General features: G+C 38.5%; 6 protein-coding genes across 8 annotated transcripts in view; all 6 read left to right on the forward strand.

Moving 5' to 3' along the window:
* Positions 1-7,559: 7,559 nt before the first annotated feature.
* Positions 7,560-9,012, forward strand: gpr25 (G protein-coupled receptor 25; the record flags this gene model as incomplete). Its single annotated transcript, XM_084348863.1, has 1 exon — positions 7,560-9,012. The coding sequence occupies one exon, from the start codon at positions 7,560-7,562 to the stop codon at positions 8,682-8,684; it is 1,125 nt and encodes a 374-aa protein (XP_084204989.1). The 3' UTR covers positions 8,685-9,012.
* A 7,250-nt stretch (positions 9,013-16,262) lies between these two features.
* inavab (innate immunity activator b) lies at positions 16,263-35,434 on the forward strand. Of its 2 annotated transcripts, XM_084349137.1 has the most exons (11): positions 16,263-16,531; positions 23,753-23,862; positions 27,662-27,795; positions 29,389-29,511; positions 29,615-29,846; positions 29,994-30,047; positions 30,312-30,621; positions 31,283-31,438; positions 32,034-32,736; positions 33,676-33,753; positions 34,952-35,434. In XM_084349137.1, exons 2-11 carry the CDS (start codon positions 23,808-23,810, stop codon positions 34,964-34,966), a joined length of 1,860 nt encoding a protein of 619 aa, XP_084205263.1. In that variant the 5' UTR covers positions 16,263-16,531; positions 23,753-23,807; the 3' UTR covers positions 34,967-35,434. The 2 variants fall into 2 exon arrangements, with proteins under 2 accessions (XP_084205263.1, XP_084205262.1); XM_084349136.1 differs by lacking the exon at positions 16,263-16,531 and adding an exon at positions 21,359-21,461 and having other exon boundaries at positions 33,676-35,434.
* Positions 35,435-36,690: 1,256 nt separating this feature from the next.
* adipor1a (adiponectin receptor 1a) lies at positions 36,691-44,132 on the forward strand. The gene is made up of 8 exons (XM_084348185.1): positions 36,691-36,770; positions 38,431-38,650; positions 38,731-38,844; positions 39,715-39,886; positions 40,033-40,219; positions 41,357-41,544; positions 41,681-41,874; positions 42,535-44,132. Exons 2-8 carry the CDS (start codon positions 38,504-38,506, stop codon positions 42,661-42,663), a joined length of 1,131 nt encoding a protein of 376 aa, XP_084204311.1. The 5' UTR covers positions 36,691-36,770; positions 38,431-38,503; the 3' UTR covers positions 42,664-44,132.
* Positions 44,133-45,666: 1,534 nt separating this feature from the next.
* On the forward strand, positions 45,667-48,220 carry LOC311255360 (uncharacterized protein). Its single transcript, XM_084349773.1, has 2 exons — positions 45,667-46,414; positions 47,730-48,220. The coding sequence occupies exons 1-2, from the start codon at positions 45,994-45,996 to the stop codon at positions 48,104-48,106; spliced, it is 798 nt and encodes a 265-aa protein (XP_084205899.1). The 5' UTR covers positions 45,667-45,993; the 3' UTR covers positions 48,107-48,220.
* Positions 48,221-49,115: 895 nt separating this feature from the next.
* rabif (RAB interacting factor) lies at positions 49,116-51,046 on the forward strand. 2 transcript variants are annotated; one of them, XM_084348070.1, is made up of 3 exons: positions 49,116-49,236; positions 49,724-49,875; positions 50,563-51,046. In XM_084348070.1, the coding sequence occupies exons 2-3, from the start codon at positions 49,732-49,734 to the stop codon at positions 50,809-50,811; spliced, it is 393 nt and encodes a 130-aa protein (XP_084204196.1). In that variant the 5' UTR covers positions 49,116-49,236; positions 49,724-49,731; the 3' UTR covers positions 50,812-51,046. The 2 variants fall into 2 exon arrangements, with proteins under 2 accessions (XP_084204196.1, XP_084204197.1); XM_084348071.1 differs by lacking the exon at positions 49,116-49,236 and having other exon boundaries at positions 49,544-49,875.
* Positions 51,047-54,059: 3,013 nt separating this feature from the next.
* The window catches only part of kdm5ba (lysine demethylase 5Ba), a 19,137-nt gene continuing 11,912 nt past the window's right edge, over positions 54,060-61,284 (forward strand). The window contains exons 1-6 of the mRNA XM_084347755.1: positions 54,060-54,364; positions 58,962-59,039; positions 59,473-59,595; positions 59,728-59,898; positions 60,852-60,977; positions 61,243-61,284. The exon at positions 61,243-61,284 is cut by the window's right edge and continues 52 nt beyond it. Coding sequence (XP_084203881.1) covers positions 54,212-54,364; positions 58,962-59,039; positions 59,473-59,595; positions 59,728-59,898; positions 60,852-60,977; positions 61,243-61,284 — 693 coding nt within the window. The 5' untranslated portion in view covers positions 54,060-54,211. The remainder of the gene's footprint in view (positions 54,365-58,961; positions 59,040-59,472; positions 59,596-59,727; positions 59,899-60,851; positions 60,978-61,242) is intronic.

Genomic DNA, 61,284 nt, shown 5'->3' on the forward strand with positions numbered 1-61,284 from the left:
TAGTTATTTTCTTCAGAGCTGCGTGTGGGACTGGGCAACAGTTTATCCAGTGTCTGTTTGCAAGACCAGAAATCAAAGTAAGGTACATTATTGACTACAAAAGACAGATATAAGGTTGCTTTTGTTGTCCTGGGGCAGAGAAATAATTGCTGAAGGCAAATCACACAACATATTCCTTCACAGTACATATCAACTTCTAACAATCAACTCCCTCTGTCACGTGGTCTTTCACACTCCTGCCACCAGCTGCCAGCAGCGCTTCACCAGTAATGATTTTCTTACTTAATAATTTAACCATCACAGTCTCCTTCCCGACACAAGCCTGATCTGGCTGCAGGGTGACTGGTCAACAGGCTTCCCCTGTCTCCTCTCAAAGCTGCTCATTAAGTCGACAGCAGGTGAAACATGACTCCTCTCTGAGCAGTTGAGCCGTGTGTTTACTAAATGCTCCAAGATGGGAATATAACCTGCGCTCGGAAAGACACATACCGACTGGAGGCTTTCAGTTTGTGTCAAGTCACAAACAGAAACATGGGAAAATGTGATAAAACACACAGGATATAAAAACTATAATTACTATGCACCATTGTTTTAAAAACAGGGGGAAAAGCTGCATTGTATGTCAGGAAATGTATTGCCATAATCTTTCATAGCCTTTACACCAGCTTCAAATGCTGATGTCTTTAAAACAATCTGATCAAATTCACCACAAATGTGCTTTCCATTTTGCCATAATCATCTTATTATGCACTATTACGCAGCATTTGAATAGAAATTCAATCGAAAAATGATACCTACACTATGAAAGCAGTGGTGCACGCACACAGGCAGAAGAGCTGTCCTGCCCACATGATGATGCCCCATTTGTAAGTGGAAGTGGAAATGTTCAGCTTGTTAAATATGAAAAATGATTGAGAAAACAGAAAACAATCCTGCAGATCCAGTCAAATATGCAGTTATGTAGCTTCTGGCTGACTTTTTAAAAGGTCATACTTTTCTAGTGTAGACACTGCATCTGTAACTCTGTTAATTGAACTTTAAATCACCATATTTGGTATACCTGCTGCTGCTCATACAGTATGAACATCTTGGCATTTATAAATTATTGTTTTTGAACCAAGAACATTTAGATAAGAGCTAAAACTACCAGACTACTGCTGCTACCACCAGCACTAACTGTCTATGTGACCTCTGCAAACAGCGTAAGAGTCAAGAATCACCAACAAAATCATATAAAAACCCTGAAGACCCCTTCCCCTCCACAAACAACCTAACCTATAACATATCATGCTAGTAAGACCAACGACAACCAACTGTGCCATTGTTCTGACAGGCCATGAGTCTTGAACTGGACTGGAAAGCCATTTGTCTGACAACACGCTATCAGAAAAAAACAAGAACGCCCATCTTTCCAAAAATCCACACTCTGCCTGCTGTTGTTAGTTCAGCGACTGCTGTCCATGGTGCTGAATGGGCGTGGGTTTGTCCATTATTAGGCTATCTTTCTGGCCTTACACGTAAAGGCATAACCTATCCCAAACTGTAACCTGACACTGAGATATTAAAGGATAAGTTCACCCAAAAATGAAAATTCAGTCAATATCTACTCTCTCTCTGTGGAGCGTTGAATGACATTTCATAGTTCACAAGATATTTCTGGAGTTTCACAGCAAAATAGGGGTGCAGTTTTCTTGTGAAATAGATGGGGACTTTTAACTGGGGACTTGTAAAATGTAAAGAGAACAACTGAAAAAACATAAAATGGCTCCATACAGCTCGACATAATCCAAGTCTCTGGACGCCCCGAGATCCCAAATTGATTTTTTTTTTTTTTTTGGGTAAACTTTTCCTTTAGTTGCTAATAACATTGTGCAGTCCTGTCACTTTACCTAAAGAGTCATGCAATAGCATATTATTGGGGTTTATATAACATTATTCCATGTCAGAAACTTAAGATTTATAAACTGTTATGAATGACTTTGCCATGAAGGTATAAAGCCTTACGAATGCTAAACTTACAATACATTATGACCTCCAGTTATAATACTTTATAAAAATTACAAGTTGCCATGCAGATTATATTATAAAGCCTTAAAAAGTAATTTATAATGTCTTATGGATGTGCTCATAATGCATTATAGACATGACCTTCATAGAAAGTGTTGTCCAAAATCCTTGCTTCATTTTGTTGACATATTAGTCAAATGTTTTTGCAGGGGGAATTTTGGATATCTCTTTATCGCTTAAGTAAACAGAAAATGCTGTCAACAACCATTTAAAAATCAACTTTCGCAATGTTTTGAGGAACAAACCCTTCTGTAATAACTGTAAGAGGATGGATAGAAATGAAACTGGAAAGTTTGGTACATGTAAGTAATGCTGAAGTGGAGATTTCTGGCTCAGAGTAAGAGAAAAAAATTGATTTGTGGCCTTTAAAGATATGTATTGTAAAATTCCAAACATTTAACTAATCGATATCACCATGAACTTTCTGAAATGTAATGTTTAAAATGCAATATTGGACATTTTCTTTCCACTAGTCTGAAAGAAGACGTGTTGAATCTCTTAATAACCATGTAGCAATGGCTGTGGCATGTCAGGCTTTTTGGGTTTTGTTCAACAATACTTTCAGAAAGTGTTGTGCTCTCTGATCGATCATTTATCTTGCTTTGGATGGTGTGGCTCATGCAATTAACCAAACAGTGATAAAGGAGGGCCAAACACCTGAAAACTGTGGCTCCCTGACAACAAAGTCACAGACAAACTACTTTTTTATCCGCACAATTGTAATTTTTTTAATAAATTGATTCTTCTTCATCCTTTAACTCCTCAACTTAACAGATCTGGTGATTTGAAAGTCAGTGAAGGAGAAATCAGAATGTGGGTTAAAATTGTGTCGTTCTTGAACAAAAGGGAACAATGAAATGCCCCTGACCACTTAAAATGACAGAATGGAGGGCTGAGGCCGTGCAACCCTTTGTGTTAAAGGAACTTTTGATTTAGTTAAACAGCTAAGACAAGAACCTTTCACTCCCAAACAATGGACTCCTTTTCTGAAACGTACCACTCGACAAGTGTGGAGCAAATTGTACGTGTGTGTGTGTGGTGTGTGTGTGTGTGTGTGTGTGTGTGTGTATACAAGTGCCCACGTGTGTGCATGTGACCTATGTCTAACAATCACCCTGACGCATACCACCCCTTCTCTCCTCAAATAAAAACAGAGTAAAAGGAAAAGAGAAATCATCCACTGTTGAAGTACTTTACGAGATCCTCCTCTCAACAGAAAAAGGACTAAGTATCCATGGGAATCTTAGCACGTTAGGGAGGCCTTTCTCCCTTCCTCTCATCCGCTCTCCCCCGCTGCACCCATGGACCAATGCAATTGTTTATTTTCTCCCATTGAGGCTGCTCCATTCACTGGCTCTCACATTTACTCTGCTCAATTGGAGTGAGACAGCACTTATTCGAGGAGAGGAATGTAGCGTTCCACTGACAGAGCAGCAAGAATGCAGAAGAAATAATAAAAACTTTTTAAAGGCAAAGGTACAGCTGAGCGTGAGCGAGAGCGACGTCAAAGCCCAACAATGGCCACTGACAGGATTCTCTGCTGTGATGAGTATATCCACACATCACCTTGACACTACAAAGTAGAGGAGTGTTTGAATAACGCACAATGCTAGGAAGTGGAGCAGGGATCCTATAAGGAGGTCATTCATTCGCCGTGGTTTTCTTAGCTGAAACTCCCCGTGGAACAATGAAGCGTTCTCGGCCTCTTGTAAGATGTGGCCTGTGCTGCAGCCTCACTCGAGCTGGACCACGGAGTTCATTTCTCCTGAGGTCTACTCTGTCTTGAGGGAGGAAGTGGTAATGGCAGGTTCCTCTCTGTCCATCTCAGTCTCTGGCATCTCTCAACAGGGTGAATCTTCTCAGACAGAGGCAACATTTATCTAAATCTGATAAGAAAATTCAAATCATGCCATCCAGACTGACACCGGTATAGTGCTAAATATGACCTGCCAACGCAGTTTCAGGTTGCATCATCTTGGTTTCCAGTGTAGTAATGGGGTTTTACATTTTGTGCCAGGCTGTAGATAAAGACACCAGGCATCAGCACATCAGTTTATCACAAGCAGCATCTGCTGCCTCAGAATAAAAGATATCAAAGCCACACGGATGAAACATATTTTTTGCTTCTCTGTCCTTTTCTGGTTTTAGCTATCTGGCAGTGAGATGGGGGTCAAGTCCGGTGAAAGTACTCAGATCTTTAACTTAACGGGTAACTCCACCATTTTGACACATTAATGTGTGTTTACCGGTCTTGGGGAGTACTACTGCATATGTAAAACAAAAAAAAAGAGAAAGCTGCATGTGTTCTGATAAACTGCCGCCAGTGATGTCAGTGTTGATGTCAGTGGGCTAGGAAAAGCAGTCCACTGGACTCCTCGCATACTGTTATGGACAGTTCAAACACAAATGATCCAAATCGATACAGCAGAACCAGAGATACCACATTTTTATTAAACAATTTACTAAACAAAATGTGGCGTTTACATTACCCACAATGCAATTTAGCCACTGACTTCACTAGAGGCGATTTATCAGACTACAGGCTTTCTCTGGAGCCACAAAAGGCTTCATACAACTTTTTTCACATATGCAGCAGTACCCCATTAGACCTGTAAACACACTTTAATGTGTAAAACTGGTGGAGTTGCCCTTTAAGTAAAAGTAGTAATACCACAGTGTAAAAATACTCTTTCATGAGGTAAAATCATGCATTCAAAATGTGCTTAGGTAAAAGTACATAACAATAAGCATCAAAATACACTCAAACCACTAAGAGTACAAGTACTCGGTCATTTATATTATATTTATGATATTACTGGATTGAAGATATTGATGCATCATTGTGTACAGCACTTTCATGTTGTTCATGAAAGTGGAGCTACTTTCACTTTATATACTGCTGTGTAGCTTAATCTATACTAAAATAGCAAAATGGGAGAGATTTATAGTTTGTATTAATAATCTGCAAAGTAACTAGTTACTAATGCTTTCAGATAAAAGTAGTCCAGTAATAAGTACAGTATTTGTCTATGAAAGGTACAAGTTTAAAGTAGCATCAAATGGAAAAACTAAATAGAAAAGTAAAGTACTACTACCACTAAACTGTACTTGGTTACATTTCTTGAGTAAATATACTTAGTTACGTTCCACCACTGACGGCCAAAATCACAAATTTCCCTAATCAGATAAGAAAACACTCCTAAAAAGAAAGCTTTAAAAGCAGAAATATTTAAGAAACATCAGCAAAAGAAACAGAGAATGAATCTCTCTTCCACGAAAGACATGCAATAGATGTTGTGTGTAGAGAAAGGACAAAAATAACAATAGTACAATCGAACTATAGAGAAACAGATTGATGATATAATGTACATAAATAACCTGTGACTCATTGTGTACAACGGACAGCCAGATGATATCTAATTACGGGCTACAATCATACATTCTCTGTACTTAGACACTGCTGGTGTTGACAAAAAGTCAGTAATAAACTGGACGTGTAAACAAAACGTCATCAGCTCAAATGAAAGTGAATTAACACGAGGACAGAACAGTTTACGTCTGGTCTTAGCAGAGTTGCTCAGTGGCTGAAAGGAAGAAGGCTGTCTATTGAAACAACACATGTTTGACATAGAGCCTGGCTGATATTTTTATATATTTAAAATCTTTGTTTGTATGAAGTGTCCTGTTTTGTTTGTTAACTGCTGTTCTGTCACTGTGTTTAATAATTGTGACGTGCCCGGGGACTGCAGATGAAAACATGGCTTTAAGTCCCCTCTGATTCAATACATCAAATGATCACATTCATGTGTAATACTGAACATGGTCCCTTACAAATTAAATCAATAAATAATATGTACTTTCATCAGTACCACCTTGGAATGATACAACTAGTGAAGTCCAAGGTGATTACATGAACGAACACAAGACTGAATTACTGAGGCCAGAACTCACTTTCTCATCAAATACTGCAGCTTCAAAACTTAACAAACACAAGTGCATTTAGGACAAAGAGGAGTTGATATAAGAGACTGCACATTACACTTTATGCAATATGTGTTGAATATAGGTACAAAGCTGTTCAAAAGCTGTTTAAACTTGGTATGGATATAGGTATAGAGGAAATATTGATTTATTAGTAGTTTGTAAATTAAGTCAGATAACTTGAAACTGCAGCATGTTTTTTTTTTACTGATCAGAGGCTGATTCTCGGTGAAGCAAGCACTTTTTTTTAGCTGTATGAGGATCCGTGACATTTTGCTCCAGAACCACAGTCAGTCTGGATTCAGGCAGGAGGTCGCCACACACGCAAAGCAGAAGTAAATCTCACCTGCCCCCTACTGGTCAGACACAACTAATACACCATGAGACAAGAAAGGAAGATAATTCACATGTGTGAGGTGGGAATCTATCTTCTTAAATATTAATAAAGCAGATAGGACAGTTTGTGTGAGTAAAGGTCTATGAAGTAGACACACACACACACACACACACACACACACACACACACACACACACAAATGTGTTCTTGGCAAATAGCATTTCAAGTCTTTTGCCACAGAACGCCAACTTTAACTTCATTTGCAGTGGTACATTTACTCAGGTACTGTAATTAAGCACACATTAAGTACTTCATTTGAGTATTTCCATTTCCTGCTATTTTACTTGCACTTCACTACAGTTCGAAGGTAAATACTATACTTTTTACACCCTGTTTATTTGATACCTTTAGTTACCAGATACTTTGCAGGTTCAGATTAACAAAAAATGTGTATATCATGTTATTATGTATTATTAATTGTTATGGATGATGATAAGATTTTATTGATCCATTGGTGAAATTCACACATTTTGCAGTATATGTAGTGTAAAATAAGCCTCACACCAGCAACATTAGAATAATGAATATATTATTGAATCAGTAATTATAATACAATAATATAACGAGTTATTCTAAAATTGGACATTCTGCTAAATAAGTACTTTTTGCACTAGTATATTTAAATGTTATGTACTTTTACTAAAGTAAAATAAAAAGGACCTTTTACTTGTAACAGAGTATTTCTTCACTGTGATATTTCTGCTTTTCTCAAGTAAAAAATCTGACTACTTCACTGCTCTGTTGCACATTTAAAAGTGTTACAAGTTTTAAAGCTGTGCAAAACATTGCACTGGCTGCTTTTCATACAACCTGCAGTGCCTATAATGTTGCTGTAAAGTGTTGTAAAAGCAGAGTGCTCTCACTCACTGAACTTCTTATTGTGAAACTTTTTCAAATCAGTGAATAAATATTCATTCTGCCTGACTCACTTCAATCAGGTGTGAAAGGACACTGAGAGGAAGTTTTCACAGTCAAAGGCAGTACTGCGGGGAGAGAGGAAGCCAGCTGAACAAGCTTCTCTATTTTTCTCTGTGGTTTCACATGTAATATCAAGTAGTTAACCACTGTGACTATTCAGCAGCTGCACTGCAGAGCCTCTCTGTGATCTCTCAGAATGGCCGCCTACACTGATGATCCATCCGAGGACTACGACTACCACTACTACGACAACATTACTGATGGAGGATTTTTGGATCCTAACATCACAGTGGATTGTCCCAGCTCCCACCTCCATGGCTCCAACATCTTCCTGCCCATACTCTACTACATCATCTTTTTCACAGGCTTTTTGGGCAACCTCTTTGTGATCACAGTCGTGAGCAGCAGAGGTAAGAGAGGTGGGCGTCTGGTGGACACGTTTGTTCTGAACCTGGCCCTGGCTGACCTCATATTCGTCCTCACGCTGCCACTGTGGGCCATCTCTGCCAGCCAGAACGGCTACTGGAACTTTGGATCCTATGCGGACCTGCTGTGTAAGCTGAGCAGCTACATAATTTCTGTGAACCGCTTCTCCAACATCTTCTTCCTCACCTGCATGAGTGTTGATCGCTACCTGGCTGTGGTGAAGCTGATGGACTCCAGGTACCTCAGGAGCAGTCGGTGCATTCAGATCACTTGTGCTGCAGTCTGGCTGAGCTCCCTGGTGTTCGGCATCCCGTCCCTGGTGTACAGACGAGTGGAAGAGTTCGGTGAAGGACTGTCCTGCATTGAAGAAAACAAAGTATCTTTTCTAGTCATGAGTCTGATCATGCCGTTACTCACCTTTGTCCTCCCAGTGTTTATAATCATGCTCTGCTATGGCACCATCATCATGCGTCTCAAGAAACACTGTGCTGCTGCTGCAAACCCTCGAACCGAAGCTCGCCGCAGGCACTCCCTCAAGATGGTCCTCTCCATCATAGTGGCCTTTGTGGCGTCCTGGCTCCCATACAACATTTTTAAAGTCATCACAATCAGCGTGAAGCTTTCAAACATGGATCTGAGTTGTGAGACTCAGTCGTGGCAAAGAAACGGGCTCCTCGTGTCGTGCTGCTTGGCCTTCCTCAACAGCTGCGTGAATCCAGCCATCTATTTCTTCCTGGACCATCACTTCAGACGACAGGCTAAGATCTTGTACAAGACCTGCCTGGGAAAGTCAAAGTTACTGCAGAGCTACAACTCTTCAGCCTCATTCACCAACACTGGCACTTCAGAGACCTTTGGAACAACTGGGAGAAGTCATCTTCAGATGTCTGAGTAGGAGGAGAAGATTCAAATCTTGTCTATTACTTTGAAGGTAGTAAAGTTATTGTTATTGTAAGTTTTTGTGACAACTTATCAGATTTGAATTTGTGCATCTTTTTCTCACAATGGATGTTTAAAAATCAAAGTTAAACCAGAAAAGACTTCTCAATGCAGCGCTGAATAGTTGTTGTTTTATTTCAGTTAGCTCATGAATGTTTTTTTCTTTTTGTCATATATTCTTTTCAAGTATTAAACATGCTGTTTATACTGCTTACAATACACCATATATTACAGTAGTGTTGATAGGTGAGTTTCCACTGATTTCTGTTTGTATAACATTTTTTGCAGCATTAGTTGACAACAATTGCATTAATTTACAAGTTTGTAATTGTATTTTTTTTTATATAATTTTAAAATCTGTCATAAGTAGCATTTTTGGTCATTTTTTGATATATTGATGGTAATAACTTGTTGCTATTATAAAATGTTTTGCATTCGTGCATTGTGCATGTGTATGAATAGATGAAATTAAATTTGTATATGAAATGTATATATTGTGGTGATAGAACTTGCATTTCAAAAATAAAAGCTGGGAAAAACATTTTTTGGGGTTTTTTTTTTGTGACTTTTGTGATTCTACTAAAATTATAGACCTCGTTTTTTTACGATGGTGAGATATTACATTAGAGAATCTGAAGAAAAAAATGTAACATCACGATTAACTCATGTTATAATATAATAATATACTTGGTTTCCATAGGACAGCACACCCAATTGTTTGACAAATTTTACAGTGTTCATCTAAAACTGATTTAATTGTATTTTCTTATAAAAGCAACATCACACCTCTAAAGTTTATAACAAACTTTCCATAATTAAAATCTAGAAACCATTTACACATGAAGTGTTAAGTGAGCTTTTTTGGAGCAACAACAGAATTCTCCTGAATTCATAGCATATAAAAAAACAAAACCTGCTTCACGGACGCAGGTTTTCATTACAAAGAGCTGCAGCTCCACATCATGACAGATACGGCAGAGAAAATCATGTTTTTATCTAAAAGATTAAACTATATGAAATTTGGGACTAATTATGAAATTTTGCAAAAAGATTCAGGTAATTTCTGCATTATTAGTATTGAGTTTTAATTTCTTGTGACTGAAATTCCCGGAGCTCAGAGCCAGGAAATAATTTTCTTTATTGTAGGATATGTATCATATTTGTGCAATTTCAAATAAAATACAGGGATGAATTAGCAGCACGAAGTCAAAGGTTTCAGAAAATGCCAAGTTTCATAGTATTTCCATCCCAGTCAGTCACTGCTTCCTGTAACTTTAAAGATCTCATAAAAACCTTCATCTTCCTCTCAGGTTCGATCTCATCTTTTAAATACACCAGTAACTGTTTCACTTTGTGCACTTTTGCGTGTTGTTTGACTGAAGTTACTCGTTCCCTCCATGGCATTGCAGGTTTCAGACGAATGACAAAACATTAAATGAATTTCGTGTTAAACTGCAAGCAAGGTGTGAAATGTGAGGTCATTTCAAGCTACCGCAACACACGTGAGCTTCGCGAAACAAAACAAGAACGCAAAAAGGAATGTGAGAACAAGCGTTGCAGTAGCACTAAACTGCATTACAATGCAACAGGAAACAACAGTGAGTGAAGAGGGTAGAAAATTCTCACATATGATCAGACAGCTTCAAAGCATCAAAAGGGGCACACTGGCAGTACAAACTAGATGAGGTTTACCTCAAAAACATTCAACAACATCTTACTTCAAGACAAATATGATAACAACTGGCAGCTGCCCAGATCTGATACCTGTGATGTCACCTGAGAGGAAGAAAAATGTGTTTGCGCACAAGCTTTTCCCTGAACTTCTGTACTGTCTGAGAAAGCAGTCATCCTTATCCTCATTGCTAAATGTTAACTTCTGAGAAATCAAAGGCATTCACATAAATGTTATGAAGGCAGTCAGGTATGTGAAAGTTCAAATGTTCATGTGTGCCCACTTGTTTTTCAGTACCCGTTCAGGCGGTTTCAGTAAACCAGGTTACGTGCCAAGTGCAGCAGGTCAGGAGTTTCCACTCACCTGTATGAAAAAGTTCATCTTAGAGACGGGATGGCCAGCTTTTCTCACAAAGAGCCTCTATTCTCTATTCTCATTACTCTGACTGGCAACGTCTTGTTTATCAAAGAACATGAGCAGTAAGTGAAGCACATGAGGAGGCTACCTTTTTTGAGTTGTTTCCAATATCATATAATTTTTCAGTGCTTTACATTTTGATGTTTATTTTTTATTGTTTTAAAAATGAGGTAAACACACATAGGTGCTAGCTCACAGGCTCTTTCACTGTTAACTGCAGTGCATTTATTTCAAGTTGTAATATCAATGTTTCAGAAAACGGCCTTCATCGGGGTGAAGTTGATTTTTACAAGTTGTGATAAATGCATCAGAGTTATGAATGTGCAGCTTTCTATTCTTTATTTTTTAATTTTACTAATTAAAGAAATATGTTGCAAGCTCTGTTTTATACTCAACAGTGTACTTTATCCTTACTAACTGTTGAGGTTTTGTTTTTTAGTCTTCAGGGTAAAGTTTTAACCCGAGGATAGAGCATTTTCACACACACGCACACACACACACATACACACAATGACTGCAGGGGAAGTGCGATGCAGGCGCTGGTTGTTCTGAGGTTTAGCGAATTGCTCAAGGACTTTAAACCACTGTCCTTGCATCAAGATGAAATACAATCATGTTATATATATGCAGGTTCTTTTTACACACATAATTAAGTCATATATGCAACAGTTTGAGTCAGATTCAGATGAGAGAAGGCAAGTATTTTCTTCAGTGTTGATGTGATAGTAATGTTAATGTTGTTAAGGTCAGGCACATCAAAATAAGCATGTATATTGGTTACAGAGCCAATTCGACACAGACAGATTATGTTGTGTTGAATACACCTCATCAGTCATTACAGTACTCTATTGAACATTCTGACCTAAAATGAAGAAACCGGAAAACAAAATTTAAACTGACAGCCCGTATTATTATTTTAAAAAAATGTGAATTTGATACTTTCTGTACAATTTTGTTGTAATAGTTTTTGTTAATTTGTTTGTAAAAGTAAAATCTGTCAGTTGTTAAGAATAAAAATCCCTTAATGAGTTCAATGACATGACCGTTACTGTGCCAGTCTGGTACACACAAAGTGAAAGAGGTGACCTTGGCACTCTTGAGCAGTGGGTGAGCTCTCAGCTACGGTTTCTGTTCTTGTGTAATGCAATGACTGGGACAAAAATGATGTTCCCACAGCACTATCGCAGCCTTCTCCGTTTGCGACCTCTCATTACAAAACTGAACTAAATTCATCATGCGCATACGTGAACTTGCCTTCAACTTGTAAAATGAGTATTATAGCTGTTCAGGGGACAACTGAATCACTGTAAAATGATGAATGTTACAATGACAATTACATAGCGATACACGTAGGCTATGTAAATTAATGAATTAATATATAATATTTAGTATATTTATATAGTATAAAAATACAGGTTTAGCCAGAGCTTGGAGACTAACTGATGTTATTTTGATATACTGGTGTCAGGGAACAAGTCCCCATCTACTTCAGTTGTTTGAGAGAATGTTGCAACGCTGTTTTGCTGTGAAGCTCCAGAAATGTTTTGTGGACTACAAAACATCGCCTGACTTTTTATCTGCATGGGGGTGAGTAGATAATGACTGAGGTTTAATTGTTGGGTGAACTTATCCTTTATGTTTAATGTTGAATGATCAACACGGTGATATTAGATCTAAAATTTGATAACATTTGCTAACATTAGCCACCATTATGGTCATACCAGTCCCAGTGTTAGTGTTGTGGTGGATGAATGGATCAAGTCCAGGAGATTGGGTATTGTTTCCTATGTGGAACTTATTGTTATATTGTTGATTTATTAATTATATGCTTAGTTGAGTCACTATTTATAGTTGTTTTTATTTCTTTTTAGTTTTCTGTCACAGTTTGGTTAAGTTTAGGCTATCAAACCACTTGGTAAGTTTAAGGGAAACATTGTTTGGGTTAAAATAGACCATTTCACAACATTAAGACTTAGACTTTTCTTTATTGTCATTCAAAAGTACACCTCGTAGTGCAGATCAGAACGAAATTTCATTGCATTTGGCTCAGTATAGCACAGGATATTAACCATGTGTTAGAAAGACTAACTTCTCCCATGTGCGTATTGTCTGTATTCTGTTTTTCCCAAATCAGTTGCAATGATGTCCCTGGAGCATTACTCATAATGTTAGACAGATATTGCGAAGTGACAGACATTATTCATCTAGCTTAACAGTTCACTCACTCTTCTCTACTTGGGCCATTGTTGTTGCATGTTGTTCTATGTATTATGTTTAACATTTAATTTAATCATGCAATTGTGTCTGACTTTGTCACTGAAATGTTACGTTACTTTAAGGTGGCTTTGCTGCGATTTCTCAACCTACTGTACTGTCTGAGCTTATCAAAAAGAGTGATTGAAAGCTTTTCCCTGAATAACTACAATATTCATCTATGAATAATTTATTTTCACATTACAAATATCACTCACGCAAAGTTTAGATAATATTAACGGTGTGAACAAAACACACAAACAAAAAAACTGTCACAGTGATATCAGTGATATTTTTTTCAACAATGCCCAGCTGTATATGCATCTGCACTGAATTTAGAGACGAAGCAGCACATAGCACAATTAAGGCGTACAATAACACTTCATGGTTTAACCACCAACATGCAGAACGTTTACACATACATCATGCCAACGCTGCAGCTTTCAGATCAGGTGATTGGCTGTGGTTTCCTTGTTCCTCAAAAATTCAGCTCAGTATACTTGAGCGACATCTGTACAAAGGTCAGCTCACTGAGAAAAGCTCATGTTAAAAGTCATATATTTAAAGAAAACACTTAATTTCTGCCTGTCCTGACATGTGGTACCAGTGACACCATTTTACCTCAAAGATTACAGTGTCCGAATCGCTTGTTCAGGATTTAACATATAGTGACAACATAGGATCATGATGTTGGTGCGTGTTGTAACTTCACCAGCTTGATACAAATATAATTGATAGGTGAACAGGGTTTTCAATAACACTCATAGTTTTTCCAAAGAATGGCTCTCACTCCAATTAAAAGAGCCATTAAAATATGTCAGAGGACCGCGGTTTCAGATTTAGTCACAACAACTAACTGCCTGGGAAATCAAACCCCAGAGACGGTTGCGGTTAAATGTGTTTGTGTCTGACTGGAGGCTCTTGAAACAAGAAACAAGGAAGTGCTGATAAATAAAAAAAAAAAAAACTTTGTTTAACTTTAGATGAGGACAGGAACCTGGACCAAAGTTGCATTGTGACAAAATGTGATTTCAATTTTATCCATTTCACATATCACACATCATTGTACGTGTTTATTGTAATTTAAAGGCAGTCAATTTGTTTTACTTTTTGAAAAAACACTATATTAACTACTTTAACAACTAGTATTTTTTATCAGAATTCCCAATGTGGAAACAAGATTTAATCAACATAAATAGTGACTGAATGAGCAGTAAATAGCATATGTTGAATTTGGACTACAATTATGTGAAATGAGAAAAACTGGTTTAAAAAAAGAAAATTATGTGATGACAAACCAAAACAATGTAAATATTTTGTACATTGCACACTCCAGAGTTATTAGAAATTAGATTAGGAAAAGTAGTGATGATCACTTTAATTTTCCCGTTTTATCAAATATTTGTCATTATATTTGTTTAAAAATGTTATTTTCTATTGCAAAAATGTCTATTTGAGTGAAAGGCTTGGTTTGTAATGAACAGTAGATTGCCTCGCCTCACACTCCCCTATGGTGGCTGTTAGAAACATGACAAACTCAAAAGGCAGTCTTTAAAGCCAGCGTTGGTTTGTCCATTCTGGGCTACTGTAGGAACATGGTGGTGCAACAAGATGGAGTCAAGTATTATAATTATACCTGGACACAGCCATGGAGGCGTAGTCCCATTCATTTCTAGGAAAGCTGCTCAGTGGCGCATGAAGCCAAATGACACGCCTGTCTTCTGCATCATAGGGCCCACAGAGCATGCGCACTAGAGACTTTCACCTGACCGAACCACCTAACTTCCGGTTAAGCGCCCGGCTAACTTGAATGGGGACAGCTCTTCTAGACTTTGTAAATTTTATTGGACCGAATGGCAAAAAAAAAATAAATAATAATTTATCCACTGTTTTACAGACGCTTCTTTCACAATGTAAGCTTATGGGAAAAAAGTATTTTTTGGGCCCCAGTGCATCACGTGACACTGTAATTACACAGTTTGGCCAATACGAAAACTGGCTTCAAAGCCTGGCGCTCGTCCTGGGGGCCTGGGTGGACTCTGCGGAAGAGGACACGCTTCCTCAGTAGATCATTGTAAGTAACGAAAACACAGGTGGTTATACACTAACCATAAAAAATTATTGTGAATATTGTTTTCCATTTCTGCCAATAGATCTTCCTAAATCCCCTTAATCCTACGCACCGTACCTTTAATACTGACAATCCTTAGGTTTTTCAAGTCATGTTTGGGTAAATGTGGGCTATATTTCTCTCAAGGGTACAATTTACTCATATTAGTTAGAATTTACTTATTCAAGGCATCTTCTGTGTTGTTTTATCTGTTCAACTTTTGCTCGACTCGTTAACATTGTTCATTCTTTATTTTTTCTTTACTTACTGATTCCTTTGCAGCATTTAATGACGGCTTACTAAATCAAAACAGCTCCTTGGTCACATTAAAAACAGGATACTGTTGAGGTGTTGATCCCAAGGTTGATCCCATGGACCTATTGATTGATCCGTGGCGTTTCGGTGGACGGTCACGTGGTTTACAGGATTAAAAGTCAAGCACTGCTTCCGCCTGGTGGCTGAAATAAAAAGTATATAATGCCAATGTTGGGCTACTTCAACACACGTTGTCCTTCTTCGTACACACAAATGAACTTTGGCCAACTTAGAGAAATAACTAAGTGCCTTTGACGTCAGATTCCGCTGAATGACCATCCCTCCGTTCACTGCCCGTAAACCGCCCACACAGCACCGGAGAAGTGGATGATCCATGCGGCGTTCACGGGCCCATCTTAAGCTCGTGATTTCTAAAACTATAATGTTAAACACAACTTGTAGCACTCTCAACTGCCACTAAATGACAATAATGGCGCCTTGATCCATCGAATGGTTGTTTTATTTGGTGGATATTGTTTTATTTTAGAAATCAAGTGGCATCTTGGCAGAATTCATGACATCAAAAGAACAAAGGGAGGGGATACAACAACGACATGAGCCATAAACGATACCTCGATTAATTGCTTAAATGGCCATACTGAGCTGTTCTGATGATTTCCACCTTCGCAATATTGACTTTGATAACTAAGTTTTACATGCGTACCCATTTAAAAGCCACGTGTCGGAAACGCGGTTACCATGGTAAACACTGGATGTGTTTGGCTCCGTCATGTTTTCGACAGGACGTGAAGGCAGCAGAGCATTGCTTTACTTACCAGGGCTCAAGAAGTAGCCTCTCCAACAAAAGCTACGTTTGGAGAGTAAAACGTTATGTTAGTGTTTGTGCTGTTATGTATCCTCTCTATTTAGACCACTGAGGCGTAACTTAAGGACTTTGTGTTATTTTCTTGAGCCAGTTTGTCAATGTAAATAGAGATAAACTTCCAGCTCAAATCTGGGAGGCAGCGAGCCAATGGAGAGCAGATTGCATGGATACAGATGAGGCACGATGCTAGCTAGCTAACAAGCTACCAAGGTAAGAGCAAAAAGCAACGGTATTAGTAGTAGTTTTGTTTAACTTACTTTGTATGCTTTTTCGCAGTGGGTTTTTTACTAATGCTAGTGAACTCCGTGTTCCTTTTGAAAATAAGTATTTGGATAGTTAGAGGTTTGGTGAAAAGCTCATAGCTGGGGCGAGTTTATAAACTTTGAGAAACTCCTGAAAGCTGAGGCCCAGCAGCTTTATGAAGCTGACTGAGCGGGTGGATGAAGAAATACCACAAAAATATCATAATTTTTTCACCCAGAGGTATTTTTTGATACTGAATTCAAATGCCAAGTTGATTATTGATAGTGGGATCAAGTACCATTTTACTAAAATGTGTAAATCCGCTTGAATTTACAAAGCTACATTATTAAATTATGCATTACAGGTGTATGTATATTTATTACATCTGAGGACACTTTAATCTTTTTCTGCATACAATGATCCTGGATTTCAGTTTCTGACTGTTTTTTTTTTTTATGGATGTCAGGTTTGTGTTAGAGAACCAACTTTTAAAGGTGTGCCATAAAGTGTAAAAAAACAAACAACAACACACAGCTGACTGCACTGACCAGCAGAGAAGTTGTAAGAGTTCAACATCCTCTTTCAACAGAGAAGGACAGCACTTTAATGAAGTCATATCTGGGAGGAACAATGAGGTCACAGGGGTATTTTATGGTGTCTTGCATGGATTCACACTCTGTATTGTTATATGCCAATACACATATTTAACTTTAACCTCCACATCAACATAGTTGTCCCATTAGTTAGTTTGTGATTTCTGTGAATTGAAACATATCCTCAGTCTGCACATTCCTGAGCAGTGACCAGGGGGCAAGAGGACAGAAGTGGCTTAACCTCTGAAACCTCACTGACCTGAGGCTGGGACAGTCATTACACCCTCCTGCTGTGCGGCCTAACTTCGGTCAAACTCGTATAACTTTATTTTGAATTGTAGCAGAGAGTATCCCGAAATACCAAATGTGTCAGGTTAATGTGCAAAACATCTAGAATATGTCATTTAATGTAATTGTATAGCCTTAAAAATGACTTATTGGGTCTTGTGTTTGAGTATTTCACTCAGTGTAAACATTATATAGCTTCAATGATTTAAGAACTATCAGACTGTGTGTATCTGATTTCTCTCTATTTTAAAGCTATTTCACATAGGAGCTTTCGGTATAAATGTGTCCCACACTGTGTGATGGTGTTGTTGATGTGTTACAGCGTGTTCACTCTCAGCCACAGTCTAGGGCTTGGCCACAGTTTAGAATAGACCTTGATTTGCATGTTGGCACACACACTTCTAATTCAGTAATCCACATCAGACACACCACATCTGCACGCTTGCTCATTTAAGATGCATGTAGTATTTTTTCACCTCTTTATTACAGTCAATTAGAGCCCTTAGGCAACATAAAGCTTAAAGCCGGCTGCAGGCAGAGAGGTGGAAGGAGGAAATCCCGGCAGCTCCAAGAGCTGCTTTGTTTGCCTTTTAAAGCTTTAGGATTTGTAGTGCATTAGTGTAACTTTATAGCACTTTTTTAATGACACCACCTTGATTTAAACATTGTTACAGCAAAGTGATCCATTAGCACCTGGTGTAAAGAGCCAAACTGCAAAATATTGAGGGATAATGTGTGATTCCCCTGGCAGCTGATGGCTCTACACATTGGCAGTAGTAGTCTAGCCGTGCACTTATAAAAGGACTCAGGAATATGTAAAGAATTTGTTTTGCCAGCTGCTGTGTCGGCTACACAAAGGCCTCTCTCTGTCTCTGGTTTATATAAACTACCCATGACATCCACCAACTGGCTACTTAAACACTGGACAAGTGTCTGTGTTGTACTTCACTGTAGAGCAAAGTTGTTTCACTAGTCTTCTTCACCTGAAGCATGATGAACTTCACTGCACACTCGTAATTACAGTACTGAAAAAGGAACATTGTGATAAAACTGATTTCCTTCCAACTACGAAGTGTCACACCTAAAATGTGCCTGAGGTTTTTCTTTCAGCTCCCTCTTGGGAAAGCTCTTGGCTTTAGTGTTTGTATAACCTCTTAACTGTTAGTTTCCCATGATCAGAACAGAGATTGTTTCTCATTTGCTTGTCTTTTATCTGATTTGTGGTTATCAAACTTTGTTTGGTATGCATCCTGTTTGCACAAGATGTGGCTGCTGCTCTTTTATTGTTGACCTTACAGGAGCTGGTAGTTGATATTCCTCTTGTCAGACTTTCCTTACACCTACAATCACGTGCCAGTAATTTGGTACACCTAGCTAAAATGTATGTAGTGTACTGCAATAAATCAAAAATGTTATGTTTTTTTAAAACTGTTTGAGAAGGTGTTTAATCAATTTTATGATCATATCATTTTGAAGGCTACATTTCGTGGAACTATATTGCATTATACAAAGAGGTGTTTCTGTTATTTAGCCGACCCTCATTGATATAATTCAGCTCGACAGAATATTAGAAACGCCTGTCAGTATAATGCAGTACAGTTCAACAGCACCACAAAGTACACCCTCCCAAAAAAATTACCATACAGCTGAAGACTGTTGTATGTGTGCCTAATAAACTACCTGAGTGTATTCTGTTCTTCAAATATTTCTGTCCATTGTTTTAGTGAAGGACTTTCAACAATTTCAACCAAGGAAGTTAGACACTTGAAAAACCTTCTGGTTGTCAAACTATAGGATGGTGGCACTGCAGTAAAACATATCTTTGTTTTTATATATTTCAATTACTCATCATTTATTGGCTGCCATATACACTGGTAAGCAATCAGCCTAGCTGATTTATTGGTCGAGCTTTTAAAGGAGTGGCTGGTATTTTGCTATAGGTTAGTGCAATGGCAATACTATATGACAGCTAAAATATTGACTATAACTCACTAAAGCTGCAACGATTAGTAGACTTTTTTTGATAATCGATCAAATGTTTTCAATAATTTTTCAATCAAAAATATCAAACTTTTGCTGGTTCTGGCTTCTTGAATGTGAGGTTAGACAAAATAAGCTATTTGAAGACATCAAGACGAAATCTTTTTTAGATTAAAAGATTAATCGTGAAAATAATAGACAGATTAATTGATAATTAAAATAAATAATTGTTAGTTGCAGCCCTACTCTCAACCAAATGAATACAGTATAATGTAAGACATTAGATATAATATTTGACTGCGTTGTTAGTGCCAAACATGAAGGCATGTGTAAAATGTGCCTGGTTCAAACCTAAAGTTACTGAACCAAATGTCTGCTGCTTTCTCGGTGCCATGTCATTTGAGATCTGATTCTTGAGTGTCTGGGAATTGCTGGACCTTTTTCCAGAGTGTCTGTGCACCAACATTCCTGGAAAGCCAAAATGAATATTGAGATTCAGAATGAATGTCAGCCATGCAGTTACAGAGCAGGTGCTGCCTTTGAGTCTCTGTAAATCATGTGGACTATCCCGCTGCCATGTGTTTCCCCCCTTTTTAGTGGAGGCAAAAATGGCTGGCCACAAAAGAGTCTCGGCACCGGTAGTCCATAAGTGGTGAAGTTTAGAAGCTCTAATTGCTAATTACTTTAAGTTTGTAATTGGTTATCCATTTTTATTTTCACTTTGAGCAACCAGGAGATGGCAGTAGAAATTCATTGAACCAGATGTTTGATCTTTTTATTGTTAATTTATTGTTAGTTTATTGTTAAACTGAAAAAAACTGAGGATGCCATCAACAGTCCGTTATCAAGTTATAGTTTCTTCTGTAACCAGTGAGCATGATTTTGGCTCTATATCACAAGTTGACTGCTAAAAGCTGTCTGATACTAACATCATGTGGATAAACTGGCTGTGGCTACAATCGTTTAATATTTTAATTATTAATTTATCTGTTGAATACTTTGTCAATTGATCATTTGGTTCATGAAATGTAGGGAACATTGGTGATGTCCTGCTTTTTGATCTCAAAAGACAGTTCACAACACAAAGATATTAAATTTACTATCATATAACATGAATTAAACCAGGAAATCTCCATATTTGAGAAGCTGAAATCATATTATTTTTGCCATTGTTGCTTTTTCTAATGATCAACTGATCATTTAATCGAATAATCGTTTCAGCTCTAAATCTGACATCATAACTGGGCCTGTCACACTAATTAAGTTTTCCACTCATTTGTATACGTCTTATCAATTTATAGGTGTGTGTGTGTATATGACTTTCATAATTTTGCTGGCCTCTATATTACACGTTATGTTTACAGAGGAATGTCACTAACATTTTAGCCAACATGATGCCAGAATAACTTGCAGCTTTTTCCCTACCATTGTAACACTTAATTGGGCGAAGCAGCTAAGGGTTTGTACATTTTAGTTATTGTTTTGCTCGTGTGATTTGTTTTATTTTTGTTTTATTTATTTAGGATATTTTCACACAGTTTGAATATTAAGAATTTAAAGTTCATTGCTCTTTGAAAGGCTGTCCAACAAGAAGTAGTTATCGTGACATGCCTAATAGCTTCAGTGTTGTTGCTCATGTGTTTCTCCTTTGCCCCTCGTCTTTGTCATACTTTGTAATTTTTTATGGTGCATTAGTAATGAGACACATGTTTCGCTCAGGCTGCTACTTGCCACAACCCATCTATTGAGACACTGATAAGATGGTAAAGCGAGGCGTAATTTCTCAGCATGTGTGTCATTGTTATTGACACAGTTTTAGACAGGAGCTCTGAGTTATATGATACTGACTCAAGTGTTCAGCCCTCTGTGTATGTGGCCACTCCTCTTCAGCAGGCAGTGCTGTTTTAGTGGGCGAGTCTCTCATTCCTGTCCAGACTCCACTCAGCTCGGGTTTTGTGCATTTCCATTCAAGTCAGGAATTCTGAGGGAAAGTCTCACTCTGTGGATTTTGACAGTATTTCTAACTTTCTCATTAAGTAAGTAGATTTTTCATTTGTTGTCCAACTGGCAGTGTTTCATGCGCTGTAAGTCTTTTTTAAAATTAATCTAGTGTCCTCTGGGTGACTTCGGATTAATGGCTGTCATTATGTCAATAGTATTTTTGAGTTCATATTGAGTTAACAATGTCAGTGTGGTGGGCTTGTTTTGTCTCTGGTACTTACACTGACACTTGGGAACAAATGCCTTCAGATTTTTGTTTTGGATTTCAAAACAGTTTCTTTGCACCATGAGGTTAGAAACAACGCTCCTTGTTTTTTGCATGTGATTGTTCTATTTCTCTAAACTCATTTCCAAAGAGATGCCAGTACCTACGTGTCTGTATTTTTGTGTGTGTAAAAGTCTGTTCAAAAAGACACATTTGTCAGGAAATATAACACACAACAGAAATGTTTGGCATTATTAGTATGAAACATTTAGAAAAATGACTGTGCTCAATATAATAGTTCACATTGTATATTTTGATGTCAAGATACTGCTTATCAGTGCATTAAACTACTTGAGTAGTTTTGGTTCCCTCCCTTTAAAACACTGTTCCATCCCTGTGCAGTGAAAGGATGAGAGTCTACTGGTTTTTCAGGGGATTTCAGTTCAACGTGAACTTGTGAGTGGGAAACTGAAAAGCCAAAATACCCCAAGACATATGAAAACCCCTACTTTTAAATTAAAGTGTGTCTTTGTGTGTATTTTCAGGTGGGATTTGTAAAGCTATCGTAATTGTTTTAGTAATTTATCAAGCATAAATGGCAAATGTATGAAGATTACAGAGTTTCTGATGTGAAGATTTGTTTCTTTTCTGTGTTGTGTAGTAGAGCACATATCTCTGCCAATGTCGGACAGTCCCCTTTATCTGGATTTGCACCAATAGTTGGGGTCTATTCTGGGAAGAGACCCAATCTCCATCCAAGTTTTGTGGAAAACTGTTCAGTAGTTTGTTGGTTGGTTTGTCAGCAGGATTACAAAAAACAAACAAACAAACTAGAGGGGCACTCAGTAGAGGGGAATATCATCCGTAATTTCTGAACAATAATTTAAACTCACCCGATCCAGGATTCGCATCAAATTGTACTCACTCATAGATAACAGCCACTTAAATATGCCTGATTCATCCTGTTCCATCCTGAGAAATGAATGAAAATGTTGTAATAATGTCCTATCTCTTAATGCTAAAGAAAGTGAGAAGAAAATTCCTGGATCCATCTCTTTATCTGGATCCACACTCAAAAATGAGACCCATCCTCCATTCCAAGTTTCAGTTTTAATTATCTGTAAGTCGTAGGTGTGAATGCTCCAGTCACAGTCATATGAGCAGTGTGGAGGATGTGTCATGTTCCCGTCATGTTCAGGATGACATTGGGACACATTTTATGGATCCCTGTATTCCTGAACGTCACCATGTGGCTGAACCGACTTATGCTCGAAACAACTCATACATGTCGAAGCTCATAACTTCATCTCATCTGGTTGTTCCTCAAAACAGTGACTGCTGGGAAGCTTCCTATTGTTAGCTTCCCATGTGTGTTGGTATGCAGCCACCGCTACACATTCCTGTATTCAGTTAGTTAATGATCTAACCAACAAGTTTCACACTTTGTATCTGGCACCAGCTGAATATGTGGCTCATGTCTCCTGAGCTTCTTATCTGAAGGAATGAGATAATGCCGCCTTTCATATGACATCAGAGACCTACAAACAGGCAATCACAGGAAACACCCTAGACTTATTGTATGTGTACTCATGCTGTGGGAGACTATGACTACACCTGACTGTAGGGTCAAGAAGGCAAACCTTAAGTCACACCTGAATCACTCAAGCTATAGGTCATTGAGTAATGGGCAGTCTTTGGAATGCTTGTGTTAAGCTCTTTGGCTTTTTGATTTGGTCTACTCATCTATTGTTTTTGTTTTTGTAGCCCGGTAACTTGTTGTGTATAATCCCATTTTAATTTCAGAGTTTTTTTTGTCTCCCTGAACCTGAATGGACTCCATGAGGCTGTAGGCAGAGCAAAATTGTCAATATACCCAATGTAATACCTAATACAATAGGAAAATGTCAGAAAAACGGTGTGAAATGTTAAACATTGTTTACTCATTGACATTGTGTTGAAATGTTTGCTTTTCCTTCTGGAATTAGCCTTTTGTTTTGGGCGTTGCGTTAAAAAAGACCTCACCACAAATGATTCCTGATTTTTATCAAAATTCACGTTGATGTCGACTTGAAAAAGCTTGAAAATTGTAATGGATGCTAAAACTGAAGTTATTCCTTCCAGGAAATGGTGAGCATCGACATTATCCACTGAAGAACAGCAACAGGAATCTACTGATATGGAGGGCAACGGAGAGATCAGTGACACTGATAGTGGCATCATCCTTCATTCAGGTAAAACATTTCTAATATCACTTCACTATCAGTAGTATCAGCGCAACTGTCAAAGTCACAAACGTTTCTGTGTTAAATGAAGGAACTTAAGCCTCTCCATGTGGTGTTCCCCATTGCCACTGCAACATTAATACATTTGATGGTCAAGGCTACATTTAAAAATGATCCTCTTATCATTTCTCTCAGGGTATAACAGCTTACAGGACTACACATGTGCATCATCATTAATGTAATAATTTAGGGTCAGTGCATTTACTGTATAAAATTTGGATGGAGCTTTCCAGCCAATGCTGAAGTGCCTTAAACCAGCTTTATTTCTGATGGACAGCAGGGGTCGACTCTGATGGTTTCAAAAAGAACTCTCATTGTATGTAGGCTTATGAGAAAATAACTCTTCTTCTCACTTGATTAATTACCTTAATAAACAGGTTTCAAATGATTTTATGGTTTCAATTGCTAGTCTGAAGTTGTCTTCAAGTGAACATGATGTTCATTTTGTAAAATGTGGACCCATTTAGACTAAAATAGACAATGAAACAGGGTATGTTTTAGGGAAGGTGTAGCCTTTGATTGCCCATGGTGTGTCCTCGGCTTCTCAGTCAGATACAATCTGGATATCCTTCCTAGCTCCACCTGCACGTCCAAATATGGACACATCTTGTTTTATGGCTTCAGAAAACAAGATGGTGACTGTTTTATTGACAAACACGTGGCTTCATATCAGTAGTCCACAAACTATTTGTTTTGGTTTTACAATTGGGTCAGTATAGTTCACTGCTGCTAGGTTTGGTGTAAGACTGGTGTTGACTCGTAGAAATCTATATCAGCGACAGTGGCCAGCATCACAAGTCCTGAAATTAGAAGAAAATAAATGAGTCTGGGGGACACTGTAGCACTGTGAGAGTCTCACCCTTGATATAAATTACACATTGATTTAAGAAGCAAAGCACAAAGCTCTTTTCGCCTGTAGACTTTTGCTGGAGGCCCAAATCAATGTTGAAACTAAGCACACAGCTTAGTCCAACCCTTGGTAATCTTATCTCAGCACCTGCTTTCAAGTGACCTCAAACAGAAGACCAAAAGAAGCTCAATTAACTTTAGTCAAAACACATATTATGTAATCATGTCGGTTTCGTGTATGACTGAAGAAAGTAAGTGACCACAGACCCTTGAGTGAACATGTTAGATGGTCACTACCTTAAGTTTAACACTTATGAAAACACGTCTTTGTCATCAGTAAAAATGTCATATTCACTACTGTAGGCTCAGTCATGTTTTATGTGACAGAGCTGTTATTCTTCTAATTGACCAACATCTTTACTTGTAAAATGTGCATATTTTTCAAGTAAAAACACATGTTTTCCTTCTACCTACTTATTCTACTCATGTTAAATTCAGACCCTTATTGTAACATAAACCCTATCCTGGCACTGTTTGATCTTTTATTGTGAGATCATTGTTGAATCAGTCACATTTGAGCTTCCCCAGTATCTAGCAAAATGACATCAGAGAATAATGCAATAATAGCAGATTACATGGAGTTAAGAACTGCTGCTGTAATTCTCTTGGCAGCAGAGGTCTCAGTGAGGTCCTCAATTAAAATTTTATATATTCTTAAATCAACTCCCCACTTCACTTGATTTGTTTTCTGTAGTATTTCCAGCCAGTTGAAAACAAGTGCAAGTCATCTATTTAATTGAAGAAAACAGGTTGTCATGCGAAAACTAAAATGCATGTGGTTCATTGTGACTTGCTGCTAGATTAGTCACTGCATCCTGCACAACATGGTGAATATAGTGCAAATGATCCAAATCAAGAGTACTCCACAGATTCAGCCATGCACTCCTATAACACTCTTTTACAGCAGAGATTAGAGTTTTTATGCAGGGTGTATGAGGTGGATCAAGGGATTATGTTTTTATTCTAGCAGGCCGTAATAGAGAGCATTATTAGATATGGGGTGGCAGGATGGTATGGCAATCTGCACAGTTTTAAACCAAGTTTGCTTGTGTGGCTGCCATGAAGGTTACGGAGAGGAACAAACCCTAGTCCCTCCACTCAATATATGAACAGTCTGTTCTCAGGCTTTACTCAGTTAACTTGATTTGCAGTCATTTTCCAAATATCAGCTGTCAGTCTCCTTAAATTCTAACCAGTAACAGCCCTGAAAAAAAAAATGTATTCGTCAAACGATTCATCGATTTAACAGGTGCAACTCAAGTAAAGTTGTTGCACTTTGTATTTTGGGATTTGATTAATTTTTTTGGGATTGCCACAGTCAACTTCATTAAAGGTGGTCAAACTTTGGTGGTCTATAATTCCCTCAGTCCCATATGCTAATGATACCACAGAATTAACGGCAAACTTTGGCAGGCTTGTTTCTGCATCGCCATGCAGTGTCTACTGATTAGTTCTGGCCTTTCTGACATTCCTTGCGCCTTAATTGAGCCACGTGATGTCTGCTCTATACAATGAAAAAGTGTCGACCTACAAAGAATAGAGGGATTGTCACTCGCGGAAGAGGAATTCTTTAGCCTATTGTAGTGCTGTCACACTTCTTTCCTGTTGCTCCTCCAACGTTTGTAAATACCTGCAGGGACCCTGTTAATAATCTCTGAAGGTATGTGGCCCTCAATGTATTTTGCCTGAAGCCACTCCCACAGCCCTGAGTCTAATCTTAATGTCATTAGTCACCAAGGCTGCAGACAGCACCCTCCAACACTTACGTTTTGTTTTTAGTTTCGAAGATCTTGCCACTAACTCTGCATGCCAGTAATGAAAACAAAAGGTACGTTCTGTTGAATGTCGCCATTGTGTTGTCTGTTGTAGCCTCGAGAGTTTATCTGATGCAGTATAATGAAAGGGGATTTTCTAATGAAAATAATGTACAGGCACCATGGTATGAGCATGCCAGAATAGTTAATAAGGCAGCGGAAAACCCAATCCCTTTCTTCTGCATGTTTGATTAGCTTTGTTTTCATTGTGGCTGTCCTTTACAAAAACATATTTGTTCACACATTATGTCCATATTTTTGCTGAGTTGCTAATTTATACTAAAACACCTTTCAGCCTAATGCAAGTCAATTAAACAGTACCAAAAACAACAGTCTGCAAAATGTCCACTGAGTTGAATCAACATCGCTGTGACGAATGTCAACAAAAACTGAACATGATAAGCTCCATAAAAGGCAGAATTTATTGCAGGGCTTCTGTATTGGATTGCGAGTTTCAGCTAGGTGTGACCATGAAACTGGCAATTGTATGTATGCTTTTGTGTCCAACACTTCTGTCAATTAATCAAGAGAAACTTACTATGAAAATTCATAAATTAATGTATTTCTTTGTCTTTATTTATTTGTAAATAAGTGATAAAAGTCAGTTATCAATTGAAGATTTTTTTAGAAATATTTGGTTCCAAGGATTTGCTGTTTTCCTTTGTCTTCCATCATCAAATTAACTACCTCAAGTATTTTTTTTTTATTTATTTATTTATTTATTTATTTATTTTCAGTGTTTAGATCAGGCTAAAAAAGATGTTGGAAATTATAAAGGGTACTTCTCATATTTTTGGATTTCACATTTATTGACTAGGTGATATTGAAAGTAACCATTCGTTGAAGTCCCCATTTACTTTTACTGGTGCCACGGCTTTAAGTTTTGACTTTACTTAGGAAGTTCTTACTTTAAGTTCTTCTTACTTACGGTCACATGTTTTAAGCACTGAATAACAAATGTCAGCCACACTTTAGTCACGTATTAATCTCATGAGTCCATACGCTTCTTTCCTGTTGCGTTACAGGCTCTGACAGCCCAACGACACACACAAAGGATGTGACCACACACACACGAGCCATGAAGCTCAAACACCAGGATCTCCAGCACCGACTGGAGCGCTGCTTACTGGAGCTGAAGAAACTCTGCATCCGAGAAGCTGTAAGTAATCTGCAAATCAACAGACCGACAGTTGAAAACATTTACATAAATACACAGTCACAGAATAAATGAGTCATGTAATCATGATAATCTCAGATCATTAAATCTTAAAGAAGGTGTTAGTAGACCTAGACAAAGTAAAACAATAGCAGACGATTGTTACGTAATTTAGCGAGCTGTGACACACTGTCCTCGCCATATTTCACATGATTCAGCACCTGTTATAAAAGATTAGATAGGTGGGGTTGCTCAGTGAAGGCAGGATGTTTGATGACGCATGTTACTGAAGGTTAACGAAGTAACCTGTAAGAACGGACAGTTCTGAGATGCGTTCGGCCATGTTCACACTATTTTTGTTTTGAACCAGCAGTTCAATGCGAGCTTACAGGGAAATCATAGATCGCAGTTTCCTAATGCTCAGTTTTCCATATAAGATTGGGGTTTTCAATTCAGATTTTCAGATTTTTTTTGTGTTTCAAAAACACTGACTTGGTGTATGTCCATGTCCAAAAAGCTGATGCATTTCGACTTATCTGCATGATGCATTTTCAGATTTGTCTGCATTAGCTTGACCTTAATGTCACAGTGGTTAACTCCACTAAGAGGAAACAAAAGGTCTTTTAATCCACCCTCTCCTTTGTGACATTATTATTTTACCACTGAGCAGAAAACAAACATAATCCTTTTCCTTTCAGACACATTGTGTAGTGAAATTAGACCTCACATTGTGGCTGCAATAAGGTTTGTTCAATGTATCATAGCTTTTGAAGAGGTATCGTGATGGCCAGAGCAATTTTCCCATAGCAGTCTGGTTTTCAATCCAGCATGATCACGTCACGCTTTCATTCTCAATCTGTTCTGCCTCTTTCGCTCTGCACTGTAAATTATTAGGTGATTCACAGAATTGCCACATGAAGTCATTTCAAGACCGGACACATATTCCGTCAGGAGTACCTCTGCCATGCGTCGATGCTCCAGGGTAAAATCCCAGGACAGATCATTCTTTCCTGCCGACACTCAGGCAGGGCGCTCCTGTTGGGACATGCTTAGGCGAACTAATGGCAGGCATGATGCCTCTCCCTTCTCACAGTGACAAAAGAACAACTAATCTTATTGGCCACACTTCAGTTTTTGTCTGTCTGCAGAGGTGGCTGGCAAACAGTGACTCAAAGTAACAGTGTTTTTATGACTGTTCCCTAAATGAAGTCAGTTACGGTGCGTTGGTTTGGACACAGATACTCGATACAGTGAGAAAGTGAGACCCAGAGAATGTGTTGTGAAAGGAAATCTCGACAAACGCAGAATTGTGCAACAGATTCCTTGAACCTATATGCCTCAACATGCAGGGAGAGCAGAATAAGATACTTCACTTCAAAACTGGCATGGTCATGGCTGAATAAACCCTCTGAAGAGATGTGTGTGTATTTATTTGAACAACTAAACCAAAAGGATTTATTAGCATTGAAAAAGATGTCTTTATTTCGATAAAGTATTTACCCAGTCAGGTTCTGTCTTCAGAAAAATAAACGTTTAGTCATGTTCAAAAGTTGCTTTGTGGACAGTTGGATTTGTGATGTTGTCTGTGTTGTTTAGGAGTTGACAGGCCGGCTCCCAGATGATTACCCTCTATTGCCTGGAGAGAAGCCTCCGCAGATTCGCAGACGCATTGGAGCTGCGTTTAAACTTGACGAACTAAACATCCCTCAAGGAGCAGAGGTATAAGCAGCATTTATAGACTGCAAGACTGAATAATGTATTTTTTTCTTCTTTTTTTTAATGCATAAACCTTCAAAGATCACACTGTTTTTAACTTTTACAGGAATCACAAATGAGTTTGGTGGATGCTGAGTTAGCGCTTCAGATGAAGATATTCGAGGCAGCACGCAAGCTCTGCGACGAAGATCGCCTGAGTAAGGCTGTCAGAAAGAGCCGCATACAGCAGTGCAAGAGAGAGGAGAAAAAACTCAAACAGCTACAAGAGACGGCATTTCAGCTGCGACTGGAGCATGGTCGATCATCACCACTCCCTGCTTTTAATATTGCTCAACACGGTGAGGATAGCTTGACGTCATATCGCTTTGATAATCATCTTTGCAAGGAATTCATTAATTTTTTCTTCATAACTCAATTTTCATAGATTTGTTTGGTTTAATATTTCACAGAAATATGAAAGAGTTTTGTCTGTTTTTGTCTTTCAGATCTGGGCACATCTGATGACAGCTCTCTGTCTGATTCTGTAGTGCAAGATGAAGGTATGACCCAATTTATAGAAGTGGAAAAGCTTTTTTTTTTTAACTCTAGTGTTGATGAGAGTAAGAGCAAGACCAACTTTTTGGAGAGCAATGTCCAGAAGTCCATATAGTTTTTATGTCGAATCCTGTAGTGCTCATGGTTTCTCTTAATAAAAGATAAAGAAACAAATATAAGGAATGAATGTATGGAAGAGATGCATGTTTAGCAATACTAAATACCCTTCTGCAGGTATCATACCCTACATCATTTCTTCTTTTCTCTAGAAGTGACGAGCCAGTCATCACAGCTGTCCTCAGGTGTCCCGTATCCAGGCGAGAGCGATCCTCCCCAGCCTCCCTCTGTGTGCTCACATTCTTTCGTAGATGGCTCCTACGTGTCTCCGCTTGTGGCTCCACATTCACTGCCGCTGACCCCAATCCAGTCTCCCCATCCGAGCCTCGACTCTAGCCTGAGTTTCACCTCGAGCCCTGCATATGATGCTCCTCCCATCGAGCACTCCCCGTGGTCGGAGTCCAGTCTCGACCAACCTTACCAGAAAAGCAAGAAGTCGCGCTCCTCCTCGCGCAAGAAGAGGTAACACAGACCATCCATCATGGCTCCTTTCCTGTTCATCAAGTTTTTTGAAAAGTGTTGTTTGTTTGTGGTGCTTGTGTTGTAGTAAATGTGTGAAATGCAGATTGTGGCTACGAGGAGCATTATCAAACTTCTGAGTAAAATGGTCCTGGAAACATATGGTGAAAAAAACTAACTAACAAAACATTGTGCACCCTCATGCAGAAAAAGACTTATTGGTGTACTTGGACTGTTTTGTATTTCCTTTTTGTTTGCTGATATGAAGATGGCTTTGAAAAGGATGAAATCACTTTTTCTTTTCAATAATGATTAGTGATTTCTAGTGCGAACCCTCTCGTTCCTGCACTGTATTACAAAGCAGATGTCAGTGATGTTCATGAATGTGCAACACTGCCATCTGCTTTTGCACTGGTGCTACAGCAGCCAACGGAAGAGCTGACACCGGACTATAAATCCTTCTGATTGATAATGACACCTTGACAAAGAGGCTGAATTCTGGCTTTATTATCCAGTAGTCAATTGCTGTAATAAAAACTCCATCCTGCAATAATGTGTATCCCTTTTATCAGTGTAATGGATTTATGTCGTGCACATTTACATGCAATAACTCCTGTAAAACAAAACAAAACATAACTTTGTGCTGCTGTTTTTGTGTGTTCAGCAGTCCAGCCAAAAGTGAATTGTTGCCACCGTTGGAGGCTTGCTTAGCACAAGCTGCTCTGCCAGTGCAGCTTTCCCATCTGAAGCTGAGCCGCACCCAATCGAGCAGCACGCCCTCCACACCAGAGATGCGTGTGCACAGACAACTGTCCCTCAGGTAGCCACACCTAAAATACATCCGCAGTTAGGGTTGGGAATCTCTATTCACCTCATGATTCGATTCAATTCCAGTTCAAAGGGGATTATCGATTTCTATACATGATTTATTTTAACTCGCTGTGTGACTTTTTGCTTCTTTTAAAACTGTATTTGTAATGATCCATAATTAAAATAAACAGATGGATTTACTTCCATTAGTTTGCTCACGCTCAACCACCCTTACCAAAACTGGGAGAGGGAGCCAAGATGGCGTCTGTGTAAAACGTAAAACGTCTCTTAGAAAATCAGCTTCAGCTCTGTAGCTCTGTAATGTTGCTAGAATCTTAAAGCGTCAAGATAATCTTTCATGAGAGAATCTAGATGCATCCAAGAATTGTTTTTTTTCCCCCCCTACTGCTATGTACAGTAATGTATGTCGGTAGCACTCCCACAATGAGCCTTTAATTAGCTGCAAATCACATACATATCATTTAAAAAAATTAAAAAGCCATGGTCTGTGAGATGTACATATTTTTAAAGTTGAGTTTGTTTATTTGTTTGCTGAGTAGCCATGCTAATGCACTTTCTAACAGCATATCTGTGTGTTTGCACAGGTTATCCAACCCTGAATCTCCATTTGAAAAGGACCGTGGTCGCACCAGAGGTCCAAGGAGGCGACTGACAGAATACGCAATAACTCTACCAGAGACTCCGCCCCCTGCGGCCGGCTATGTAAACCATGCTAGCTCTGAGGATAGCAACTCTGAACACTCGTTTACATCTTACAACAGCTCACCGTGTCAGGAGTTGCCCTGTGATTTTCCCAAACAATATCAGTCTGCATTCCCGCACTCTGGCCCAGTTGGCAGCTATGGACCTCAAGCCTTCCCACGCACTACTGGCTTTTACCATAATCCCAGGCACCAGTCAAACCCAAGTTTCCACAAAGCCTATTATAATGAAGAAATGGTCTACCCACCTGATTTGGAGTTGGCACGGAGCTATTACGCCCAGCAGGTTCCCTCTCCTTCCAACAGATATGAGTATTGGTATCAAGACACCGCAGTGCCCCAACAGAGAGCACAGAGGCCTCCTGATATGAGACTCCCACCCTCTCCAGCTCAGTGGGACAATCCGCTCTACCGCTCCAGTGGTCTCTCACAACAAGTGGTAAATGAACAGCTCAAGTCATGGCATCGGCGCAGTCAGCTCAAAGCGCCCAGGTCCCGTTCTCTTGACAGACAGGGAGCAGTTCGAGTCAAAAGCATGTCAACTCGGGAGTCACCTGGCTACCAAAATCAGAGATACCATGAACAGGTAAGCAGACAATTATTTTCCTGTAACAATTGGCATTACTAACAGTTTGTCAATAAAAAGCACTGCAAAAAGTGATAGTAAGTCATCACTGACTTATTTGATTAGTAAAGACATGAAATTATTTTTACTACGTGACCGATTTTGTCATTGAAGTGACTTCTGACTTGACTTAATGAATGTAATAACACTTGGAAATCACAACTTGTTTCATGCCAAAACCTCCTGGAAAACAATAGAAAGTTAGAATCACATAGTATTTTTTTATGCCTCTTGATTGACCTGATAAATGGGTTTATTTGATAATGTTTAGTTTTTATTCATGTAGCCACACCAGCAGAAACCGAAACACAGGGGCAAAAACTAAAGTCAGCCCTCATTTATTTTGTAGAAGTTATTTACCATGTTTTTCCAAAGGTGCAAAGGAACAGGTATTTTAAACTACTTGTAATTTGACGTGAAAATTACATTGATTTAAAATACAAATTTAATGAAGTAAAGTAAATTAAGTGATAACAAACATGTTTTAAACAGTATTTAGCGAGAAATGATTACCAACTACTGTAGCTGTTGGAGATTCCTTGTTAACATCATTCAGACAATATATTTAGATTTCTGTTTATTGCTTTAGGTTATTCAGACACCCAGACATCTTGGCCTAATTTCATCCAGTTCTTAAATGCAAGCACATCTGTTGAAGTCCACTACTTTACTGTTTTGTTTTGTTTTGTTTTTTACAATATTTACAAACTGCTGAATATACCAGGAAAAGAAAGAGTTGTGTAGGTCATTCACTTAATTGTGATGCTACAGATATATACAAAACTAATCACCAGGAGAATTTGCATATTACCAAATTAAATGTATGTCACTGTTTGCCATTACATCCTCATCATGGTTCTAAAAGTGTGGTTGGTTTTTTTTTTTCTGTTGCTGACTCAGGTTATCCAAAGACGGGCTCCTCAAAGAGCTGCAGATGACACTCAAGGGAACTGGGTTATAGATGATGGCTCTCACTATGTAAGTCAAGTGTAAACCTGACAAGGCCACCTGAACTTGGACCGCAAACTGAGCACATTGACTCAGAAGCTGTTTTTATCCCAATTAACCAAAGTGAAATAGTCAGAAAATCAAGACAAATGAACTGTTTTATAGACGTTAACATCTTCCTGTGTACTTGCTTGGATGGGTTTGGGTATATGGAGGGAGGATGAAAAAACTGGAACATCTTACAATGTAAGGCAAATGGAACAACTACAAAAATGTCATCCTCCAAAGTTACTATAAAGTCAAATGAAACACTTCCTGTCTCAGTCGTAGTAGAGCTGATTGCAGAGCAGTTTATGGACTGAAACAGGATAAATGCTCTTTATCACTGAGTGCTGTTTTAAAATGCCACTTTTGTTTGCAAATGAGGCGTCCAAACTGGTTATTTAGTCTCCCAAAAAACAGATACTATAATCATCACAGAGTTTCTGTGTCATTAAATACAGGGTTGTTTTTGTTTAATATTTGGAGCAATTATATAAGAAATGTAATTAGCAGTAGTCTTTAAAGATAGCAGAAGCTCTAACACAGAAATGTCCACAACAATTGCACATTGTACTTAGCTTATTGAAAATGTGAATGTTCTTAATATAACTTTCCTCATGTAACTAACAATTAGGCCATTGTTGAAATTAATCTCAGATGACTAAAGCTGTCAGGTGAACTGTTTTAGGTACTTAATCATACAAATAATGCTGCATTTGATGTAGCTATCTGTAGCCAGAACACACTGCTAAATAATGAGATTTTGATTTTGTGTACTTTTTGCAGTTTGGTAGTTGAGGAATAAAGTGCTCCTTTTCACTTAGCTGTTTGAAGGAAATAGATGAATTGTAATATAATGTAAATTAGCAAAATATTCTCTTTTTTTAACTACATTTTGTGTATAATGTTGCCTTGATTGAGTCACTATGTTATGAACTTGAGCTGCTTAGATTGAAGATTTGTGTCTTTTTATAGTTACACGTGTCTGTGGCTGTTCCCATTCACTTGAATTACTAACAGACTTAATAAACCAGCTGAGACTAGATATTAACTTACTCACATGATAAGTATAAAGTAGCAAATTAGTTAAAAACAGTGAGTCTTGATGCTTGGCAGCTATTACTGTGTCAGATTGAAATGTAAATGTCCTGAGCTTTAACAGAATCTTTCTGTGTTGGGGCAACAGATCACTCGACATTAACCTTTTTCGAACCAATACCATTTTAACTATTGATGTGAACTGTAAACAAAACTTTGCCAATATGTGATTCACAAGCAAGTCTCCCACAAGCTTTTGATGGTAGACCATTTGAGGAATATTCCACTACAGCTACACACTGCCTGATCTCTCACAGTGATCTATTTGATGTGTTAATTTATTGTGATTTGCACCAGCGGACTCTTGGAAAGTCAACTTGAAATAAAAGAAGACACAGACCTGAGTTTGGAAAATCCTGCAGCAGTAATGACTGTGTCTAGTTGTGTATATATACAGTTTATATATAAGAAAAACCACAATCATGTTACCCTGTGTGCCTCTTTTTTACTGTCTTTTGTATTTATCAGTTAAAGTAGTTTAAGTGGATCTAATAATAATGTGTTATGTTGCTGTTTAAAAAATCTGTGAAAGTGTTTTCCCTGTGGAAGAAAATAAAGAGTATTGTTTGCATAGTGTTGAGTTTCATTTCCTCGTATCATGTGCCTTTATTCCAGTGTCAAAACACCTGTATAGGCCTTTTGAGACTTGTCACTGGAGAAAAAAGGTCAAGTGTAAATTAACGATAAAGTAAAGTTAACAATGGCTGAAATACGTTTAGCTGTTTCAGTTTCAGGGTCCTGTTGTTGTATGTGCTGGCTAACTCACACTGTCATGTCTTACTGGGACACTTGTATAAAGCAGCCATCATTAATATTTATAGTAACACAAGTCAAAATGTCTGCTGTAAAAAGGTCCATTTGATTATACTCCGCTTTAAGAGTGTAGTCTAGTGTACCCGGTTTTGCAGGGTGTGCACACAGGTGTGTACTTAATAATGGTTATTATGCATTAAAGAAATGGCTTAATGGAAATAATTAGCAATTAGTTACATAATGTGTTGTTAGAATATTTCAGTCATTTATGGTAAGGCATAACATAAGACAGATAGGTATGGCGGCCGGCCTGGCCTACAATCCCAAGGAGTAAGTATATGATGGGTTGGGAATGAGACAGCAAAATATCAACTTTTCTTACAAATAGCACCTTTTAAAATGTAAATAAAAAATCTTTATATGAGTGTTATGTATCAGAGACACAACATAAGGACATTATTGTTTAAGATGTGAGGATGGCCAATGGTTCCTAGAAAAACTCCCAAGCGAAGTTTATTATCAAAGTGGTCACAGCCATTTGTCACAGAAATGAGGCTTTCATCCAACCCCACGTGTTTCTTTCTGTGTTGTTGATCCCTTTTTAAGTCTCTTTGGTTTTTGTGACTTTCACTATGAATTATATCCCTAGATATTCACTGCATCGAATAGTTATAATTTATAATATTTATGACAGTGCATTTCAAATAGATTTGATGTACAAGGTGGTCATACTGTGCTTCCTGTCTGAAGTTTATTACTTGCATATCTTATGCATTAAAATGCATACGATAGACTTCATTTATTATGGTCTATAATACCATCTAAATAGAAAAACTGTTCACAGTCACTAAAAACATATCTAACAATATTTCTGCATTTTGAGAGATCTCCCCAAGGAAACATGGTTGATGATTTGGTATTATTATTACATACTCATATTTTAAAAAGTGTATTATAACATGATGTGCGTATGTACATGTTGTAAATCATTTTTAGATTACACAAATGAAGGCTTTGATCAAAGATTTTTTCTACGCGTGACGATGTGCTTTTAATTTGGAAAGAGGACAGGCTTCCGGAAGAGATCTCAACTTCCGGAAAGATTGTGTTTCGATAAATAATTCACCTTCCTGGTTTGAAGGCTACCTTGTCAGGTAACATGTCCATTTAAATTCATATATATAGCAGATGACTGTACAGTAAGCTATCTAGATAACGTTATACGTCGGCGTCGTCGGGAAGACTTGTGTCCTCCTGCTAGCAAGTTAATTCAAAAAGCAGTGTAGCCTGCTCGACTGGTTAGCGACGGCTCGGCGCTAGCTCAAAGGTAGTTAACGTTAGCAAGATGATATATGAGCGATCCGTGACCTGGCTGCTAACCTAAAAACGTATCCGTGCTTGTTTTTATTAATTTGCTTTCTATGTGGTGTACCGAACCGTACAAGATAGGATACATTTAGGTTAAGTCGTCAGTATCCTGCGGTTGTTTACATTTTGTACTCCATGTTCCGTCTGTGCTAATCAACATCCGTCTGCCAGGAAATGCTAAGCTTTAACTTGGTTAAACGTTTTGTTTGTGTTGTCAGCCTCAGCTCTGTATCAAATGCCAGCTTTCTGTCGTATATCAGGATTATTTCACTACTACAATATTCGACCGATAATTTTAGCTGGTAATACATCTACTCAAGTTTATCCGCTCCTTTGTTCTCTTGTTGTGAATGTGTGATCGATGAAACACAACAGATTTCACGAGACCCAGATTAATCACCAGCCATTTTAAACCAAAGAATAGATGTTTGGATACATGTTTACTAAAAAGTAGACGGCAAATCTTTTAAAATAATAATCATCGCATTAAATGCAAATTATCGATCTGCAGTAACTGCAGTAACACAAATATCCTTTCAATGTCATATGTAAGGCTATGAGGGCTGTATGAACTGTACATGTACTGCATCCACCAGTCTATGCACATTAAACCATCTCTGTATTTGGAGCACCTGATTGCCAGTGATGCACCAATATGAAATATTGGGACGATCTGTTAATTGGGGCTGATACTGATTCAATAACCGTTAGTGATTAGCTTTCAATTGAAAAATATATTTCTCCAATGGCAAAAGCTTTGTTAGACCACCTTAATAATAATAATAATAATAATAATAATAATAATAATAATAATAATTAATGCTAACTTTATTTGTATAGCAAGAACAAAAGAAAATAAAAAACAGCCAACAACAGAAGTTACACATCAGGCATCATAAAAGGCAAAAAAAAAAAAAATTAAAAAGAATTAGAAACAGACATTAACAGTTAATAATAGATGTATTTGTTGTATGTGGCAATACAGCCTTAAAAACCTTTTGATAACCCCCCTTGATACTCTTTCAGAACCAGAATTCATGTGAAGTTCCTATGGTGCAGCTTTTGTGTAAAGACTCTACATTATTGGAATTATTTATTGGCAGAAAGGTTATTATTGAGCCAACATCTACGATAAATTGGCATATCTACAATATTTATTCTAGCCTTTTTCTTCCTCTTTTTTTGCATTGCCATGCACTTACAACAATCAGTACAATAAGATACAACCTGACCTGTGTATAGATTGTCTTTGTTTTCCACCTATAATACCGATCATGTTTATATTTGGTTATCTATGTTTAGCGCAATGTCTATATTTGTGTCTTCCTGGCAATGTGCTCTCTGCAGTGCAGAGTGTATCGAGAGCTACAAAGTAGTGGAGTCACATTTCTTGTATATGTCAACATACTTGGCCAGTAAAAGTTAACTGTGATTCTGGTTCCTCAGGAGGAAATTGAACCATCTGTCCCATCTGAAGCTGAATACAGAGACTGTGAGTGGGTCATCAGGCAGTCTCCCTATGTCAGGCCGAAACGGGTCTGCAAGTGATGCAGACTGTCGGATCTCTGAGGACTGCCGTGTCCCAGATGTTGAGCTGATGGAGCTGGGGCCACTGCTGGAGGAGGGAGGGGGGCGACCCGCAGCGTCTAAAGGCGCCCATCCAGAGGTAGGACTGTTTCAGATGATTCACAGGGAAAAGTTGTTCTGGCTCTGTAGCTTCAATGTTCTCCTGCAATCTCTCTAAAGGGAGCTGCGATGCTTGCTGACGAGGAAGAGGAGGATGATGAGGTGGGAGAAGTCCTGACCTTACCACTTCAGGCCCACCATGCCATGGAGAAGATGGAGGAGTTTGTACACAAGGTAAAATTGTCTTCTCAGGTTGATAAACACAAAGCTTGTATAGATTTTGAGCACCAATCTAGATCTCACTCGGCCACACTGCCAGGCAAAACTTTTAACTTTTGCAGGAACTGAAACAAACCTGCGCTTGAGGTTGGTGTGAAGCTCATGTCTTCCCGTCTGGCTTCACTTCCCCTTTCAATCCAGCTTTAGTGCAAATGAATGAACACAAGTTTCTATAATAACAAGTACTGATACACTTTCTATAAATATAGCAGTAACTTCTGGTTCTTTGAGCAGGGAAGTCAGCTTATCTCAATCAGACAGATTTGATAGTGATTGTCAAATTTCGGTTGGTCAACCATGAAATGTTACATAATAGGGTGAGAATACGAGACTCTCCTGTTAAACCAGCATGAATATTTCATCACCCTGAAACTCAACTCCCTGTTCATCTCAGCAATGTTCACCAGGTCTAGTAGAGGTCTGTGGATTATCAGTGGGGCTAATGCACACACAGTTGCAGATCTGCGTTAACAGCTACAACCAGGGATTAACCTGTGACTGCTGTGTAGTTTGAGTGAGTCATATGCAAGTGTTTTTTTTTATTCTACATCAGACATGGGACCTGTGTGTTGTATAAGTGACACGTAAGTCACCATGGGAGACAAGTGTAAGCTTAGGGCCTGTGAAGTTAATAGCATGTTATTTTTTTCTGAGTGCCAGCATCATTTTTCCACTGTATTTCTACTTTGCTTGTGTGATCAACCCTCTGTTAAAGTAGGGTTAAGTCAGCGCCCTAGCTGTTGTCCTCACAGGCCTTCAGTTTGAGAGCCATACAACAGTTTTAAATGTTTACGTCCTTGAGTGAAACCTTTCCTTGTTTTTCAGGTTTGGGAGGGGCGCTGGAGGGTCATACCTTTTCATGTCCTGCCAGAGTGGCTCAAGGACAACGATTACCTCCTCCATGGACATCGGCCCCCTATGCCATCTTTCCGGGCCTGTTTTGGAAGCATCTTCAGAATTCACACTGAGACAGGAAACATCTGGACTCACCTGTTAGGTGAGAGGAATAAGCATAACATACCATTTCTAAAAATTGTTGGATATATCGGGTTTTAGTCAGCAGATGCTAGTTTTGTTAACAGTGTCTGGATAGCTGTGGTCTCTTCTCGTGTCAGCTGTTAGTAAAACTATTTTCTCCCTCAGGGCTGATCTTATTCATTTGTCTGGGCACGTTAACCATGCTGAGGCCCAACATGTATTTTATGGCCCCGCTGCAAGAGAAGGTGGTGTTCGGGATGTTCTTCCTGGGAGCTGTGCTCTGCCTCAGCTTCTCCTGGCTTTTTCATACCGTCTACTGTCACTCTGAGAAAGTGTCTCGCACCTTCTCCAAGTAAGGCCTCACACCATTGCACACTTTTTCTCACACACTTGCCTAGGAATCATTTGTAACTGTCAAAGTCTTTTCCTATTTTAGACTTACTGCTCTTGGAGCAGGCAGGTTTTTAATTTCAGGCATCAATATGTGTCTTTATCAAGGACGTGAAGCTCCAGCTTGCCATCTAGAGTTCATTGCAATTAATGAGGAATAACCCCACAGTCATTATTCAGGGCGTAATGGTCCTTAGCTCAGCCAAAACTAACTCCAGCTATACAAATTCACTAATACGGCGATCTGTATTGGTAAATTTGATTGATTGCACAAATTTACAGTGTTGTTATTGCTAAATGAGGTGCGTTCTCTCCTTACACTCTACAGAGTTCAGACTCTGACTTTTTAATTTTTTTAGAAAATGTTTCTGGCCCTGATGTACAATTGCTTCAGTCATCAAAAAGACAAATGACCATTAATTAAAAACAGAGAATCTTGTATGTCATCCATTAACCACAAGGGTTGGTGGTTTGACCCCTAGCCCCTCCTGTCAAGTCAGTCTTATTTATATAGCCCAAATCACAAATCACAGTGCCTATGGGGGGGTTCACGATTTTTCAATCCTTCTTCATTGCTGACAGGCCCAGCAGGAGCAGTTCAGGGTTCAGTTTCATGCTCCAGTAGATTTTCCATAAACTGTGTTTCCACCAGGCAGTCCAATTCAGTTCAGTATGGTTATTTTTGGAACGATTGTGGATGGTACCAAAGAAACTCAACCTTGAACTGCTCCTGCTGACCCTCCCAACACTTTGCATTGCAGCTCTGCCATTATTGTGGGTGTATGTGAGGCATTGTGAAGTGCTTTATACTGATCTGTGGTTACAACTGCTAGATAAGTGCATTTACTCTGGCAGACTGCTGTAACATCAAGGTAATTTAGGTTGAATGTTCATTTATTGAAAAGACAACCTCAAAAATACTTAGACTTTTTCTATTGTGTTAATGTCTTACATGAGAAGTGAGTATAGAAATTTAACAACTATGACCATAAAGTGATGTTGCTTCTTCCTGTGGAAATTTCAATAATCAAAAATCCACAGCAGGGTTGTTGAACATTTTTGAGAAAATACATGTCTCTGTGTCACCCCCTCTCTTCAGGCTTGACTACTCGGGCATTGCCCTCCTGATCATGGGCTCCTTCGTGCCCTGGCTGTACTACTCCTTCTATTGTTCCCCTCAGCCTCGACTTATCTACCTCACCATTGTTTGTGTCCTCGGCATTGCTGCCATCATAGTGGCCCAGTGGGACCGCTTCTCCACACCTCGTCATAGACCTACAAGAGCAGGTACTTACCAGTTCAGGATAATGTGCTTGTTTTAAAATACTCTGGGTTATAATTGTAGGAGTGGTACCATTCTTGCAAAACAAAACACTAAATGCATAGAAAACACTGATAATGTGCTGTCCAATTCTTCTCTTAGGTGTGTTCATGGGTCTTGGATTAAGTGGCATTGTCCCCACCATGCACTTCACCATCGAGGAGGGCTTTGTTAAAGCCACCACAGTCGGCCAGATGGGTTGGTTCTACCTGATGGGTGCCATGTATATCACTGGTGCTGGTCTGTATGCAGCCAGGATCCCTGAGCGCTATTTTCCTGGCAAGTGTGACATCTGGGTAAGTATTTGATGTGTTCACATTACATTATTAAACTAGGAAAGTCAGGTGATTAGTTGCGCAAACAGTTTTGGACATGAAAATTAAAAATTATATTACACTGCCTACACTACACTTTAATGTGCCTTTTTCCATAGTGATCGTAATGCAATGCTTCACCTTTACTTTTCAGACAACAGATGTAAATATTACTGACATGAGTCACTTTGAAGTGTTTCTATTCCATTGCTGACAGAATATCTGAGTAAAAATGGTGAAGTCTTGACTCAAATCAGAACCATTAAGCCAACAAGATAATCAGTTCTGAATTTGACCAGACAATCGATGTAGCTCATGGTGTATGACGTTTTTCAATACTCAGTGTTAATGATACATCTCGCTTGCTAGCAAAAAGAGTTGGAGGTTTCATACACAGCCCTTGTGGCAGTACACCTTTCAGCTGTGATTCAAAAAAATTATCCTTCATAAGAGAGTGAAATCTTAAATCACAGCTCACTACACGACTGAATGTATATTTTTACACTATGGGAATAAAGAATGAGTCAACAATGGACGTAGTAGTCCAGACAGAGGATATGTTTTTGTTCCTTTGCTTGATCAAACACAGGCAAATGAGAATGAATGAAACTGAAACTTACACCTCTCTTTCCCTCCTTCTAGTTCCATTCTCATCAGATTTTTCATGTCCTGGTCGTGGCTGCGGCGTTCATCCATTTCTACGGGGTTTCCAACCTGCAGGAGTTCCGTTACGGCCTCGAGGGAGGATGCACAGATGACTCTCTACTCTGAGAGGCCTGACTGTGACTTACTCATACTTTTCTTTAGCCTCACAAACACACACACACACATACATACACATACACACACACACACACACACGTAAAATGCTGCTGGAATTCAATATATAGTCACTTATTGCTCCTTCTGTACTTCTGATTTGCGAACATCTTGTTTGGATTTGGTGGTCTTTCTGTTTGGCTCTTTTTTTGCTCCAATAAAGTAGCATTAACTAGCCATTGAACTACAGAGGGAATCTTCAACAGGCACTACTTCTTCAATACTTATGAAGCTTGAATTTTTGCATTTTTAAGTAAGATCAAAATAAGATTTTGACCAAAATCTTGTATTTCTTAGAAGCTCACTAGTATCCCCAACCTCTCCATAGTCTGTGACCATTGCACAAAGGGTACAGAGTGTATTATTTGTGCTGTAGCAGAGGGCACATACTGTAAACCATTCCTTTCCTCCCTACAAGTCCCCATGCAGATTAGAGGATGAATGTACTGTCCTCAAATCGAGAGCAGATTTGTATAGGATAATGAAAGTATACACATATAGTGTGTATAGGTGTCACCAGATGTTTTTTAACTCTGCTGACATTGATTGCGAAGCTGTCTGTTACAATCCGGAGGACCACCACAAACCCACCCATGTCCGCTCTGCAATAAAACATGAACTGTACTCTGAAGGCCCAGTGAATACTCTAAAATTTCATTAAAACAAAATAAAATGCATTATTATGAAAGAAACACGTAGCTTAAATGCCATAAGAATGATCTATAGATGTGTCTGAGTAACACAAACTGTAATCCTAATCAGAAATTCTACCCAAAATAAAGGGGTTTGATATTTAAACAAACTGAATTTCTCAGTTTATTTGAACTTTATACTGAAGTTCCTTGGCATTTTAAAGCATTGTTTTTATTGACAAAAGTTCGAAACAAATGATTTCCAAATTACTTAATGGAACAGAAAAAGCTGTCACCGTGCAAAACAAATATAAGCTCAGTTCAGGTTAGACTTAAGATGATTAAAATGTTGAAGTGAAATGAACTCCCCTACCATCACTTTTCAGTCAGACAACACATCATTGATTAATTTCTAGAGTTCCTGGGCTACGCACAATGTACAGATCTGATTAGGTCAAATTGTGTTTTTGTCAGCTAGAGATCTTTCTTTTGTGCTAGATTTCAGATGCAATGAGAGGTGTAAATATCAAATGCACCTTAGTGTACACTATTAAATTTAAAACTTTAAATCACCGTACGGGGTTTAAAATGTGTTATGTATGATTGATATAAACTTTTAGTATTCCTGTGCCTTAGGCCAACGGAAATGTTTTTAAATGAAACGGCCTATCTTAACAGTCAAGGGAGCTTCGAGGATTTCCAGATGTTGACTTTTCTTGTTTTCCTTGCCACATATACAATCGAATCATTATTAAACTTACAACTCCATTGATAGGTTGTATCAACTGCTGTTTAAGACTCCTTTTTCTAGATCAACTTATTCGAGCTTTATTACAAAGACTAAAACAATGTGTATTCTTGACTTTGTGTAATGTCCTGTGTAGAAAGTGATAAATCATACATTTCACTGAAATGTAAACATAAATATTTATTAATGGTAATCTTGGAAAATTATTGGAATAAATTTTTTTCCACATGTACAAATATAGTGTCTTATTTTGTCAAATGCATGTTCAAGGTTCTGGCATTATAAGAGGCTGGTGACAGCAATATGCACTCACAAGAGTTAATATTGTTCTTAAAATGCAAGCCTATGGCATTTGCAGATGTCACATCAGCAGTAAGTAACTGTGAGGACAACAGGAATCATGGTCAACTGATTATCACTTGTCTTCATACAAAATTGGCACCGTTTCATTGAAGTGTAGAGATCAACAGTTGCAAGCAGCTGCTGGTTGGAGATCACTGAGAGCAGGAATAGGATCAGAAAGATGTGTGGGAACTGTCTACATAATATAATTGTGACAAAATGGAAGATTATCCAGACTATTGAATAAAACATAAGTAGAAAGCACTCAGACGACATGCCTCCTTCAAGGCTTCACAATCATGTACTGTGTTTTACTTTAAAATAGCAAATATTTGGAATTTTGCATCATGATCTATATTTGCATCAAACATGCTCAGAAGCCATATCAGTAAATACTAGGGTATTACACAATTGCGAATTGTGCAAAATATCGAGTGAAACAGACTCATGATCTCGATGCTTACTTTTGTTATATTTTATCAAAAATTTCACAGATGTCAACTATCAATCAATGCAAAAAATACAAAAATGCAATATATGACATAAACAAACTGCAAAAGGTCTACCCAAATCATAAACAATAAACCCAAACAATTGCTTCTAAGTACTGTAGAATAGCCTGCACTTCCTTGTGCTTTTCCCCCAGTAGCCACAGACTTTTTTTCTTGGTAGGCTGCTCTTGTTTTGTTGAATTACTTAATAAGAATGCTTCTTTTTTGGCATTTCTGATTGGTTTGTTATCAATAACAACATCTTATTAAAGTTTGAATGTCAAATCTAACCTTTGCATCTGTGTAACACTCATGATTATAATTTGCATTACTTCATGGCTTTTTTCCCCCTTTTTTATTGCTCCCTGGGAAACTAGTAATATTGATATTCCAACCGTCCAGTTAAATCTGTTATTTGACAGTTAGCTACATGTTTTTAATGATTTATGAGTTTTAATATAACAGAATAATAATCACCATTAATGTCTAGGAATAAGATAAGCCTGCATTTTATTTTACGTGTCGAAACAAGACCTGGAGGACGGAGAGGGGAGGCTGGCCACAAAAAATGTTTTCCTAGGGTGGCTAAGTCATGACCCGCCTACTCTGCTTGTGATTGGCTAGTACTCGTCGCATTCATTGGTTAGAATTAGGCATGAGGACTGAGATTGGTTAGATTTCGGTTGGTTATGTCACAGTAAGCCAATCAGAGGCAGAGTGGGGCGGGCCATGCCTTCGCCATCCTACGAAACAAACATGGTCTTCCCTTTCACACATGAGCTGCAACCTTGAACTTATCCAGACACTGTCAGGATGAACTGTAAACTGTGGATGAACACAAATGTCCGAATCAGTTGGACTTTACCCGGCCATCTTAAACGGACTTTACTCTGCCAGCTCGCAGGTACACAGTCCGTTTAACATCCGATTGAGCCGGAGTGTGAATAGAGCAGGTCCGGATAATTCCCAGCTAGCAAGTGATGGTGTTGGTGACGTTTCTATCATGTGAGCGGTGGGAAAAAAAACAAAAAAACAAGTGAGTCTCTATTATTCGACGAGGCCAACGAAAATGTCGACCAACTGGAGAGACGACGAGATCCGTGAACTTCTGTCGGTCAGGGCCGACGCCGGGATAGTCAGACAGATTCACGGAACAGCCAGAGACTCGGTTGTTTATGACCAGATCACGAAGCGGCTACACGAGCGAGGGGTATTCAGAGCGAAGGCGCAGGTGAACAACAAACTCAAAGCCCTCAAAAGACAGTACCACCAGCTCGTTGAACAGACTGGCCAGAGTGGAAACGAGCGACCAACATGGTGCTATTTCAATTTGTGTGAGGCCGTCTGGGGCTCGAGTGGCGCGGGGAACCCTGTGGCTGTGGTCGGGAGCATGGAGACCGACTCCACCTCGAGGAGCCCGGAGACGCCCTACAGCGACACCGAGGAGAAGCCCCGAGTGTATGAGACGGATGTGTCCATCAACGACTCAGGTGAGGTCAGAGGAACAGGTACGCAGATGAAGTACTGTAGCAGCGATACCACTGTGTACAAATACACTGTTACGAGTAGCTGCTAGAGATGATTTCACTACTTATTATAGTTCAGCAGCTGGATAGCTTGCAATGTTGTAAAAAGTACCCCCCCCCCCAAAAAAAAAAAAAATTAATAAAACTGAAGTAAAAGTAAAGATATCGTGTTAAAATATTACCTTGTTAAATGTACTTAAGTGTCAAAAGTAATTTTCTGGCAATAAACATACTCCAATATTAAAAGTACAAGCAAAAGTACAATTTACATACATGTATATTTAATGTATAATGTTATCAAATAAATGTAGTGGAGTAAAAAATACAGTATTTGACTCCAAAATGTAGTGGAGTGGAAGAGTGAAGTAGCAGAAAATGGAAATTACTCAAGTAAAGTACAAGTACTTAAGTAAATGTACTTAGTTACCGTCCATCACTGGTAGCTTGTGAATTTCCTCTCTGGGATTAATTAAGTTTTAGGTCAATCTAATATTTCATCATAATTTATTTCTTGAATATATTTTGTATTCTTAAAATCAAATTGCACAGTAACTAGTAACTAAAGTAGTGGAGTAAAATGTACAATATTTGCCTTTTACATTGCAGTAGACTAGAAGTATAAAGCCCCAGGAAATGGAATTACTCAAGTAAAGTGCAAGTACCTCAAGATTGTACTTAAATACAGTGATTTAAATAATACAATAATAAATTAAACAGTAAAGTAACAAGTTACTAAAGTAGTGGAGTAAAACCTACAGTATTTTGAAAATGTAAATACTCAATAAAAGTACCTCAAAATTGTACTTAAGTACGGTAGAGCTGCAATAATCACTCGATTGAAAGAAAATTAATTGCCAAATATTTTCTGAATTGTTGAAGACAGATTTCAAACATTAGTGTCAAACATTTGCTGTTTCCAGCTTCTTAAATGTAAGGATTTGCTGCCTTTCTTTGTAATTAATGACAATAAATGAAGAGTCTTTGGGTTTGGGCCTGTTGGTTGGACAAAAAGAAGCAATTTGAAGACGTCACTTTGGGCTCAGTGAAACTTTGTTGAGCGTTTTTCTCAAATTTGTGACATTTAAAGACTGAACTATTAATCGAGTGATCATGAAATTAATTGGCAGACTTATAAATAATATTAAAAATACGTAGTTGAATCCCTGAAGTACTGTGGAAATATACTTATATTACCACCTTTTAATGCTCAGTATTATTCATGTAGCCTGGCTTTGTGTAACTGCTGTTTAACTAACGTCATTCTTGTTGCTGTTGTTAGAGTCATCCAGTCGTCCTCCTCCTAAGAAGAAGAAGAGGGGGAGAAACCAGACACACTCAGAAAGTTTTTCTGCTGAGATGAGGGACTTGATCAGTGAGATGGACAATAACGAAACCACTCGTCCTTCGCCCTCAAGATCTTCTTGCACCTCAGATCAGAAGAAGAGACGCACCATAGATGATGCCATTCTCACAAGATTGGCCCACCTGGACGACGAGAGACAGAAATTTAGGCAGCAGGATAATGAAGACTTTCGGTTTGCTGCAGTGATTGTGGACATGCTGGCTAATATCAAGCCAAAGCATAAATCAGAAGTAAAATTTAAAATTTACCAGATGCTATATGAGGCGGGGAGGGACTTCCCAAAAGAATCATGAAAGGCTGCTGCTTTTATAGATTGAATATATTGTTTTACTTGATCATACTTGATTTATAACAAATGTCAACGGCAGACAAAATACTGTAAATAAATGTTTTTTGTATATTCAGTATGTGTGGGTGTCTGTGTGGCTTGTTTTCCCCAAATATCCATCAGCAGTCTCTCGCCAGGACACAGGTAGATGTATGAGTTTGTTTCGGCCTGCCCTTGCAGTCCATAATGCCCTCCTTTAGAGTTATCCTGTCTCTGGCAATCAGTCTCCTCCATTCACCAGAACCTCCCCTGATGCTGCTGTCCTAACTATTACAACCAAGACCTAAATTTAATATAAAAAATAAAAAAAACAGTTGAGTTTTCGTGGCTGTTTTTTTCATGATGCTGCAGGATTTATGCAAAAACATGGACATTTCTGGCATATTATATGAATTAAGTTAAGTGAATGTGATATCAGACACTGCATGAAAGATTTGATGTTAATGAACAATTAATAAATCACCTGGCTAAGCTCAAAGTGAGTGTATATCCAGTGGGAATGATGCATTTCCCAGAAACCAAAATGAAAAGTAATGTAATGGTAGCACATTGACAGGGGTCATTCTGCAGAACGAGCAGGTTTACAATTCAAACTTTTTTAGTGCATTTTGCTGGTAATATTTTTAATCATGGAGGACCTTTACTTCCTTGGAGTGGAGTATTTTTTTACATAGAGGCATAACATCCAAAACATGCAGTTACAAGTAAAACCTCTGCGTATTTCCACAATATCTTAACCCAATCGTCTGTCTAGACCACCAAAACTTTGTATTGCCAAAATTCACAATTTATTGTATAACTCTTATCATTTCAAATAGCTTAGTCGCTTTTATTTTGGAGCCAACCACACTAACGTACTTTACAGTATGGAAATTACACATCTTTTCAAAGGTTTTCATTTCTAATTGTGTTACACTGAACATACCTGACTTACCTATACTGCGGAACCAAGTGACAGCTGTATGTTTCTGAACGGAAGCTTTTAGAGGCTGGTAAACGTCATGACCAACTAGTATGCTAGCCTAGCTTCATCTAGCCTGTCTGTCTAACGATTTTACAGTGGTTATTCAACCTGGTTTTTACTTCAACAGTTAGGTACGTCTTATTGTATTGTATTCAAATGTGTATATCTCATTTTGATGACTGTGTAATGTGATTATTTATTATTTTCTGTCAGGTGAAACCCGTGTTAGCATAGATGTTAGCATAGATGCAATGGGCAGGGCTTACAAATAGAGTAATAGTTTTAACGTTCATTCTGGTTATTTTTAATATACATTTTTCAGACTATGGTTCGACGTAAATATTGCTATAATTTGTGTTTAATAGATGATACAAATGTAAACATCAGTGAGTTTCTTTGTCACGGACTTCCGCACTACAAAGGTTCCGAGGACTCGTTATTCCAACGCACTCCCTCCGTGTGTCCATCTTTCTGCTCGTTAAGACAGCACTGTAATGTAACATAAGATAGCTCTACGGTTAATTTCTGTGCCTTGGTTCAGTGCGGTTGGACTGGTGAAAGATCCTTTGTCCCAAGCTTTACATGCACGAACATCAAAGGTGATTTTCCGTTTGTCAGGGTTAGAGATGGAAAACAATCAACAGTCCAAAGAAAGCACGGACCGGTCCGACCTGGTTTCTGAGGACGGCAAGAACAGCAAGTCTGTCGTGTGTCAACGCTGCGGATCCAAGGTGCTCTGCCCAGGGATGGCTGTGTTTGCAGAGAAAGAGGTATGATGTATGGCCTGAGGCAGTGGGCTCATGTCAGTGGGCTTTCGGGATACAACAGTTTCATCCTAGGTGCTCTAATGAAAGCAGTGATACAATGACAAATGTACATTTTCTCAAGTGCAGTACACGTTTAAGGTACATAACTTGAGTATTTGTACATTGTTCTGCTTATACTCCACTATTAATGATAGGAAAAATTGTACTTTTGCTCCACTAGATTTATTTGCCAGCTGTGGTTACTAATTTCTATACAAGCAAAGATGTTACGTTCAAAACCTGTGATACATCTCTCACAACAGTTCTAGTAACCTCCTGATGGGCAGTATGCCCTTTTTGGTCTTACCCCGCCCTGAATCCAGATACAAGCTGACATGTTTACAAACTTAAATGTAGTAAACATGTGTCTTTGAAGTAGATTTAAAACTCATGTTTGGTCGTGCAAGCTGCTATTCCTTGTGCCAAGACCTATCTTAACCTCAACCGACTTCAACAGTAGAATACTACTTGCATATTTTATATTGCAGCATGGTCTAATTATATTCTGAGACAAACATCCCAACTAGACTTAAAAAAACATTGCAGCCTTTTCATTCATCTACTAAGTCCAAAGCCCCTATTGCTTTACTGATTCTGAGTTCCTTCACAAGTGTTTGTTATGTTATCTAAGGCTGTTTTTTCTCCCACCAGCTGTTCCTACCATCCATGCGGAAAAAGAGCGGCCTCAGCAGCACAGAGGGCTCAGTGGACGGGGACACTCTGACCGCCCACTGGTTTGTGGACGACATGTACACTTTTGAGAACGTGGGCTTCACTAAGGACGTTGGGAATATCAAGTATCTCATCTGTGCAGATTGTGAGATTGGACCAATTGGCTGGCACTGTTTGGATGACAAGAAAAGTTTCTATGTTGCACTGGAAAGGGTGAATCATGCATAATCTGAATGCATATGTGAGCCAACAAGAACTTTAAAAAACGTGTTGGAAGGCTATGCATCTTTTCATGGATTTACACTCAGAGTTGACCACCACCTTATCCATCGCACACACTTACATATACTGTACTCTAATGTGTACGTTGTTTGTGATAACAGGACTGTGTCACATTCTCCCATATCACACTGACAAAAGTATGCCCATCCTGTTCTAATAAAGATGTTTTTGGGGAAGCTGATCTTGAGTGCCATCCTGCAGCTGTTTCCTGAATAATGTGATGTAATTTCCTTCGTGTCAAACAGCACTCCAAGCCACATACTTTTTCTTTTTACTTTTAGTACACATACAGTGTGCATTAAACTTGGATGTACAACTTTCTTCGTAACATTTTGCCTTGAACTTTGACCCTTTATAGATTCATTGCAGTCCATAGCAAGAAATATGAAGCAAAAATTTGAAGTATGCGATTTGGAACCATCCAATGAGCTGTCATCTCTCTGTGGCTTAGTCATGTGACGCATCTTTCACTGTGCAGAAGATTGTGGGTCAGATTAGCCAGAAAAGCAAAATTTTTTGTTTGGGCGTACTAAAATATGGATATTTAAGTGCAGAACATGGGCTCAAACATGGGTTTCTGTCAGGTTAAAGTTCTGCCCTGATGTAAACTATGTGAAGTCCATCCTAACACAAGTTAGTGCTTTTAATTTATAAAATAGTTGATCAGATTAACTGCTTGATAGTAAATGATGTTGATAATTGATTCATCTTTAAAGTCAATTGTTGCGTAAATATACAAGTATTTACTATTTTTCTTCGTTGTTATTTTAAAATCATTAAAATTTCCTTTGTGATTTCAGTTTTTTTTTTAGCCAATAGCCCTTTGAAGATCCTGTGATGGGGCGTGAATATTAAAAAGTTAAACGATTCACTGAAAACATAGATAATTCAATCATGCAAATAATAATTTGTTGCGACCCTAAAACCTTAATCACTATTTAGAAAAAGCAGGTCTCCATTTGTGTGGGTGTGCCCAGATACAGAGAGTGCATACCTTGTTATTTACACTGAGCATCATAGCCTGAAGATAATGACTGAAGAAATACTCCTTGTGAATAAAGGGAAGGGTGAAGGTTGTAATTTGGGGATCCAGCCATTTCAAAACCTCCAGACATTCATCATTTTAAGGTGTAGGTCTACTGTTTGCCACTAGATGGCGTAATTTCAGTATTTGACCCATATTTATTATTTCGTGGCACCCATGTGATGTGTTCATTGTCAGTGTGTGAGTGCACCTGTTAACCCAAGCTCTGCCCCCACCCTGCAGCTGAACCCAACCAAATCAGTGTCAGTGGTGGTTCTGGTTGACTACACTGTGAATGATGGTGGTGGAGCTGTTTGCTTCTCTTTGTGAGTTTTCAAGCATAACAGCCATTATGGATGTAGAGTACTGTAAGAATACTATTTTTATTTTTAAAGGCATTAGAAACAATATGTTGAATTACAGCAGTTGTATGAACGTGCATCATTTTTACATGACTATAGAAGGCTATAAAGCTACATATACATTGTGAGATTTAATTGCTAGTGATTACTGAAACTATGCATTATTTAGGTTGCACGGTAACAGTCATGTGTGCTGGCTATGCAAAGAAGATATAGAATTATGTCCAAGCTGATAAAATGTATTCGACAAATAACTCGGTACACAAGACCAAACACTTTAGACAACAGAGCAGAAAGCTTGTGGTGATCAAAGGTTTTTTGTTACAGTGATCTTGAGCACCTTTAAATATGCACAGCTGATTTTGAGAGACACCTGTGATGTGTGACCGTTATAGTGCACTGTTCAAAATCCACCAACGGGAAGTTTAGATGAAACAGAGAGGACTGACATTCAAATTAGTCTCATATACAGAGTGAAACAAATAACTTGATACGTCAAACTCATTTAACTGATGACATCTCTGAGAGTTCACTGAACTTGCCAACTCTCACTTAAATTCAACTTTATTTACAATTTATTTCCCAAAGTCACAAATTTGCTTCAAAGTGCTTTATAATCTGTTCAACTCACAGATTAATAGGGGTCAGCTCTCAGTCAAAAAGAAAGCTCTCCCTTCCAGTTAATAAGTGATATATATAACTTGTGTATGGCATTTAAACTCTGTCATACTTCCATACATAAATGTGGTTTAAGATTATGTGGTTGATTATGTATCTGTGACAATATTAACTTACATTACTTACATTATCTAGTGTCATTAGCCAAAATAGACAGATGTCACAGATATTTCATAACCACAACTTTAACAGCTAAAGTTGTAAAAGGATCCTGTAACATTTGTGGCACAAACAAACCTTAATAAAAGCCTTTTTCAGTCAAATGGTTACCCCTGTAATGTGTTTGTTTTTTTAAACAGTATGTTTTTCCATATGGTTCATATTATTATATAACCTACATGATTAAACAATCAAAACAATATGATTCAACAATTAAAACCATGGGACAATTTCAAAAAGTAGCATTAATTACTGAATTATTATGTTATACTTAATGCTAGGGTCGTTAGGGAGTTAGTGTAGAACAAATTACCTAATTAATGTTTATTATTAAAACATAAACAGCTGAACTATCAACATATGACTGTAGTCTCTACCAATCAACGAGCTCCTCTAGACCATTTAAAAACGAAGTGCCGGTCAGCGCGCAACGATCTAGTGGGTGTGTTCGATTAGAAAACCCAACGTACCGTCTGTAACGGCTATTCTTTCGGTTAAGCCGGGCGGGGCAAGGAAGAGCCTTATCTCTTCATTTGTGAACGGACTCATCTCAGTACACCAGCGCGCTAAAACGGTGAGCAAATCAAACTCGCCCAACAAGGGGAGCGATCATCTGTGAGGAAACCACGGAATCAATAAACTAAATAATTCGTAACTAAAGAGTATTGTGCTCACAAAGTGTGGACCATGTGAAAGAAAACTCTAGTGTAGTTTATTCAAGACGGTATTAAAGTAGATTTAAAAGACGTTTAAGTCGTTTTCTCTATCCAAACACAGTCCATTAAGCGGATAACTCATTAAAAACTGATATGAACACGCACCATACGAGCTGTATCGGTGCACTTACAAGCAGGCAGTATTGGCGTGTGAAATAAAACCTAAATTGTGAGATACAACCACAGAAATGGCTGTAGCCTAAATAATCCGTGCGTGTCTACTTTTTGAGGCGGAGGTGCACGGCCCCTGGCTGTCACCCTCTCGTCTCCCAACTAGATAATTCGTCTTTGAGTTCAATGAGTGGAGAGTGGACATGAACTGATAGACAGAAATACACAGCGAGCATATTTGGCGTGAGGAAGCCCTTCAAATATATTTCAGCTGCAGTCATAACGAAGATGCAACGATGACTCAACCTCAGCTGAATGAGTTCATTCCCCCTCCGGAGTGCCCTGTTTTTGAGCCCAGCTGGGAGGAATTTGCCGACCCTTTTGCGTACATCAACAAAATCCGACCCATTGCAGAGAAAACTGGCATCTGCAAGGTCCGACCGCCGCCTGTAAGTATTTCTACATTTATTTTTATTTTATTTAACACGTATTCGAGGTTATTCTGCGTGTTGTGCTGGCCTCAAGCTGCTCTTGATAATTTAGCAGGCAAAGTTGTGTTTTTAGACAGGTTTCAACATGGCGGATTGCGGCTCCTGAGTTGAATTGTCAGCTAGCCTGAGCTCGGAGTGTGTTGTGTTTAGCTACAACGATAGTGAGCCACTCTCAGGCTATCAGGAGGGAAAATCTGTGTCCTGGTGAAGTTTTTAACCACCAAACGGACAGATGTGTGTTTCTTCCAACAGTCAGCCTACAGGGCATGATTTCTAAAAATAATTCAAACGCTGAAGTTTGCCTGTATGCAAATATAATGGAAAGTGTTTACGTTAGCGCAGAATGAAACGCTTCCTGGACTGGGCGCACGGAAATGGCTCTCCAAGATTCAAACTAGTGAATTGACCACCTATTTTTCAAACACTCGGATGAATGTATGGTCTAACTTTTTCGGATTTGTCGGATTTGTCCAGCTAGCGTTGATCAGGCCTGTTTTAAAGCTGCAGTTGTCTGACATCTAACGCTGGGAAACGTTACGTACGTGCTCGGTGACCAACTGTTTATGGAGAGAAGGGTCGCTTTAACACCGAGCTGCACGGACACTCAGTTTTTAACACACTTTTATCATGTCTACGCCTAAAACCTACTTCTATACCATCAACAACACATTGTTAACAACGTTAGTTTGTTAGCTAAGTATTTTACACTTGCTGTGTAACGTTTATATCGTTATTATGACTCTCGGACGTCTTACATAATACTCTCTTTTTCTAATTGGATGATTATTCTTCCATAATCCACACCTCCACAAGAGAGAAAAGTCTTTCAGGAGGGAAATGAGATGAAATATTCAGATTTTCTCCTCCAAAATGATTACCTAATTTCTCATATTTTATGATGGGAGAGGCCAGATACCTTTTTTATTCAAGGGTGTGCCCAAGCTTACACGCAAATTAGATAAAGGGCAGCTTGAATAAATGATAATATCATGACTGGTCTTTCTTGCAGTCATCAGTGTGTCAGTTTAAAAGCATTAAGGTCCTGGATGGAAATTGTTTTCTCTGCTCTGTGTGCCAACAGATAGCATTTTCAGTAGAAATAAGGAAGCTGTAAAAGCACATTTTGTTTGGTTTAACACGGCGGAGAGAGCTGAATGGGCAGAGATATAATCCAAAAAAGGGTGGGTGGGGGAACGCTTGTCCGAAAAAGAAAGCCACATTTAAAGGGCATGGCTGAAAATTCACAGCTCATGTAAACAATAGAGGACAGTGCTGATCTGTCCTCGCATGGCATCGTACAAGGAACTGATGGTTGTCCTGTTGATTGAATTGTAGTCTAAAATGCATATCTTAAGAGATTTTTATCATTTAGAAATATCTGAGAGGCAAAGCTCTGCTCTCCAGCCTGAATAGCTTGAACATCTCACTGCAAGTCGTTCATATTTACTGCCATCTTTATGACCACCATTTAAAATACAGGGTAATTCCTTTTTAAACTGAAGGATATGGTGGCTCTTTTACTGTATGGTCTTAAGTTAAAAAACAATGCCTGCCTTTATTGTATATTCTGGTATCTATTTAAAACTGATTAATGTGTTTTGTTTTTTAAGTCAAACGCCTCCATTTGTACAGTACTGTGTTAGCACCATTGTGTGCAGTCCTGTGACATGCACAATTTCCTATTAACATTCGGATCAAAATGTGGCTCCAGGGTGTTGTGTGGGCCAAACAAACCAGCAAATACACTGAAATCCTTCGGCAATGTGAATCTGAGCTCTTGAGAGTGTATTTCTACTCAGGCAAATCTCTAAAGTTTTAACACTGGCTTTGTGTGTTTGCATAAGAAGACAGCACTGGGCATCCTGGAGGCTTAGATGGTGAAGGTACACACTGTGTACATGTAACATCCTACATTTGCCCTGAGATCTCCTATTCTATGTCTCCTTTTTCTCTCCTTTTTTTCTTGTATAAACAAACACAGAACGTTAATTCAGATATCGCACTAAAACCTGTTTTTGATCAGGGCGCACAGTCAGTATTTTCTCTATGGTTTAACACGGGTCACATTTTGACTGCAGATGTCAGTAGCACATATGCAAATGATTTTCAGTGATATCTTAAGGCTGCTCGTGGTTAACTTCTCACCGCTCCTATTTGTCATTATGTATTTGGCAGAAGGCTGGTCTTGTTCTGACCAAAATTGCCCTTGTAATCTTGACTGTTGTGGTCAGACTTGCGTGTGAAGGATGGTCAAAAAACCCGGTGCGGTTCCATATGTTTGAAAGCGATTGTTTTTCTTTTGTGCCAGGACATTTGTGGGTCTAATCCAGCTTTGTCTACGGATGATAAGGTGGTGTTAATGCAGCTATTGTTGTCCCTACTCTGACCAGCATTTCCATCCTAGTAAGAAAAAAGAGCTTGTCCAGACCAAGTAAATCTTGTGTGTAGCATTTATATGTTGAGTGGTAATCCCACACTGACACAGCACATAGTAGGTGGTCAGTTAAAATAAAAAGAAGACTGAATGACATGTTTCTGTACCATTTTAAGAAATACTGTGGTAGGTTAAGTTTTAATTAGAACCATGGCTGTAACCTAATTTCCAGGCCCAGTTGAGGTGGGTCCCATGATCAGTTTACACATCCGATCTTACATGCTAATTTGGCACAGTCCCATTTCAAGATGTGAACTTTGAGATTTGAAATCAAAACTTAGACCATATCTTCATTTTGTTATGATGCACATGTAATAATAACTTGATATATCTCCACAAATGACTGTACGAAGAGTGAATGAAAAATGCTTCAATATGTCATTAAAATCAAATAAAAAATGTGTATTCCAATATTTCAAATCCAGTTGTAGATATTGCTTATGAGCAATGTACAGCCCCTGCTTGGTTTGTCTGATTTAGACTGATATTTAAATTATAATCAGTTATTTCTGAAAGCCTAAACACAGAATCTGAGACTTTAAAGAAAGAGTTATTATATGAGAGCATGCCTGGTTGTACATATTTTGAGTTTATAGATTTATTCAGAGTTTATAGATTGCTGTGTCTTTGCACACAACAGAAACGGTGTTTGGTAGTTTCTGGGATGAATGACATGTTAAGAGTTTTGTTTCTACTGCTAACAATTCTTTAGCTACCAAGTAACAGTTCAACCATGTGGGTCTGTGACAGTCTCCCATTATCAGCTTCATTTTGGCTTCATGATAGCACACTTTCTATCACACTCAAGGGCACATTTTCACAAGTTTCTCTCATTTGTAAACATTCTCACTCATGACAAATCAGCAGGAGTGTGGTGTCACACATTTAATGATGTAAAACTGAGATCATCTTGCTGACTCTTGAGCTTCAACCTGCCTCCATTTTCTCTAGGCTTGCAGGAAGTTGTGTGGTCTAGCATGAGTACAGTAGGTTTGTTTTCAAAGGATTGTGCAAGTGCATTAATATCAGACGTGTGAGTGTTTAGTCTGTCAGTGACACAGTTGGTGTAGTTGACTCGACAGGCAGCAGTGTGGGATTTTTGTGTGTGTTGTGGAATCAAAAAAAACACACAAGTTTGATATCATCCCTCACATTGCCATGCAGTTGAATATAAATCTGTTATTCTGGTTGTTTACCATGTAGCTTTGTGCATGCAAAACACATCATATAAAGCTACAAAGAAATGTATTAGATTACTAGTATTGACCAACCTGATTCCCTGTGCACAGCATCTTTGCATGTTTGCACACACTATGACTTCCTGTAGGTCTGCATTTAATAATAGTCTGTTGGCTTACTAGAAGAACTGCAGTCTCCTCGATATTCAGACTGCCTTAGTTTTAGATTGTTTTACTCCTTAATGACTTCAGCATGCTTGCAAAGAGGATCAGAGGTTAAATGATAAATTATCACAATGAAGGAACAAGAAAGCAGCAGGTATTTTCCTGTTAATTTGTCACCAAGAACACAATTGTATTATATTCTAAACTGTATTAAAAAGAGAAATCTGAATGATTCAATGAGTTCAAATAAAAGAAATAACAACAATAACAACAATAACAATTATTGATTCCAAGAAATAGTTTATTTAAGGTCAATCCCACATACAGGCCCACTATTGCACAAAATCTGCGGCTGAAATAAGTTCACAACAAAAACTAAACAATGTATTCTGTTTGAGTAACATTTGCTAAAAATTACATTGCAAGCTGCAATTTTTTTGAAAATGAAAATTTGTATGCATGACCTGTTTTTATAAAGTTGTAAGTCGTCAATGTAATCAAATGTCTTGGACCTGCAAGTCATGCTGAGGAGGTCTGAAAATAATGAGAGACTGACTTGACACATTGTTGGTTTTGTTGACAAAAATCTAACACAATGCCAGCCCTATCCTCGAAGGAGGCTTGTTTTGAAAGGTTTGACTTAAAGTACCCATCATTCCCATGGGACCTTGTTGTACATGATGTACATTTGGTTTCAAAGGCATCTGTGTCAGTGTGATCATCAAAGATATGGAGTGATGTTGCTTAATGTTGTTTGTTTTTATTTTAATTCTCTCAGGACTGGCAGCCACCATTTGCCTGTGATGTTGACAGACTGAAATTCACACCACGGATACAAAGACTTAATGAGTTGGAGGTACATTCATTTAGTATGTTTAGACACATAAATTGCAGTGTGTGTGCATATGGGGTATTTGATGAGTCAATTGATGATTTTATGCTGGCAAGAAGTTCTTGTTACATTGTTTGCATCTTTATCCATTTTTCAAAACCAATTTCGATCTAAAAAATGCATCAAAATATTTGATAAATCCTTGTGAAGCTGTTTAGTTGTCAGATTTGCGGTGAGATCTGTCTTTCAGCCACAAATTATGTTAGGTGTGACTACAGTAAGTCAAGAAAAGCGTGTTTGAAGATAAGATTACCTTAACAGTTTCTCTAAAATGGGCAGGATAAAGGTCACGGTTAATTTGACTTTTTTCTACGTCTTGAGAACTTTAGTCATGATAAGGAATAACCAATGAATTGTTTAATTCAAAACATTAACTTTTATTTTATTGTGCTTTTAGGCTCAGACCAGAGTTAAGCTCAACTTCCTGGATCAAATAGCAAAATTCTGGGAGCTTCAAGGATGCACTCTGAAAATCCCTCATGTGGAAAGAAAGATTTTGGATCTTTACCAGCTGAATAAGGTACGTGTGGGCTGGGTGTGAAATAAGGACTCGCTAGAGATCACTATTTATCAATGTGTATTCACAATAAAATAGTTATTTACGTATGGATATAAAACAGCCTTCTGAATATATCATCTCTGTCTTTCCAAGCTGGTGAATGAAGAAGGAGGCTTCGATGCAGTCTGCAGGGAGCGGCGCTGGACAAAGATCTCTGTCAAGATGGGCTTTGCTCCAGGCAAAGCTATTGGCTCCCATCTGCGGGCACACTATGAGAGGATCCTCTACCCATATAACTTGTTCCAGACTGGAGACAATCTGCCTGTACGTCAAATTGCTTATGTTTTCTTTTCTCAGTTGACAGCAGTGGGTAGAATCGTCTTTCACAGTTGAGTGGATGTTTATTGGAAGAGTTAATAGTCCTTTTAAGGGCCATTTGGAAGCTACACACTTTATTATTATAAACTCAAAGGTACTGAATAGAACTCATTTTGTACCAGCCCAACACACACTGTGTTGTTATGATAGTTGAGTATTGTAATTTTGGAAAATCTTTATTTTAAAGTGGTGCTTTGACAGTAGTCTTAATTTGGTACTGACAACAGTCTCAGTGCCAGATATTGACTGTTTAGTCTCTTACTGAGGCATCTTAGTCACAGTTGTCTGCAGTGCTGATGAAGCAGCGAGACAGCTATTAAAAGACAGCGAGTTTGTTTAATTTGGGCTGTTAGTGCCACTATCTTCAGAGGTTGGACACAAAACGGGGGGGCATTTTTAGACCCAGTATTACATTAATGCAATCAAAAAAGCATCAACAATCACAATACAGTCAAATCAACATCTTTTGAAAGATTCATTGAAAGATTCATTATGACAAGGTGTGGAGAGGTTCTCTTTAAGGAAGGCTCTTGTATTGGATTGCATCTTGTCCAACAAGTGTGTGAGATATTGTCTTAGATGTCTGCCATTAGAGGCAAGATCTTTTAAATTCAGTCTCCTTATACGGGCATAGTCAGATACCTGAATAATCGTAAAATATTTTGCCACAGAAAAGGCTTTGTTTGTACGTCATATCAACATCCTCTGTTTGGGCCTTTTTTTTAATCTATTCATCATCACAGTTTTTTTTTGTCTTTGTCTGATATTGTTTGAGTGTGTGTGTGTGTGTGTGTTCTGTTCACTTGGCTTCAATGCAGGTTAAAAAAGAGAGCCTTTGTAGCTTTTTCTTTTACTTGTTTTTAGTCACTTTGATCACATTTGCCTCCTTCTCTTTGCAGAAGGCCACCTTGACCAATGACACTAAAGATAAGGAGTACACCCCTCACGACCTGCCGCAGCGGCAGTCTGTCCAGCCCCAGGAGACCTGCAGCATCGCTCGCAGAGCGAAACGAATGAGATCAGAAGTGAGTCTGGACTCTCCCTCTGTTCTCTGCCATTGTCACTTGTGCCATGTTTTATTCATTTTGTGTATTTTATGCGAATGTGTTTTTGTAAAGCTGGATGTTTAAGTAAATATGCAATCCACACACATGGAACATAGGAAGACCCGCTGATAGTAATCTGTATTGTGAATGTGGCCATTTTGCATTTTAAGAGTCGAGCCACATATTTTTCCCGCCGGTTGTCTCATCTGTTTTGTTCTCACTTGTCTCGCTGTGACTCCAACAGAGAGGCTATGTCAAAACTGAACCTGGGGAAATTTGTGAGAAT

Source organism: Pagrus pagrus, assembly GCF_965226575.1.
Source record: "Pagrus pagrus genome assembly, chromosome: 3".
In the NCBI taxonomy this organism is placed as follows: Eukaryota; Metazoa; Chordata; class Actinopteri; order Spariformes; family Sparidae; genus Pagrus; species Pagrus pagrus.

What these genes read in the sequence shown, in the direction of transcription:
- LOC311255360 (XM_084349773.1), top strand. Translation starts at nt 45,994, where the DNA reads ATGTCGACCAACTGGAGAGACGACGAGATCCGTGAACTTCTGTCGGTC. An exon ending in TGTGTCCATCAACGACTCAG is followed by an intron (nt 46,415 to 47,729) that starts GTGAGGTCAGAG and finishes TGCTGTTGTTAG; the next exon opens with AGTCATCCAGTCGTCCTCCT.
- inavab (XM_084349137.1), top strand. Translation starts at nt 23,808, where the DNA reads ATGGAGGGCAACGGAGAGATCAGTGACACTGATAGTGGCATCATCCTT. An exon ending in AACTCTGCATCCGAGAAGCT is followed by an intron (nt 27,796 to 29,388) that starts GTAAGTAATCTG and finishes TGTGTTGTTTAG; the next exon opens with GAGTTGACAGGCCGGCTCCC. An exon ending in TTCTGTAGTGCAAGATGAAG is followed by an intron (nt 30,048 to 30,311) that starts GTATGACCCAAT and finishes TCTTTTCTCTAG; the next exon opens with AAGTGACGAGCCAGTCATCA.
- adipor1a (XM_084348185.1), top strand. Translation starts at nt 38,504, where the DNA reads ATGTCAGGCCGAAACGGGTCTGCAAGTGATGCAGACTGTCGGATCTCT. An exon ending in CATCTGGACTCACCTGTTAG is followed by an intron (nt 39,887 to 40,032) that starts GTGAGAGGAATA and finishes TTTCTCCCTCAG; the next exon opens with GGCTGATCTTATTCATTTGT. An exon ending in TCATAGACCTACAAGAGCAG is followed by an intron (nt 41,545 to 41,680) that starts GTACTTACCAGT and finishes TTCTTCTCTTAG; the next exon opens with GTGTGTTCATGGGTCTTGGA.
- rabif (XM_084348070.1), top strand. Translation starts at nt 49,732, where the DNA reads ATGGAAAACAATCAACAGTCCAAAGAAAGCACGGACCGGTCCGACCTG. An exon ending in CTGTGTTTGCAGAGAAAGAG is followed by an intron (nt 49,876 to 50,562) that starts GTATGATGTATG and finishes TTCTCCCACCAG; the next exon opens with CTGTTCCTACCATCCATGCG.